This window comes from Dryas octopetala, chromosome 2 (genome assembly GCF_963921425.1).
Source record: "Dryas octopetala chromosome 2, drDryOcto1.1, whole genome shotgun sequence".
Taxonomy (NCBI): Eukaryota; Viridiplantae; Streptophyta; class Magnoliopsida; order Rosales; family Rosaceae; genus Dryas; species Dryas octopetala.
The window spans coordinates 25,131,967-25,198,152 of NC_141367.1; the positions used below are offsets into that span (position 1 = coordinate 25,131,967).

Below are 66,186 nucleotides of genomic sequence, written 5' to 3' on the forward strand. Positions count from 1 at the left end.
TCAACTCTCAACCAACTGAGCTAACTAGTTTATTTGTCTAATTGGTGAATCATAACATATTTAATAGGTTTTTCGTTTGTTTATTCTAATAAATTATTAATATGTTTATTAAGTTATTATATAATTCTATAATGTTAGTAAATACTAAATAGTAATAGTGTAAACTATACTATGTAAGTATGTAATACCATAAATAATAAACTTTTAAAATTATATACAACATTACAAATTTACAACTATAATAAAACATAAATGTATATGTGCATATACAATTTTTATAATACAACTATAATTGAAGTTATTAAACCATGATGGCATGATTGTTCATTACTTTAACAATTTGAACCGTTCATTTTATATGTTGATAGTCAAATATCATCCTTACAAAAAATCGGTCGAATCGGAATTCATTTACTCGTTCGATTATCATTAAAAAAACCATGATCGTTAATTAATTCGACCATCATTACGTCATTTTTACATCTTTGATTGAGCTAATTTTTTGCAAGCAATCTCTTTGAGTGGGGAACTAAAACTTGAACGGTTCGGATCGTTGAAAACACGATCGATATATGAGCTTCTACATATAAATACACTTGAAGAGTTGAAGAGTATAATTCTAATAACTTTATCGTTGAAACCTTATTGTTTTCATAATTGTGAAGACCACAATGTGATTTCAACAATCTGAACCGTTCATTTTCTATATTCATAGTCAAAGATCATCCTTACAAAAAATCAGCAAAATCGGAATTCATCTACCCATTCGATTATCATTAGAAAAACAACGATCGTTCATTAATTCGACCACCGTTACGTCATTTTTACATCTCTGATTGAGCTAATTTTTTGCAAGGATTCTCTTTGAGTGGGGAACTAAAACTTGAACGGTTCGGATCGTTGAAAACACGATCGATATATGAGCTTCTACATATAAATACACTTGAAGAGTTGAAGAGTATAATTTTAATAACTTTCTCGTTGAAACCTTATTGTTTTCATAATTGTGAAGACCACAACGTGATTTCAACAATCTGAACCGTTCATTTTCTATATTCATAGTCAAAGATCATCCTTACAAAAAATCAGCAAAATCGGAATTCATCTACCCATTCGATTATCATTAGAAAAACAACGATCGTTCATTAATTCGACCACCGTTACGTCATTTTTACATCTCCGATCGAGCTAATTTTTTGCATGAATTATTTTTGAGTGAGAAATTAAAATTTGAACGGTTCAGATCGTTAAAAACACAATTGCATCATTTGTTTATAAAACATATGTAATAAAATATATAATAAAGCATATATTACACATGTAATAAAATTAAAAAATCCAAACCCCATCCAAACCCCATCCAAACCCCATCCAAACCCTGAAACCCCATCCAAACGGACCAAACCCCATCCAAACCCCTAAGCCCAAACCCCAAAATACCCTAAACTAATAAAATATTAAACCCTAAGTCATAAGTATATAAACGTCTCACACTCTCACTGTCTCACACTTTCACTATAACCCTAACTCTCAACAGTCGCCGCCTCCTTCACACTCTCAACATCAGTCATCAGTGATCTGTGATCTCGCCAAACTTCACACTCTCAAAGTCTCAAACTTCTCACTTCTCAAACCCTCTCGGCCTCTCCATCATCACCATCATCACTCTCGCCATCTCGCCACCTCGCCATCTCGCCATCCACCTCGCCACCTCGCCATCTCGCCACCTCCGCCTCGCCATCTCGCCATCCACCTCGCCACCTCGCCATCTCGCCACCTCGCCATCTCGCCATCTCGCCACCTCGCCATCTCGCCATCTCGCCATCCACCTCGCCATCTCGCCATCCACCCTCTCGGCCTAACCCCTAAGGCCCTAACCCCATCTCGCCATCTCGCCATCTCGCCACCCTAACCCCGATTCACCATCTCGCCACCCTAACCCCTTCAACATCAGACTCTCAGACCCTCTCGGCCTCTCCTAGGGTTCACTCAGTCTCAGCCTCTCTCCATCATCACCATCATCACCGATTCACCATCTCGCCACCCCCAACTCCGATCGAACCCAGGCTACCTAGCAACCCAGCCTCTCTCCAGAAAGCAAGCCCAACCCACCAAACTCCGATCGATCGGACTCGATCCGATCAATTAATGATCAGATCGAGATCTGAACTGCGATCGGATAGTTGATAGCACTATCGCTCAGACAGTCCGAGCACCACCGCAACGCCACCTTCGCACCAGCGACTCCGCCGCAAGCTCCCTGCCAGTTTGTCTCCCTTTGCGTGTAACTGTGTAAGTGTAAGTCATTTTCCTGCCAGTTTGCCTCCCTTTGTCATTTTTGTGATTTCAGCAAAAAATTCATCACTGTTTCACTAATTGTGTTTTTTTTTTGTTGTGTGTGTAGCTGTGGTGAAGATTAATAGCTTGTGGTGAAGCTGTCCTGTGTAGGAGTTGGCCTCTTGTGTTGGTGCTGGTGCTGGCTGCTGTGTGAGTGGCAAATGGCAATTTGCTGAATTTCAGTTTATTTGCATTTTGCTGGTATTTTTTTTATGATAAGATCTGGTGTTTATGATAAGATCTGGTGTTTATTTGCAGTTTGCTGGTATTTTTTTTTGCTGGTAGTGTTATTTGCAGTTTGCTGGTATTTTTTTGCTGATAGTGTTATTTGCTGGTATTTATTTGCTGGTAGTGTTATTTGCTGGTTATTTGTTGGTAGTTTTTTTAGGATGTCTACTCACCCAGAGTCTAGTGTAATTGGAATCCATGAATCCATTGGTTCCCCCCCATCCACACCCCAATCTAATTCTATTCCTAAATCCAGTAGAAGTGAAGTGTGGAACTGGTTTGAAAAAGTTGTTGAAATTGAAAATGGTAAATCTGTTACAAAAGCAAAATGTGCAATATGTGGAAAAAAATTAGATGGCAGTTCTTCAAATGGTACTACTCATTTAGCTCGTCATTATAGGAAACATCTTGAAAGCCAAAATGTTAATATTGGTAATCAAATGCTTTTACAATCAAATGCTGCTGGTAATTTGTCAAATTTTGTTTATAAAGAGGAAAATGCTCGAAAAGAAGTAGTTGATTTTATAGTTAGGGCAGAATTACCTTTTACTTTCGTGGAAAAACATGATTTTAAAGGAATGATTCAAAGAGGCTTTACTCCACAATATAAAGGAATTTCTGCCACAACTTGTAAAAGGGATGTTATGAAACTGTTTGTTGAAGGAAAATCTCAATTGCTGTCTTATTTTGAAAAATATGAAGGCAGAATTTGTTTGACTTCTGATGTTTGGTCTTCTAGACAAAAAATTGGTTTTATGTCATTAACTGCTCACTTCATTGATGCTGATTGGAATTTAAATAAAAGGATTATTTGTTTTAAAATGATTGAGTATCCACACAGTGGACAGTCACTTGCAACTCATATACATGAGGAACTCAACTCTTGGCGTATCCACAATAAAATTTTTTCAATTACACTAGATAATGCTTCAAATAATGATGTTGTTGCTGATTTGCTGCCTTTATATCTTATGATTGATGATGTGCCTAGACAAATGTTTCATGTGCGTTGTTGTGCTCATGTTATGAACCTGATTGTGCAAGATGGTTTGGCTATTTTAGGTCCTTCTATTGATAAAATTGTTGCAATTGTGCGTAGTTTGAATTCTTCAAATAAGAGACATGAAATTTGGAAAAAATGTTGTGTTGATGTTCGTTTGGATAAGAGAAACATAGACAATGATGTTCCTCATAGGTGGAATTCCACATATGCATTGTTAGAAGTAGCGATTCAATATAAAGCTGCCTTGCATAGATATGTTCAGACAATAAATCAATCAACTAGAAGTTCTACTTTACCGATTCCATCTGAACATGATTGGCTTGTTGCTCAGTTTGTTTGTGGTTTTTTAAAGACTTTTGATTCTTCAACAAAAATATTATGTGGTGTGTATTATCCTACTTCTAGTCGTGTGCTGACTTGTTTGATTGATATTCATTGTGCATTTCAATCATATTCTCATATTAATGCATTTGAAACTGCTATGGTTGCTATGAAAAGTAAATTTGATAAATATTGGGCAACTTTTCCTAAATTGTTTTGTTTTGCTACTGTTATGGATCCTAGGTTCAAAATTTGGGCAATTAGTGAGTGGTTAAATGTTATTGGTTGTGAGGAAGATGACATAAAGGTAAAGGTAGATGAAATTAAGTCTTCTCTGTTTAAATTGTATGACCATTACAAGACTAATGTGCCTGCTGCATCATCACGAAACTCTACTGAAACCACAACTAATCCTCAAAGTACTGTTTCTGGTAGTACTAGTTCTTCCCCAATTTCTATTCCTAACTTTCAAAACAGTGCTATGAGAGCCTTGAAAATGGCAAAGGTGCAATCCTCTGTTTGTTCTACTTCTGATTTGCAATACTATCTTGATGCACCGGTTTTAGATGATGTTGATGAAACTGCATTTTCTGTTTTGGGATGGTGGAAATCACATGATACACAATATCCTGTGCTTTCCATCATGGCCCGTGATTTGCTAACTGTTCCAGCTTCAACTGTTGCATCCGAAGCTGCTTTTAGTGCAGGTGGTAGAGTGGTATCGGAGAAGAGGGCTAGCTTGAGTCCGAACACTATAGAAGCTCTAATCTGCGTCAAAGATTGGCGCTTAGCTGAGGCAAGAATGCAAGAGGCTGCTCAAGAGGAGGATTGGGCAGAGGATCTAATGAATATCAAGCTATCAAGACCTGAATTTGTTGAAGAAGAGAGCCTTTCCCCTGCTGAATCAGCCACCTGATTAACTGATTTTATTTTTTCAGTTTCACTATTGGTTTGTAATTTGTAAACTCCATAAGGAGTTAAGCACCATAACTCATAACTGCATATTGTTACTTTTAGTATAATTAAATCAATACATTTCAGTTTTGAGGGTTGTGTATGTGCCAACCTAGTTGGGATGTACATGTGAAATGCAAATGATAGATAGGTTGTGTAGGTGCCAACCTAGTTGGGATGTACACATTCTATAGTGATGCATTTCCCCCTCTATTTATAATTAAATTATATGTTGTTAACTTGTTAAATTGTGACTTTGAGAGCTGACATTGCAAAATTTTGGCAAGTTAAAACCAATGAATTAGTCAAAACCAATGAATTAGTATCTGCTAAGTTTTATAACTAGACATAAATTAGGCAATAAATTAAGCAATTTGAGAAGCCAAAAAAGCCTAATTTGGGCTGCCCGTTCGGGCCTATTGGGCTGCCCGTTCGGGCCTAGTCCGGCCCGGCTCTAAAGCCCGTTAGTCTCAAGCCCGATGGGTGGGCTTCGGATTTGTGTATTCAGGCCCAAGCCCAGCCCGGCCCGGCCCGAAAGTTCTGTTGGGCTCTTGTAATTCAAGCCCGAGCCCGGCCCGAGCCCGAAAGATTGGGCCTGGGCCAGCCCGGCCCGGCCCATTGCCGACCCCTCCGCACATCCGCACATGTATGTGCCTCCAAACCCATATTCGTGAGCTCCATATTATGAATTTTATAATATGATTATTATGTTCCTAATCTTGGACTATCCTTTATTAGAGGTAATGATTTAATTAGAGAGAGGATTGTGGGAGGTGAAGATTTAGAGAGAGAAAAAGATGCATGTTTTAGTTGTAGGAAAGGGGGGTTAGTGACTAACTAATGGTACCCTCATCAATTTTTTTGTCCCAACACCACACAACAAAAAAAGTGGCTCTTAATGGAGGGGCCATCCATTATTATCAATAAGCATTAGCGATTAAGTAAAGATTAGGGCAAATGATTCAATGGGATAAGACTTAAGAGAGGTTGAGAACGAAAGGAGAGGTGGAGAAAATTTTTCTTAAGTGGTAGGGTAGGATGCCCTTATCACCTTCTTAGCTTCTATATTCCACACCATGGAATTATCATTAGCCACTTCCTTATAATTCCAACACAAATATAAAATATATTCTAAAGCCTCCAAAATCAAGGAATTTTTATTTTTTAAAATAGAAAAAAATCAGATATAGTAAAAGTTTGACCAAAGTTTTGAGAAACATATGCCCCAAAGAATTCAATACATGGACAAATTAAATACCATATTTTAAAGAGGATAAAGGTGGCCCCAAAAACCGCGTTTAAAACCATATTTTACACAAAAGAAAATGACCCACGCACACAGAGATTAGAGTGGTAATAATATGCGGGTGCCCTTATTAGAGATTCCATGTGTCAAGTCAAGGAATTAAGCTAATTAACCTTTGTATAGTAAGAAATTAAAACCAAAAAAGAAAAAAAATATCCCATTGATTGAGATTTTAAAAGATATGACCCCTCAAAACATTAATTATAGCTAAAACAACCTTAATCAGAGGTTAAGGGTCAATAACTCTGTATATTATAGCAGTAAAAAACAGAAAAAACCCCACCACAACTCGCATAATAAACCCACCAAAAGCCCACAAAAAACCCTCTCCCCTTTTGCTTTTTCTCTCTTTGCTCTCTCTTTATCTCCTCCCTAATTTCTTTAGGTAGAGGGGGATATGAACTAAACCCTTATCTCCCTAAACGGCGTAAGGGACCGTCCCCCCAAAAACGCCGTTTACTTCAACGGTGCTCTATTTAGTCACGTGCGTTTCAAATAATTCTCTCTGTATTACTCGGCGTTTTTATTATTATGGTCATGGCCTTAGAGCAGCAATTAAGGCTGAACGCCGTTGACGGCGAGACTAACGGCGTTGACGCCCGCCCCACGTCAGCCGAGACCGGGGATGACGCCAGCAAGGCGCCGAGGCTGCCACGCTGGACGCGGCAGGAGATTCTCGTGCTCATAAACGGGAAGAGGGCGGCCGAGAGCCGGGGAGGGGGCCGGATTCCCCGCTCGGATTTCGGGTCGGGTCAGGCGGAGCCGAAATGGGCGGCGGTGTCGACGTACTGCAAAAAGCACGGGGTGAACCGCGGGCCGATCCAGTGCCGGAAGCGGTGGAGCAATTTGGCGGGGGACTTCAAGAAGATCAGGGAGTGGGAGGCACAGAGGAAGGACGAAACGGAGTCGTTTTGGGTGATGAGGAACGACCTGAGGAGGGAGAGGAAGTTGCCGGGCTTTTTCGACAAGGAGGTTTATGATATAATGGAGGCGGTTCCGGGTACTGCTCCGAACCCGATTACGCTGGCTCTGGGTCCGCCCCTGGCGGAGTCCGAGGACGTGAAGGAGGGTGTGGGTCTGGGTGAGGAGGCTGAGCACTTTTTTGATAGTCAACAGAAACCAACTGCGGACGGGTTGTTTTCGGACTACGAGCAAGATGAGTCGGGTCGGAGCCCCGTTGAGGAAGCCCCAGTGAAGGAGGGTCCGGGAAGTAGCACGGGGATTCCAGCTCCTTTGCCCATATCAGGTAATTCATAATTGACTCTGTTTTTATGAAAAAAATGTGGTACATTTTTTTTTGGGTGGAAGTTTCAAATTTGGTTCCAAGTTGGCTTGCTTTTCATTTGGGTTTTGTGGGTGTTTGATTGATTTCAATTTTTTCTCTCTTTTTTTTGTTTAAATAAGATTTTTGGGAATGAGTGGTCAGTGATGCTATAGAGAGTTGGTGATAGAATTTTTTATAGAAAATTAGCTGCGTCTTTGCTACGGTTTTTCTTTTGGCAGAATAGATTTTGGTTTTCTTTATACGGATTTGGTGTAGCAGGGCCATGGTGTCTGCTTTTAAGTTTACATATTTTTGTGGTTTGGTGGGTTGGGTTGAAATTCAAAGAGATTGGTTTTGTGCTCTTAAAACTTGGGTTTTAGGGGCACAATGAAAATGTGGGGAACATAATGCTTCATGTTTACTGAAGACTGTTCCTGATACTTCAAATGCCTTTACTGTCTTATGATTCACAGAGAACCAGTACAAACCATTATTTCCACAAGGATGTCGAGGACAAGGTAATGTTGTCTGTCTTAACTCTTAACACTAACTCTTGGATTAAAGTGATTTATGTTACGTGTATCGCGAATTTGCTGTCAAACTTTGCCCATCACAGTCTAGAGCATCGTATACCTAAATATGGACCTAGGTTTTTTGTTATGTTGAACTTGCCCTGTAAGAACCTTAAAATTTAATGGCTAAAATGCACGATAGAGGTCCCCATTTTAACATTTTTTATTTATCATAGGCATTCTTTGTGTTATTTTATTGTCAAAAGGGCTAGATTTTGAACAAATGTAAGGTATATTCATTGCTATCCTGATAAAAAAATTGATTCCTGTTATTGAATATTCTGTCTCCATCTGCTTCCCAGATTCTTTGAATTAATTTTCTTTGCATATGTCCCTTTAAGCTTAACACCAAGAATCTGTTAGTTTATCATACCAAGCATACTGTTTATCATCCTGTTTGGATTTAGCTGAGGGGATTAATAGCATTGAGGACTTAGCTTGAGTAACATTGGTAAATATGTCTCCAGAACTCAAGGTTAATACATTTCTAAAGTGAAATAGTTCAAATTTGAAACAATGTATGATTCAGTGTTGTGTCTAAATCCACCATAATTCAACGTCTTAACAACTCTATGTGGTCAATGCATATGATTGTCTGCAGGTGCAGCAGACCAAAAACAACCAGCTTCAGTTCCTGAGGTTGGCTCTGCTTCTCATGACCGGAAACGGAAACGGTTTGCAATAGATGGAGATGAGGAAACATTCAATCTGCAGAATCAGTTGATTGGTGTCATGGAAAAGAATGGTAAAGTTCTGGCTGACTATCTCGATACTCAGAATTCTCATTCGCAACTGGACAGGGAGCAGAGGAAAGAGCATTCTGATAACTTAATAACTGTCCTTAATAAGCTTGCTGATGCTTTTATGAGAATTGCTGAGAAGTTGTAGCAGAAGAGCAATCAGAAATCATGTACATAGAGAAGTTCTCTTCAAGGCCCATAGATGTTAGCGGGGTTTGAGAATTGGTGGGTTAAATTTGATCATTTATCTCATGGGGGTGGCATTCAATAGGGCATTTACATCCGTTATTCAACCTTTTATTTTTCTTGTTTTAAAATTTTTTCTCCTATTTATGTCTTTTTGGTGTATGCCACTTTTTGTGGCATATTGCCACCATTATATTTTATAGGGTCCATACACAGATAATGTCTAGAAATTTCAAAGGGTTACCAAATTTCTGCTGCTTTTCTCTTACATATGTCTAGCTCTACTGGAATTTTCCCGTCAAATGTCTTAGTGACTGTACAGGCTCTCGATATCAATAAGAAGCATCCGTTGTTAATAACCTAATTGTTACCTCTCTGTTCTGTCACTAAATCATCGCATTCCTATATAATAAAAGGATAATTAGAGTTTAAACATGAGCAAAAATGCAGATTAGAATGAACATAGAAAAATGGAAATCTTCACAAGTAGTGATAATGGGACGATCCAAGGCCTTAATGTTATTTAACACCAAAGGAAGTTAAATGCAATATGTAAAGTCTTAAACAGTCACTACACCTGGATTCCATCAAGAAATATAAAACCTAAACGAGGGTGGGACAAATCCATACAAAAGAAAAACTTATCAGGATGAAGCATTCTTACACTATTGTTGGATAACCCATAATTCCAAAAAGTTGTATTGTAGTCATGAAAAGACATGGTTCAAGAGAAATCAATAGAAACAGCTACTGACGAAAATAACATTTGCACAGCACTGCAGCCTGTCTGACTCTTAGAGAACATCAAGAATCAGAATCATCGTCGGACATTGATTTCCTTCTATACTTCCGACCAGGTTTCTGTAAACAGGCACTTGGATCTACTCCATTTGGTTCCTCCACTTCATTAACTTCACTGTAGACTTCTCCAACTGCAATGCTGACAGGGCAGGCTGCTCGGTTTAAGGACTGCTTATTGTCATCTTCCTTGTCTTGCTTCATTGCGTTGCTATCATTTACTGCTCTCTTTTTCTTTGGAATAAAGGTCACAGACTTTGGAAATTGAGCTGAAGCATCCTCCATCTCTGACCTTGACTCTGTATTTGAACTCTCAACCCGACGAAGGTAGTCCCTTAAGGCCTGGTTGTTGCCAGCTTCATCAACTCCACTTATGGAATCGAAACTATAACGTGTATACTTAGAAGGATTGACCAAATAATCAGGAACCACCCGAGAAGCAGTTCGGGCCTTCTGGCGACTATTCTTTTTCTGGTCTTGAACTTTTTCTGGTGATGATTCTCTAGAATGATCTAAACAATCAGGGTCAAACCTCACACGTTTTTTAGACTTAGTATTGGCTTCGGCTGTCCTCTTTAATATAGACTTTGGCTGACCACCATCTTCTGGTGATTTTACAAGCGGTTCCTTAGTTTGTGCAGCAGAAACCAGGGTGGAATTCAAGTTTTGAGCTTTAGCATTATCTTCTTTGAGCCTATGTATTGCAGCCAGATGATTGGCACGCGAATCTTTATCGCGACAGTGCAATCCATTGGGAAGCAGAAGCACATTGTGAGAATTTATATAAGAGCCACGATGGGTAACATCGTCCATATACAAATGAGCACCAACACCTTCTGTACCCGAAGCCACTTTGTCATATTCATCTTCCTCTTCCTAAACCCAGTTGGAAACAAATTAGAAGAGCAACAAAATAAATTAAATTCAATGACTCAGTGTCCAATACAAATAGCACAAGTAAACTGTACATGAAGGGATAGAAGAAATAAGAATAATTGAATAGTTTTAATTTCAATCATTTAGCAAATTTATATATAAAATTTTCAATAATTTTCATTGGGACCAAGCTCTAGTGATTTTAATCAAATATGGGAAACCCATTACAGCATAAAGCACTATCTAACATTCCAGTGAATTCAATTGGATAAAAAAAATTCATGGACAAAGTGTGCAAGTGTGACAATTTTACTTCTTCTTTAGCTTCATTCTCTAAAGTCTACAGATATTATCAAATACCTAAAAAATATGTACCTCGAAATCCAGAGTGGGGTCCAAGCCTATGGACGATCCGATTCGCCATTCATCCCCAAACGACGAAGAACAGGGCGTTTTGTCTCTGTCAGAGGCGGCGGCGTCAGTACAGCGCTTCCATTCTCTGCGCTCGACCTCGTCATCGGTGACGGACCACGGAGAGGACGGTTGCACTCGCAGAGACGAAGAGCGCGACGAATCGAGCGATCCAAAAACCTTGTCTGCCCGGACTCTGAAGCTGTCGTCCATGGATTTTCAGGGTTTGATTGATTCTTTCTGAATAAATTTCACTAATTTGAGGCTTAATGCACCTTTGTTACTTATATAATCGGAGGCAAAGCACCGCTTTGTCAAATTTTTAATCATTTATACTTTTCCTGGTTTGTTCTGGTTTTCTTACAAAAAAATAAAAAATAAAAACAATTTCCTGCTTTGTTCTGGTTTGGGCCAGATATATGAGTCCATGGACTTAGTAACTTCATGTGGGCTTCTATTGCTACCCATTATCTTTTTTTTTTTTTTCTTTCAAAATCCCTGTTTTGCCCTAAATTAAGAAGTAAAATAAAAGAAGAAACTATTTGGTCTTATATGGTAGACAATGGGAGCCTACTCTACTATTGAATAAAAGAATTTATTTTATAAGTGTTTACATTTTATGAGTTTATATTTCTCATTGCGTAAGACAAATACAAGTATATATTCTCGTTATATCTGTGTTACCCTTATTAATGACATGGTCTACAATACTATCCATATAAAACTACTCAATGATCATTTTTTTAATAAGTAGGGTGTTGTCTTTATTTTATATAAGATTTTCTACACCTATACCAACCAAATTTTAAGGGTCATCTCGCATTGTCATCCAAAAAAATTGAACACATTGCCACCTTAACTAAAAATTGTTGCAATGTAAAACTCATATCTAACACCGTGGGATATCTAAGGAGTATTTACCTCTACTGCTCTATCTATCATTCATACAGTACAAAATAATTCCTAAGTTTAAATATGATATAACATACATACGAACCACATTATTGCTTATGTTCATAGAAAGGGAGACCTAAACCACTAGCAAGAAAATTGTATCTATTAGAGCCTTGCTTTCTCTCTCACAAGGCATCAGTAAACATGAGACAATTTATTATGTTGTCTCACACTCTCACTCTAGTTATTGTTAGCTTTAGTCTGTTAGTCTTATTAGTTGACTAGGCCAGGTGTCATAATTCCATTGGTAGTTAGCTGTGTTAGTTACAAGGTTCAGCTCAATATATAAGAGCTATTACTGTACACTACTCGATCAATCATTCTTTCTATAATAAACAAATACATATTGTTTTGTTTTCTTTAGAATTAATTCTCTCTAGATTTGTGTAATCTTCACAAGCTTTCAGTTATAACTCCAGTACAGTACTCTCTAGGAACACTCTTGACTCTTCCATTACTTGATTATTTTTTTTTGGTCTGAACTTGTTAAAGATTGGATATAATCAACACCTTTATATAATCAATTAGTTTAGGCAAGCAACAAAATAAAGATAAACAATTATCCACAAGATGCATTCTTATACGTACGCTATATATTGTCTGATAACCCCATGTATAATTTCACAAAGTTGTAGTTGTAGTCATGAGGGCACATATAAACATGAACAAAAACAGGGTTCACAAAATCATGTGGAGCAGACGCTGTTCATAAAGATGAATGCATAGAAGGTTTAGACGTTTTTGTGACTCCATAATTCATATATAACCGAGTTTGTGCCTTTCCACTTTGACTGGCTAATCTTGTTTCTTCAGCTTGAGTTCCAAGGCAGCCTTATAACACTCTCTAGCCTTCAGCTGATCTCCTCTGACTTCTCCTATTCCAGCTTTTGTAGGGAATCGAAGGAGGAGATGATATGTTGATGGCACGCCCCGCAGTGCTTGTATCCCTGGTCTTCCAAATATGATGTTGTATGCTGCAGGACAGTCCATCACATAGAAATCCACCATCACTGTACTGGATTTGGGCTCCTCCCCAGCTTTGACAGGGAGTGTTATTATCCCCAGAGGTTCAACACTTTCCCCAAATAAGCCGACCAACACCTTTTTAACTGGGCGATCATGGACAAGTGCTCTCTCGCTGAGCCCCATTTTCTCGAAAGCGGAAAAGAAAAGAACATTGGCAGAACTGCCACTGTCAATCAATATCCTGAACACCTTAGAGTTTGCTACAGTCATAACGACAACAAGTGCATCGTTGTGAGGGGTTTCAATTCCCTCTAAGTCCTTATCAGAAAAGGATATGAGCTCTGAATGTACTTTGCAAGAACCTTGTTCAGAGTTATACCTCACCTGTCTGTTTGAGGAAGGATTTCTCTGAGCTCCTTTTGCAAAATTTCGCCACCCTGAATTGGATGAATATACTTTACAAGAACCATTTTCAGAGTTATAATTCACCTGTCTGTGTGGAGAAGGATCTCTCCGAGCTCTTTTTGCATATCTTTGCCTGCCTGAATTAGTGTGTCCCCCATTATCATCGCAGGGCAAGCCAAATTCAATGACATAGATTTGTTCTATTTCATTTCCCTCAGCATCATCTTCTTTCAGCCCAATTTTTGCAGCCAGGAGATTGGCATGTGGATCTTTATTGCTACCATGCAACAAATTGAGAAGCACACTGTGAGAATTTACATAAGACCCATGATGGGTAAATCCCTCCATATACAAAGGATCAGCAACACTTTGTTTCCTCGAAACCACTTTGTGATATTTATCTTCCTCTTCCTGAACCCACTTGGAAATTAACAAATAAGAGAAACAAAATAAATGTCAGCAGCACAAGTAAACTAGAAAAAGAAAGAAAAATAGTTGTAACAGTTTTTTCAATCAATTAGCAAAAACAAAAGAAAATTAAAATCTCAACATATTCTCATTAGGAAAATCTCTAGCATGTTCAATTCAATCAAATACAGAAAAGCCACTGCAACATAAATCACTAACATTCCTTTAAATTGGGTAAAAATCATTTTTTTAGTACGTAAAAAATTTCACCGACAATGTGTGTGGGTGTGACAATTGCTTCTTTGTTGCTAGCTTCGCTTAATTTTCTCATGCATTATTAAATATCTTATGAATATTGGGTACAAATCGTTTCTTTAATAATAAAACAAAAATCGTTTCTTTGATAAAAAAAACGTTCCTTTAGTAAAAAAAGATCGTTTCTTTAGTAAAAATTTAAACCTCGTAATCGAGAGTGGAGTTCAAGCCTTTCGACGATTTGAATCCCTGAGCATCCTGCCCTCGCCTGCGCGGCCCATCCAGCGGTTCTTGGCTCTTCACGCCGTCATCATCATCGAGACCCACTGGCTTGTCTTTGCGCTCTTTGCGAAACTTCATTCTTTGTGAAACTCCACGATCCTTGGTTGAACGACGCCCTACAGAGCGTTTTGTCACTGTCAGAGAGTTTTGGTTCTGTATAATTTCACTCACTGAGTCACTGGAGTCTGGAGGCTTTTTATTTTATGCATGGGATTGAGAGGTTATATAAACCGCCTTTATACTTCTGAGAGTGATCTAAACCGAGTCCCTAGGCCTAGTTCCTTCACTGCAGTCCACGAACAATAGACTTGTTGGGCCCGTAGACGGTGTTCTGGTAAAATCAAAATAGATTTAAAAGGAAAAAAACAAAACAAAGGCCTTGCTAGAAATGAAAATTAATACGGAAAAGTGGTAGAAATTTTGGGTGTAACCACGTGTTAAATTTTTGTTATTTTTTACTGATAAGCTCTAAATCGGCACATAAAATATAAATAGAGAATCCTTATAATTTATAAGTGTCATACATTGATTATTTTTTCCAAATAGGTACCAAATTTCTGCTGCTTTTCTATACATAGATTAGATTTTTCAAATAGTTGTCAAATGTCTTAATGATTGTACAGGCTCTTGGTTTAATAATATGATTGCATCTCCTGTACAAAGGATTAACATGCAGATATCAATCTAAAACATATATATGCAGTGATCAAACCAGGATTCCAATAAGAAATATAAAAACTAAACCAGAGTGGGAAAAATCCACACACATGCAAAATGAGATTTATATTTGAAAAGAAATTAAAACTTCCACAGGATCAAGCCATAGTACGTTGCACGCAAAAATATGTAGCAGCTAGTCATAACTCATAAGTCATGCCACTATGCAAAAACAGGGTTCCCAAAATCATGTAGCCCATAAGCAGTTTGAGCCAACCAACACAGAAAACTAACAATTGCATTCATTAAAGAAGCAAGAAAATTCTATGGCACACATAGTTAATTTATTCACAAATATGCAAAAACAGAGTTCACAAAATCATATATGTGGCACATAATATGCATGCAGTTTCAGTCAAACAGAAACCATAACATTGATTAACTTAAGATGAAATTAAGCACATAAAAGTAATATGATCACGATGATATATATCATTATTTCCACAAAACTAGCTAGCTAGGGGGAAACCAATTAATTAAGGAGACTAGTGTTTTTGCAACTTCATGACAGCTTATCAAGATTGAATTTCAATTCAGAAGAGCCGCCTTCTCACACTCTCTTGCTTATCTCCTCTGACTTAAGATGAAAACAAACCTAATACGATGAGAGAAGGGATTCCATGTGCGTTAAAGATGGTCGTTTGTTAACATATTCTAAAGGACCATCTTTATTTGATCTCCTTTGCTCATTCCTCTTTCTCTGTCCCATAAATAAAGGAGATGTCATCTAATTTGTAGGCCCAATTGTTGCAGTCCATAAAATAATATACTTATGCGGCCCAACTTACTAGAAAAAAAAAGTACGATTCCTGCACAAAACAAGCCCAAAGATTCATCATGTGCGTTAACCTCAACTTCAGCTGTCAAACCTGTAACCTTTTTTTATTTAACATCAACGGTTGGGGTTGAGGGTCGACCTTTTTGTGCATGATTTTTGTACAACATGTTTTGCGAATATATATATATATATATATATATATTCTGTTTGATATATTATGGGAAACCAAATATGGCAGGAGAGAATGCGACCTCTAAAACCTTTGGTAAGGCCTAAATATAGATGTGGGTTTTGGAGTTATGCAACGAGATTCTTCTTCGAGCCGATTCAATAAGGACAATGAGTTGATCGATACACTTTTGGTCACTAGAATTGGCTCAAAAAATATAACGGGCTTCTGAGATTTGAAATAGACATTAGATGGGCCTAACTCTTGCTCTAAATGGTCCATGAATGACAAGTGGGATTCTTAGGACCCCATATGGCCATACTAAAGGTACTCAAACAGGACCAGTATTAAAAACTTGCACAGACAAATTCATGCCTAGCTACTAGCTAGCAGTTATGTTTATAAAAATGGATGATGTGTGACAACTTCACATTCATACAAAGGCATTTATCAGGTTGTAAGTCGTTGAATGAAACAATTATACTAATACACATCAACAATCAATTAGTAATCGTTCGATGAAATCCAATGAGTCAATAAAACTGGTTATCTTTAAAGTATAGAGTTGAGCAACCAGTCCTAATAACCATTTGATGAAATCTCATGGTTTAATATAACTGGTTATCTTCGTAATACAAAGTTGAGTAGTTCAATGTTATTTTTAAAGTACAAACTTATACTTCAATAGCAAGATGCATTCGATTTGGTAATAGGGTTTCACTTGTTTTAAGGTGGTCAATTTGGGTTAATATAATTAACTAATACAATCTCAATAAAGATATGCAGCCACATTGAAATAGTACAGCCTGATTAAGCGGGGACTAATTGTTTAAGTTTAAAAGCAAGTTGTTGTTGATGATGATATTCATACATATATGTGAAAAAAGCAACACAATGTTTCACTTTAGTTCCTTCTTCATATGGGATGTCCCTATCTGTCGGTCCTTTATCTTTTCTTTTCCTTAGTTTTCTTGATCTCCTTTCTTTTTTACATATGTATCTGTAATTCTTTTACGACAATTTTATTTTATGCATCGATCTTTTGCCTTTTGAGTGTACGTCCTCAGTTCTTGGTTGTCACTTAATGCATCACACGTGTTTAAATTTCAATGCTGGCTAGCAGCTCACAAATGGAAAAAAGAAGGATCATTTATCGATCATTGCAATATATGGTAATGTGTTATTTTTTAGCCGAACAATATTGTTGCTATAAGTTGAGTAACCAGCAATGAAATTGCTTGCAATTTTGCATGCAATAGTAATTGGTTGTACCAAATTGGCAAATCTTATGCTGCACCAAATACACAGGGGACGACAGGACACTACTTTGACAATTTAATTTAAGACAAATTCTTGATATAAATGAAAATTACAATATTAATACGGAATATAATAGAACGTTCAGTATGCAAGAAAAATAGGATATAATGCGAGATGAGAGATTCTCTGAGACCCGCATCAATCCAATTCAAATATTGTCAAAAGTCTTGTGCAACTTTCCAAACTAGGCCTTACACATCTTTATAATTTCATCAATCATCGGTACTGCACTACATGACTATAAGTATAGCCTATGCACCATGCGTGGTACAAAAGATTCGCCTAACAATTGTGTCATATTGCACATGGTTAAAGATTTACATTTTTTGTCCAATTATACAAGAATATGGTAAATAATTGAATTTACAACCAGTCATTATATATATATATGTTGGTAATTAATCAAAATGCATATACATAAGCTAAATGCTATACGAAATGAGGAGCTAGCTAGCTGCATTAATTTAGAGTATGGATATTTTATCGATAAAGTAAAGGCTTCATGCATATACATATTTTGTAGAAAGAATGCAGAAAAGAATTGTAAATGGTCAAAAAGTGTACAACATATATAGGGCATAGTCGTTCGTGATCATCGAACAAAATAATAAAGTAAATAAAAGTACTTCCATCTCCTATCTCCATCAATCTCACTAAATCTACCAACCTCTCCCTCCTACTAAATCGCATTCTTTTACTTTTCTTTATTCTTTTTACGAAGAAAAATGCCACCCCTTGTGAAAAGCATACATAAACTATCTTTACCCGCCCAGTGCTTTTCCACATTCATGTACAGTTAGTTTTTCTATGGCTGCTTATAATTAATTATCTGCTTCAAATGGTAATTGATTGTGATGTGACCTTGATATGTAGAGGAATTGATACCAGATTAATTGTGCTGGAAGTAAATAGGTGATGCCATTCCTTAATGAGATACATTTCTTAATTATCACACTGCATTAATTATAAACCAAAACAAATTAAAGGAAATTAAGCATTGACAAGCTAATTAATCTTGCTGTCTCATCTGCAGTTATATATATATGTGGTAATGTCATACCATCATATTGTCTTTGTTTTTTTTTTTTTGGCCATGATCATATTGTCTTTGTTAAAGGTAAAAGTTTCTACCTCGCCAGCCAGCTACAACCCTACAACCGAATAGGCTAATACTCTGGCTTAAGCTTAACCAATGCTCATGTACTACAATTTTTCCAAATAAGCTAGTCTGGTAGGTGATAATTCCCATCTTTATTAATTGGTTTGTGCAAGGTTTGGACCAAATTTGTTGGATTAAGAAATCAGAGAGCCGTATATTATTTTTAATTTTATTTGTGCCAAGGGACACGCCACGGTTGTAGTGATTACAACAATGACATGACTTTCTAGCATGAAATTAGTAAGCTAGAATTCACTTTTATTATTGAGCATTAATCTGATATTAGATGCGTTAAATTTTTAATAAAGCTATAAATATTTATTGAATGTCTCTACGACTCTACCTAATAGCTTAAACTTTTTACAAAATATGATTGTCTAACATGAACAATAAACAATTCATGTTAACACCAAACTTAATAATTAAATTGTATGTATACAAGGAATGCATTTTTATTCAATGATGTGTGTGTGGTGATAGGTTTGGTTCTTAAATAATGAGATTCAAACATGACACAATTGATACATAGATAATTGCAACCAATCAATTAAATAAATTGAGTTAAGACTAATTAATATTTTGTTGTTTTATGTTTAACTCAATATATATTGAGAATAACTTTTTTTCTTTTGAATATGTGGTTGCATATTGACAATTTAACAACATTTTAATGATCCTATTATCATAAATTATTCATCAACCATGACATAAATAATGAGAAAAGAAATCCTTTTGAAAAACCCTTTTCCAATTTCATAAATTTTTATCGACGAAAGTAAAAGCAGTAAAAGATTTTAGCAACTAGACCCACCCATACCTTCATAAATCTCTACTGTTTGCAGTGTTGCTTGAACTCTAACGTTGTACCTGAAAGGGTGGTCAGCCGGAGAGCATTAGTTGGAATATTTTCCATCCTATACAACAAGGACCACGCTAGTAAGTGGTCCATGGGCCACCTGACCCTAAGGCACTTGAGAAAAAATCATTTTTCTCATTTACCCTCATTTTTAGATCTGAGAAAATGAGTGATTTGGTTGTCAGATATTTTCTTATCGGTAATTGACTAATTGCTTAATAATAATAATTCTTAATTAATTAATCTTTGCTTGCTCTAATATTCGAAAGTACAGTGTTGTCTGTCGGGCATGGATATGGAGGGAAATTTATTTTGGGCCCCGCCCGCATGAAGTGGCTATAGCGTGCGTGACAGAAGCATCTCTCATATTGAGAGTACTATTCCCACGCGCCTCAAGTCGCAGCCATGTCGCGCCAGAGTAACCGCCTTCTATTTGCCGTTGGATTCCAAGAGCAAAATCGTCAATTCCGCAAATAAAGCAAAAAAAAAAAAAAAAATAATAATAATAAAGTGTCAAGCGTGTGTTAATTTTTCGCATTTACCAAAGAGAGTTGTGTCTGTCTTACTGTCTTACTGTCTCTTATACAGAACATGGTTTCGACATTTTCAGGTTAATGAAAATGGCCTAATCGATCTCACAAACACACTCAATTCCCAAGACTCAGTCCCATAATTCATAACATCGCCACCACCACCACCTCAATCCAATAGTCTAATGTTTATTATGTGCTCTAAGCTAAGCTAAGCAAAGGCCCGAAGCCTCATGTAAATGTTTTCTGGCCCTTTCTTTCTTAGGGTTCCTTCACTTTCTCTCTCTCTCTCTCTCACTCTTTTTTTGGGTGGGCCAGTTGGGGGCCGTACTGCTACTTCTAGGGTTTTGAAGCTGAAATAAAATAGTAAGAAAAGGAAAAATAGAAAGAGTTTGGAGCTCAGTAGCTTTGAGTGGGGTTGAAATTTATGCAGCTGGAGCTGATATAGATGCGGTGGTAGTTGGGTTGGTGTTGGGGTTTGTTTGGAGGTGATTTCAACTTGCTTTGCTTGATTGGGTTTGGTACATAGGAGTAGAATCCGAAATGTGCAAGATCTCTCCTTTGGTGTTGATGAGCGAGATTGAAGAGTTTCACTCAGCGAAGATGGAGCATTGGTGTAATGTTAATTAATCGTTGTTGTCAAGTTGAGGATAAATCGCGCTCTCAAAAATGCATTTCGCAAAGCTCGACGATTCTCCTATGTTCCGCAAGCAGGTTCTCTCTCTCTCTCTCTCTCTCTCTCTCTCTCTCTCTCTCTCTCTCTCTCTCTCTCTCTCTCTCTCTGTTTCTTGGATGCTTATCTTAGTTTGCATGGTTTTGTAAGCGCCTTTTGCTTCTATTCAAATGCCTGTTTGGTTGCTGAGAAATTACGGAAGAGAAACGAAAATTTGGATTCTTATAACTGGTTGGGGGCTATGATTTGTCAGCAACGAAATGTAGCATGTGCTGGCAAGAGTTGTACATGTTGGACAAATTTAGTTGCATTGGGTACAATCATCATCTGCCACATTCCTAAATTTGCTGGATTTGCAACTTATGTAATTTGGATTACTAGCAACGGCTATGGGTTTGGGTTTTGAGCAAGTATGAAATGAATTGATTTGGTGTATATGTGTGTGCGAATTAAAGTTGGAAAAGTTATAGTTTGTTCCAGACTTTCTGAGTTACAAGACAATGAAACTTCTTATCAAAAAATTGATTTTCATTCTGATTGGTAATTGCTATTACTTTAATTTCATTAACATGTCTATGTTTATCTATCATTCTTTCAACAATTTCGCATTCTGTAGATGGAGGAGGTAAAATTGCATTTGCATTCAATTGCAGAGTGCAGAACGATCATTCTAACATTTGAAAAGATGTGTGTGCCGATAGGGCTGGATGATGATGGTGTATGATAGTTCCCCGACTTCTTAAATATGCATATGCCGTGCTCAGAGTTAATATTACTTGAATCTTAAGAGATCAACTGTAGCAAAGTTAAATAGCTCCCCCTTCTCATTCTTATCACATTTACTTTGTGATAATTGAGATGAACTTACACTGTAATGGTTTAGTATTGAATGCAAGGAGAATGTTGTTATCTCCATTCCCATAGTTGCTTACTAGTTGTATAATACATGAGCAATGAACATTTGTTAACAGATATTTATGATGCTATCCATACTTGTGACTGTGTTCATGACAGTTACTAGTTATGAACTTTTCTGGGGTTATGTAGTCATTAATGGCTTTTTTTTTTTTTGGTGTGGCAGATACAATGCATGGAGGAAAGTGCTGAGTCATTGAGGGAGAGAGGTTTAAAGTTTTACAAAGGATGTCGAAAATACACGTATGTCTACATCTATGACACATCTTTTATATCTTTCCATCTACTACATGCCTGGTCTTTTTTAGCTGGATGGGATTAACCTTCGCTAAACTTGGACATTGAGTTTGTGAGGGAATTACTTACGTGCCTTTGTTTTTTTTCGCTCGCAGTGAAGGACTTGGGGAAGCATATGATGGGGACATTGCATTTGCTAGTGCCTTAGAAACTTTTGGTGGAGGGCATAATGATCCAATTAGTGTGGCTTTTGGAGGTATGCCAATCTGTCAGCATCTTTTCTTGGAAGTCTTCTTACTGGTTATTTGTACAGATGCTAATTGATATATGTCCCCTTCATGTAATCAAAGAATATCAAACATTGATGATTTTCTTTTCTAGTTGCTTCATTGGTGGGTGCATTTTATTAAAGTTGTTGACTTAATTTCTGGGGTCACCAAGTGCACCTAAATTTTTTTCCATCCTGATCAAATTTGAATATCTAATCTTCTTATTTGACTGGAATCTGTAAGTTCTTAGCCAAAAGAAGATAAAAAGGGATCTTACAAGCAAGAATAAGTATCTTTTTGTTTTTATTAATTGCACTTCTGTCTTCTTCTTTAGGCCCTGTTATGACCAAATTTACTATTGCATTGAGAGAAATTGGAACATACAAGGAAGTTCTTCGGTCCCAGGTAATAACTTTGTTTTATTTGTAATCTACAGGTCAATTCTGTTGGTGCTAGCTAATTGCTTTCCTTATGTTATCCCAAACACAACACTTTGGCTGCAGTACCCAGAATATCAATTGAATGATACTATCTGAGAAATTTTTTTTATTAGTCGAAACACTTCTTACTTTAGGCTTCCAACGAATTCCCTTTTAAAGCATTGACATCATTTCCATCTTTTAAACATTTTGCTTTTGATAGTTTTACTTAAGAAAAAGGGACCCGAGTTCGTAAATGTTATGGTTATTAGTAATACATTGTGGCTTGTGTAGTCACATGAAGTTTTAAACGCATTAGCGTCCTTTCACATATCAAATGTCTTTCATGCTCCTCTTTTTCCAGCTCTCTGTGTTGCCCCGATGGGTTAGTTGTTGATTTCATATCCTGGATAATGTCAAGTAGTTATTTTGTATGACTTATTTTCCTTTTCCCCCTTCCAGGTTGAGCATATGCTAAATGACAGATTGTTACAATTTGTAAATCTTGATTTGCATGAGGTCAAGGTTTGTGAAAATTTTCGGCATTAGACAATCTAAGTGTGTCTCTTGTTTCTGTCAATATCATCTGTGCCTTATTGTTGAATGGAGTATTGTCTTTGTACAGGAAGCGCGTAAACGTTTTGACAAGGCTAGCCTTATTTATGACCAGGTGTGTGCTTCAGATCCTAAATTAATAATTTAACCTGGCATGTGATAGATTTTGCAGCTATATTGAATCATTGAGATTAATGAAACCTTATGAAATTAATTAAGAGTATTGCATACTTGTTTGATACTTATGTTATATTACTGCAGGCTCGTGAGAAATTTCTCTCACTGAGGAAAGGCACAAAGAGTGATGTAGCCACCAGTCTAGAGGAGGTACTATGCAGTGCTATTTCCTTTTCAATCTGTGTTCATAGCTTTAGTATTGGAAATTCACATTTCTTTAAATTCTAATATGGCTAAGAGATATTCCAGGAGCTTCATAATGCAAGGTCTACATTTGAGAAAGCCCGTTTCAATCTGGTAAGCATGTCTTTCCTGTCCTCTTGGAAATCAATGGTTCCATGGGATTGAGACCTTGGCTTTATATACCTTTTTATTTGCAGGTGACTGCTCTTTCCAATGTTGAAGCAAAAAAGAGGTTTGAATTTCTGGAAGCGGTCAGTGGGACAATGGATGCACATCTTCGTTACTTCAAACAGGTGGGTTGAAAGGCAGGTTTTCTGTTCTTTTCACATGCCTTATCACTTGTATTCTGACCTCAAGCCTTTGTCATGTGTAGGGTTATGAGTTGTTGCATCAAATGGAGCCATATATTAATCAGGTTTGTATATATGTGCATGTTAGTATATATTTAAGTCAAATTTAAATCAGGTTGCGGGTTCTTATATTCTTATCTCTTCTATTCTGTTCTTAATGAGAATCATTGAAAATTGTGCCTCTTATTATTCCACAGGTATTGACTTATGCTCAACAGTCAAGAGAAAGATCCAACTATGAACAGGCAGCTCTTAGCGAGAGGATGCAAGAATACAAAAGACAGGTCGATCGAGAGAGTAGGTGGTCTTCCAATGGTTCTAATGGGTCCCCTAATGGAGATGGCATACAAGCCATTGGTAGAAGTTCACATAAAATGATAGAGGCTGTTATGCAATCTGCTGCAAAGGGAAAGGTTTCTGAAAGCTTCAATTTTTTTCCTAATTAGTGCTTGTAATTTATTGACATGATCTATTTTCCCCTCGTTGCATTTTGATGTTATAGTTGTTTTTGTTTTATGTCTATATTTAATACTATAGGCAACATTTAACAGTAAGCAATAATCAGGTTCAAACCATTAGGCAAGGCTATCTTTCAAAACGTTCCTCAAACTTGAGGGGTGACTGGAAAAGAAGGTTTTTTGTTCTTGATAGCCGAGGAATGCTCTATTACTATCGGAAACAATGCAGCAAATCATCTGTGAGTGATTTGTCAAGAAATAAGTTTGGATGCCCAAGGCTTGAAGTTTGTCCTGGGCTTGATGTTAACATCAAATTTTTGTTCTTGTGTTTGTCTTTTACTTTTAGGGATCTGGTAGTCAACTTTCTGGTCAGAGGAATAGTTCTGAGCTTGGTTCTGGACTTCTGAGTCGGTGGCTTTCTTCTCATTATCATGGTGGAGTGCATGATGAGAAATCTGTTGCTCATCACACAGTGAATCTGCTTACATCAACAATCAAAGTTGATGCTGACCAGTCAGATCTGAGGTTTTGTTTCAGGATCATTTCACCAACCAAGAATTATACTTTGCAGGTTCGATTCAGTGTAGCTGGCGCTTTTGAGCTTAGGTTTAATTATATGTATTTATATAGTTTCTGAGCGTGTTTTTTTGTTTTGCTTTTGTGATTCTGCCAATACGGTGAATGATTGATGGTTATCGTTATATAATAGTTCATGCGATGATATTTATTTATGCTTGTCAGTGCAGGCAGAGAGTGCACTTGATCAAATGGATTGGATTGAAAAGATAACAGGGGTTATTGCTTCATTACTTAGCTCTCAGGCTCCTGAGAGGGTAATTATTATGAATTTTTGCATGATTAAGTGACGATTTATTTTCATAGTAGCTTTGATGATTTTGGTCCAATGCATTTCAGTTTCTGCCTGCTAGTCCCATGGGAAGCCATCGGCGATCTGCCAGTGAGAGTAGTTCATTTGGGAGTTCTGATTTTGATCACACTGGAGTAGAAGAACTTGCATCTGAGAGGAGCCTTACTGCTGCAAATCATGAACGGCCATCGAGAAGTTCGCAACAGCAACGGTCTTCTTTAAAAAGTGAGAAGCCAATTGACACGCTACGGCGAGTATGTGGGAATGATAAGTGTGCTGATTGTGGTGCCCCTGAGCCAGATTGGGCATCATTAAATCTTGGTGTTCTTGTTTGCATCGAATGTTCTGGTGTTCATCGTAATCTTGGTGTACATATCTCAAAGGTTAACCATATGATTTCCTTTCTTGGTCTTTTTTACATGTTACAACTGTGAGCCATGGAATCTTTAAACAAATTGTTGTGCTGGCATGCCTATCAAATAGCTAATTATATTTTGTCTGTTCTTGATTGCTCAACTCTGGTACACACACAATCTCAACTATTTGTGGTGTAGGAGTGAAAAAGAACCTTCCTCGTATCATTCCCAGTAATGTGCTTTCATTTTTTAAATAATAATAATAAGAACATTTTAAGATATTTTCATCTATGAAATGACTCTTAAGAATTAAGATAACATGGAATGTGTAAATTGTCCACTGGTATGTTTAAATATTTAGTGGCATTTTATTTCCTTTAACCATGATTTGTAAGTACAATTACAGGAAATTCAATATAATGATGACTTGGTAAAGTAAAAACTGTGATATGCTAGAAATAATTAAATTTTGTTTTGGGGAGATGAACTTGCATACTTGTATATGTAATCACCTGATTAGAATTTTTTTGTTTACAACTGGGTCAAGTGTCCATGGTAATGATTTGTGTACTGGTTCTATCAAAAATTAATGTATGTGCTGGTTGCTCATTCCTGAAATTTTGTTGTTGGTGACTGTTGCTGCAGGTAAGGTCTCTTACACTGGACGTCAAAGCATGGGAGCCTTCTGTTATAAATTTGTTTCAGTCTTTGGGTAATACCTTTGCCAACTCTGTCTGGGAGGAACTTTTGCAATCAAGAAGTGCCTTTCAGGTTGATCTTATATCCACAGGGTAGGGATTCTCTGTTACAATTCTTATGAGTAATATATATAATTCTTCTTTACTTGACTGTTGTGAGCATTGACTTATGTTCTTCTGATGAAGGTCATACAAGTCCGATAAAAAGCAGCTAGTTTTTATCAGCAAACCCAGTCAGTCTGATCCCATATCAGTAAAGGAGAAATTTATTCATGCAAAGGTATGTATAACTAACCGATTTACCATGCTACCTGCTACTAGTTGAAAATTTTCAGTCCGCTTTAGAATTTGAAATGGGTGCTTTGTTTGATCATAGTATGCAGACAAGCTTTTTGTTCGGAAGCCAAAAGATGGACAATATACTCATTTAGTGGCACAACAAATTTGGGAGGGTGTTCGAGCTAATGACAAGAAAGCTGTATATCGTCACATTGTTAACTCTGAACCAGATGTGAATGCAGTATATGAGCAAGCATCATGTGGCTCTTCCTTAACCCTTGCCAAAGTAATGCTGATGCATGAGCAGACTGGCCATGACCAAAGCTCTAGCTGCATAGCTGGGGATTCATTGGACAGGTCCTCTCCTAGCTCTTCAAACTTGAGCGGTACAAGTGAAGGCCAGGCCATGGAGGATCTAGATGGGTGCACCCTTCTTCACCTTGCTTGTGAAACAGCAGACATTGGCATGCTTGAACTCCTCCTACAGTACGGAGCAAGTATAAATGCGACTGATTCAAGAGGTCAAACACCACTGGATCGTTGTATTCTCAGAGGCCGACACTCATTTGCAAAATTGCTTCTTACAAGGTGACTATCATCTCATGGTTAGATTTGCAGATTTTAAAAACAGAGTTATTGCATTTTTCCCAATTTTGTGCATATTTTCCTGGGTCTAAATGTTTGTAATTGAACTAGTGGTCAATTTTCTTGTAAATGCTGTGTTTTTGCCTCTGTTTTATGATTCCCTACTGAAGGATTCCACTTCATCTGCAGGGGAGCTGATCCAAGAGCATTAAATGGGGAAGGGAAAACCCCTCTAGAGCTGGCAGTGGAGTCAAACTGTGATGATAATGAGGTCCTTGCTATATTAACGGACTCCAATGGATAAAACTCTGAAATTAGCAACCACCGGGCAAATCTACATAGATGCTGGATAATCTTAATTAAAAGAAACAAAGGTATTGCATTTGTAAAATTATAGTTCATAAATTTGAGAGCTGGTTATCCTTTGAATGAAATGTCACAAAGTGTTTGTGGGTTTCAAGAGTGGTAGGATGGCATGCCTGCCCCTTGGGGGCATCGCTGCAAAATGTCGTCCAAGGTTGTAATTTAAAATGGTTCCCATGGTCTTGAGCCGATTAGCTTTCACTTTCAGCCAAGCGGCTCTGTAATTTGTTTCTTTTGTTTATTCAGTTTTCTTCTTAGGTGAAGCTAGCTGTGAGGATTTAGTCCTAGGCATTGTGTATTTGTACATTATTTCATTTAGTGAAGCTTTTTGTGGTTGTCACTCTTTGAATGCACAATTTTTTTCACTCTATGTTATTCATAGGTTCAGGGTTTCTGAAGGGGGAAAGAGAGAGAGGGGATCATGGAAGTAAATACATAGAAGTTTCGGCTACATTGCTACTCGTTTGGGGGAATTTTTTTTTTGGGTTTTCTAAAAGGAAAAAGTTTTGAGGGGAAATTATTTAATGATTTGATGTTTTCCAGTTTCCATTGTAAAGATATTTATGAAATGGTGTGAGGACAAAAAAGAACGTTGAAAATGGTGCGAGGACAAAAAAGAACTTTGAAATGGTGAAGCAACATAACTCTCGTGGGTATTTTTAGACATTGCATTACCTTGAAATATAACAAAATTGTATAAGTTAAATGTTTTCTTTTTCTTTTTCAAAATTTATATAAAGAAAGTTGCACAAGGCAATCAATGATACAGATCTTCACTCAACAAATTTGATCCACGTCAGACTAAGCTACAAAATTCTGAAATGAAATGTCTTCACTGACATTTCTGAAGGTCAAGCTGTGCCTGTGAACTGTGATGTTACGTGTTCTTGGCTTATCAGTTAAATGTAGCGAACTATCAACGTAGCAGATAGGCAAGTTGGTATGCCTCCCTGCAAGTCAAACGGTACTCAATTTAGTATAAAAGTTAGGCAAGTGATAGTGCTAACTCAACTTCTATGAATAATGCTTTGTTGATTTATGAACCAAAAGATGATTAAAAAGACTTTTGCAATTTGCATGCTCTTTAATCATAAACAAATGTTTTCCCAGTTCATTTTTCAACAAATGTTTGGTAACTTTTACAATTGGTTTAGACTGTTTAGTGACTGAACGGGAGCTCATAGTTTTAGACTTTAGTGATAGAAAATATTTATTTTAATACCTAAAATTAAAATTCCTCTTTTTTTACTTTTAGTTATCGAGGTGAAAAACCCTTCATTCTCATGTTGGGCCTGAAAAGGCAGGCCCACACGTGCACGCGTGTTGGTCTTTCGCTCGTCCCGAGAGCTTATGATGGTTAGAAACTAGAAAGCGGAAACCAAACCAACGATGAACGACCCCAGCAAACGTGTAAAAGATATTCCATTTCCAGCCCACCAAAAAAAAAATCATTCCAAATAAAAATTTAATTAATTTAATAACACCACGTCACCACCAAAGCGAAAAAAAGAAACACACTTTGCTACTCGGCATTCGGTAATCCTGTAATCCCCATCCATTTCTTTAATCAGAATAAATTCCCGTCGCGGTTGTCGCTCAACGGTCGCAAATTTTCCCCAACTGAACCAACGGCGGAGATCTATTTGGTGTTTGTCTCACACAGTTCGATGTCTCGCTTTCGGCCTCGTGATGGCGATGCAGTGCCAGCATGGCGCATGGGCCCCACTGAGAGTACGGGCTTACTAGTCCAAAAGGCGGGAAGCCCAGTTTTGTCCTCCGCATTTCTCATGAGAGAGAAAAAAGCAAAGAGCCAGAGGGAGTGTGCGTAGCTCTGAGAGAGAGAGAGAGAGAGAGCTAGGGATCTTTCTCTGTATTTCGAAATTTCAAGGGACAATAATAATAGTGGGTAGGACGAGTACTGGGTTTGTGTATTGTTGTGGGTTGCGAAGAAAAGGACTCGGTTTGTGCATATGTGATATTGTGTGTCTGACTTTGAATCTGCAAGTTTTGGAAGTTGCTCATTTTTTTTTTCTTTCTTGTCATTTTTGGCAAGCATTTTGGTTCCTGTTCTCTGCTAGCGGGTAATGGTTTTGGTAAGGAGTGCGATACAAGGAGTGTTAGATGAGGGGTTCGAAGAAGAAAGATGCCAATCGGTGACGAAATGATTCTTTGCGTCTTATTCCTTCACATTTTTCTGTCAAAAAATTCGATTTTTATCTGATATTCTCTCCTCTTTCATGCCCCTTGAAGCTTCTTCTCTCATGGGTTCTCTCCGCACTTTCCCGCAATATTCCAAGCATTTCTGGATTGAGTTGCATTTTCTGCGTCTCCAATCTCCATGGAGGCTAAAGCCTTAAGAAAACAAAAAAAGGTTTAAGCTTTTGACGCCAAAGCAGCTCCTCTGAGTATGTTTGGCTAGATACTCAAGAAAAAATTCGAGCTTTAATATTGGTTTTGTTCATTTTCATCTGGGTTATATAGTTTGAAGCTCTTGCTACATTAGAAGAACCCCAATTCGCTACAAGTGGGTTTTAGTCTAATTTTTCTGGGCCTTTGCTTTGCTCACTGTCTTGCTTTTGAGATTTTTGGCTTTCTGCTCCAATGGGTAGAAGAAAATGTACCTCAAAATTGAACAGTTGGACTACAAGGCTTCTCCTTTTGCTATTCATACTCTGCTCTCGCCAAGATACTGCACAGTGCCAAGAAACTGAGCCTCCATCGCCGTCAAAGCAGCCCCACTTCAAGAATGAGCTTCATAGAATCATTCTCAGCGTTGTGTTGGGTGTACTGACCGGACTCATTTGTGCCCTTCTCTCTGCATGTTTACTCCGCTGCTTTATTCGCTACATTCGAAGAACCCCAATTCTCAAAGGCCCTGTCACATTTTCCCCGAAAATCGCTCCCAAGACGCTCCAATTGGCATTAGCTACTGAGAACCAGTTGCTAGGGTCAAGCCCCAATGGCAAGTACTACAGGACTGTTCTTGATAATGGGCTCATCATTGCAGTCAAGCAGCTCGAACCCTTTTCCGAGTGTGGCTCGCCGGAGGCTCAGAGCAGGTCGGCGAAGAGACGGGTGCAACAGGAGTTGGAAGTGCTTGCTGGGCTGAGACATAGGCATTTGATGAGCTTGCGGGCTTATGTTCGCGAGCACGATAGGTTCTCTTTGGTTTATGATTTTGTGCCCAATGGGAGTCTGGAGGATGCTATGAATAGAGTGAGAGAAAACCAGGTGCAGCTTGGTTGGGAAGTTCGGCTTCGGATTGCAGTTGGGGTGATTAAGGGGCTTCAGTATCTTCATGCATACGTCCCTCAGATTCTGCACTACAACTTAAAGCCTACAAATGTTATGTTGGATGCAGAGTTTGAACCAAGGTTGGGAGATTATGGGTTGACTAAGCTTACTCCTTATTTGGATGGAGCAATATCTGGCTACAGTGCTCCAGAGTGTTTCCAGAATGGCAGGTATACCCATCAAACTTTGATATATCCAAAATTGATAATTTTTCCTCTTCTACAATTGCTATAAAGTTTTATTGAGCAATATCTAGTTCCTTCCACTTTCCTTGAGTTTAGAATAGTTAGCAGGAGTTTGGTATTCCACATCCCAAAATGTTGATATGGGGTTGTAGTTTGGGGCAGGATTGGATAAGGCTTGTTACTTATCGATTTTGATTTATTTATCTTCTTCTCTTCCAAATTCCCCATTCTCCTGATTTATTTATCTTCTTCTCTTCCAAATTCCCCATTCTCCTGCACATATGCGTGGCTTTTGTGCAGGCTCACCTGGATACAGGACGATGTGTGTTCTGAGGGTGGGGTTGGAGTCCCACTCCCTTTGTTGCACTTTCTCTCCTGCAAACTTCGAGGGCATGATGCTCTCTTCCAATATTCTTTTACTCAATGTAGCATTAAGATTCTTATAATCTTTATTTCACTATGTATGGAATTCTGAAAATTACCTTGGCGTTGGACTTTACAATGAAATTCTTATAATTTGTTAAGATTTAAGACTTAATGATGCTTTTCTGTTTTAGTTTTTGTTAATGATGGACTTTACAATAATTTGTTGCTGGCGAGGATATTGATGGTTTTCTGTTTTTGTTTGTCTTAAATTTGGTGATATGGGTTTTATTTGTAGCGGTTGTGTTCTATGAGAATCATAACTGTATTACATCATTAGTAGAAATGCCGACCTACTAGCTTGTAGTGTCGAAATAAAAAAGAAAAACTCCCTCTAGAAAGGAAGGTTTACCCATTAATAGGGGAATGGAAAAGACAAGTAATGTTGGAGATAGTCTCTTTCTCTCCATTGAAGAGAGGTATGTTCATTTACTAAAGGCAGTATACTGAATTTGAACAGGTACACTGATAAGAGCGACATTTTCAGTTTTGGGATGATATTGGGTGTTCTATTAACTGGTAGAGACCCAACTGACCCCTTCTTTGGGGAAGCAGCTAGTGGTGGAAGTTTAGGACGATGGTTGCGGCACTTGCAGCATGCAGGGGAGGCCCGGGAAGCATTAGATAAGAGTATTATAGGGGAAGAAGGGGAGGAAGATGAGATGTTGATGGCAGTGAGAATTGCTGTTGTATGCCTATCAGATTTGCCAGCAGAGAGACCCTCAAGTGATGAACTTGTTCACATGCTAACCCAACTGCACAGTTTTTGAAGCAAATGTAAGTATTTCACTGAAACTTGTATTTCTGTAGATCTTGGGGAACTAGACTTCAGAAATGTTTGCTTTCAGGTTTTGGTCTGCAATCTGCAATCTGCACATTTCTTTTAAAATTGTAATATGCATGTATATTGACTGTGAGTGAAGAAGCTGGAAGTCAAGGAAATTTCTAACTTTGGAGTGAGAATGACCAGATAACTATGTGGGACACATCTCTATTATTGTGTTTTTCACCTCCTAATGATGGTAGGGTTTAGTTGGCAGTCTTTTTCAGGGCAAAACTTTTCTGAAATCACGGGCCCTTTTCTCCTGAAATTTGACAAGTCTCCACTACATTCAGTGTAAATGTGCAAAGGTCTAAAGCGTAGAATGAGCCTTCATATTTTGTAATGCTTCAGTGTTCCTGTATTAGGCATGGACTCAAATTCTAAGATACATCCAACAAACTGAACAAGCAGCATACAGATGAAACAAAATTTAGTTCATAAAGGATCCAATAGCAAAATGATTATCACAGTTATTTGACCCTGCTTATGAGTTATGGCATTGATAATTAAGTTTCAAGTGTCTGTCTACTTTCTTGCTGTGTGATCCCCATGATTCTATTCTGGTTTCTGGAAGAAGTAAAAGCTAGTAATTATGTAGTTTGTCTTGCCTAAAGTGTGTGACAAAATGTATCCACATGCGATGTACATGCATAGGAAGCAGGAAAAGACTGGAAAAAGCATGTGGTGGGGGTAATGACTAATGAGAAACCTTGGCAGCTCATGCATCTGGGGCCAAAATTAGCATGCTTGGCTTGAAAAAAAGAGGGTTAAAAAGCAATGACGGATCCATAAAAAAAGAATCAGTTAACCACCCCTTCCAGCTGCGAATGTCATAATGCCATGTGTTGGTGGTGTGAGTGTGACTGGTGTCCCGGGCCTCGTATCAATCTTGATGGACCTTACCAATCTCATCATCTACACATCTTAGAATGAAAGTATTAAACTAACTCTAGTAGTTAAAGAACAAAATTAAACATTTTTATTTAGGAAAATGAACAATTTAGTCTCAACCTAGTTTTAGTCGTTTGAGTGTTCTAGGTCTTTATACTATTAATTTTCCTTTCTTTATAGTTAAATTATGTTCACAATAAAGGACATTAAAAAATTTGTCAAAAAAGGGGAAATTGGGAAAATGTCCTCTTTTTGATAAAAAAAAAAAAAAAAGACAAATGTCAGATGAGGTGTGCTGAAGATGTTAAGTCAGGGGCATCTAATTGAAAATAATATCTTACTACATTGACTTGATTGGAAGAATTTTCGTCTTAACTAATTAATGGATTTTTTTTCACGGGAATATCTTATAATTATATGCTAGGAATCCATCCAAAAAAACAAATAGGAGTTGCCGCGTTGGCTTCAGTTCACCGCCAGATTCTTAGTCTAGCAGAAGATTAACATCTTATCCTGTCTCAAAAAATCTTGGCACCTTATCCATCCAAGTCATTGTGTGAAGCTCATATATATACTGCCACTGTGAACTTGGAACCCAGACCCTCTTGATCCCTCCAAAAACCAACTTCTCGGAATACAAGCCATCAAAATGCAGGCCACTCTACATCTCGCACAACCATCAGCCCTTGCTCTTGTAACACCCACCACCACCACCACCACCACCACCACCACCAAGTCCCTGGCTTTGCCATGCAGGTCCATTCCAAGGCTACAATCATCCAGGTGTCCCCCAATCAGGGCCACCAGTACCTCATCATCCGACCCTTCAACAGTTGATTACACCTCCATGACTTCGTAAGTAGTCAATTCAGCAATATATCTTCTTTTTGGTCTTTTCTGAAGCATGTATTGAGTGGCTAATTGTGAAAATTTTACAGTGTTTTTCCAGCAGAGGCTTGTGACACAATCGGAGGAGAGGCTTGTGATGCTGAAATGTATCCTGAAGTGAAGCTGAAACCTGAAAGCAGGAACAGCAGCACAGCCAGGACTGGTTCAGAGCAGCTGGATAGAGATTATTTAGAGTATGACAATCCCAAAACGTAAGATCACAGTAACAGTGTTAAAGTGACATCTTTGATTAGTTTGAGATCTAATTCTTGAGCAGAATAAAAGGAAATATGGGGGTATTCTGTGTTTTCTTTCATGGTAGATGAATATGTTTTATTGATTATTGATGCAGGGTCTTTCCTGGAGAGGCTTGTGATGATCTTGGAGGAGAATTTTGCGAGCCTGAGTATCAGACAGGGGTATACTAGACCATCCCAGAGCCTCTGTTGACTTTAATTATCTTGTGAATAATTACTACTTGGAAGTGTACTTGACTACGTTCTTGAATAATTATGCACTTGAGCTTGTAATACTAATAGCCCACTTGGGAAATTCTAGTTTCATACTTTCATTATCTGAATTTAAGTTGCTAGTATTCAATATTGAAATACTAAAGAATCAGGGATACCACCTACGACCCTAGAACCGGATAATTTATGAATCAGAATGTGCTCCAATGATTGGAACTAAGAAAAGATGAAACTGAATTTGCAAGACAAAATACTGATTAGATCATGTTTAAGAGAATGCACATCACAGCGTTTTAAGGATTTCTACAGAACTCATAATGAGAAAGGACAATGAAACAGAATATTACACTGACATTGTGTAGGCATCAAATGTCATGGAGCTTCGAGTAATTTTGGTTCACTAGCTTCAGTGATCTCCTCCAAAAACAGATATTGGAGAGCTATGGAGTACTTAGCAGTCTTTGTTCTCCCTGAGCTGCCACTCCCTGAATAGCTGCTATAGTTTTTTAGAACAAACGATCCAGAGCCATCGCCTTCAACACACATACACACCGAATTATAATATGTTGCAAGGATCAAAGGCAAGAGAGTTAGAGACCATCTTTATAATGTATAACCATCCCATTGCTAAACTAACCTTTAATTGTAAAAAAGGTTGTAACCCATCTTTTGTAGATGAAGAGCAATCGTGGGGAGTCTCCATGGTGTGTATCCGATAACAGAAGCTTGCAAGGCCTTGTTTCACTACCATTGAAATTAAAGCATGTAATACTACTTTGCTTACTTAGTAACGGAGCAAATTAATTCGCTAATTACAAGCAATAAACTCGGGTTACTCACTTTGCATGAATCATGGCATTGTAACATAAAGCTAGTGTCCGAACCATTGCCAAGTCTCTTCCACGTGGGTTACCGTATCTTTCTTGGCAGCTCCTTCAATGGAAATTGAGTGTGAATTAAAATAAAGACAAAAAGAAAATCAGATTATGTCCATGAGATGTGGCACAATACAAGAAATGAAAAAAGGAAATACCTTTCGTCAAAGAAATCTCCAAAATCATCAATAACAACTGCCACAGGAAATGTGTCGTGCAGGTGATATGCAGCAAAGTACTTTTTAATCCCTTCATCATCATCCACATACCTATACATAATAGTACTTGTCAAAAACTCCATGCATGCATCACCATTGTTCATTGTTGAAGTGTTATCAAGAAAGTTTCAAAGGGTCACTCACTTACTTCATTTGTATGCGCTGAAAGGTCTCAGAGGATGAATCAACGCCCTGAAAAATTTGAACACACAACAACTTGGTATCAATATTATGCATTTCAAAAATTAATAAAAGGAAAATGAAAAAGAGAAGAGGTCCGTACCAGGGAAAGATAAGGGGGTTTGGCCTCTAACCTTCGGCGGTTGCAAATGAACATCACATGACCATGGCCATGGTGGGTTTCCTCCATGGCGGAGTTGAATGCGAATTGGAACAGTAAGGAGGTTTTTCCGCTGGCAAAAAGATATATAGACAAAAGCAATTAGAGAAGAGAGAGAAAAGAGAGAGAATGAGAGTTGAATAATGAATACCAGGAAGAAGGGCCAGAGAGAAGCATGATGTGGTGGGATTGGGATTGGTTGCTTTGTTGGAGGTCCATTTGCCTCACTGAGAAGAACCTCTGCACCATGGTTAAGCACTTGAGCTCAAGGCTGAAGCTACAATTTTCTCAACCAACAGATGGGGAATTTATAGTCGGTCCAGAACTCGGGCCCTACAGAAGCCCATATTTGTTTTCCTGGGCCTGGAAAATATTGAGCCCAAATAAGTGGGAATGGGCAATAGACAAATAAACAAAATTCAAAGCAAAACCACATGTAAGTGATCAAATGTTCAAAACTAGCAAAGAACAACAGGCAACATACATAATAGGGAAAGAGAAATTAATGGCGGTTGATGCTATATATTGGGCTTGAGATCCAGTTTGGCTATGCCTGCTATCAATGGCAAATTTGGCTTACAACAACATGAAGATATGAACTGTACCAACTTTCATTTTTCTGACCAGCTAATTCATCTAAAATAATGCAAGGAGCAAATTACAGTGTCAATCAAACAGCCACAACTTATATTTTTGGTTTTGTCCAATCCTTACCCACCCTCCAAACGAGGCCTTGTTGATAGACCGATAGCCAGGACATTGTTAATATTGCCTGCTTTTGTTGCCACTGTCATGTACACCGACATTGAATCCGAATCTCAATTGAAAACCACCAAAATTTCGGTTCAGAAGAAGATCAAAAACTTGAATCACACTTCACCTGCAAGGCCATAGGAGAGCCCTTTATTTTGTGCTATATAAATGGATGTGGATAAGGTTAGAGGTTCACCTTACTCTATTAGGAGGCGCTATAGTTCGCAAAAATTTCAGAAAGGGATTAATACCATTTTGCTCCCCCGACTATTACACTTGTATCAGTTTGCTTTCTAGACTTCTAATTTGGAAAATTAAGGACTCTGACTTTTTCAATTTTGCCCATTGAGGTTCTTTTGTCAATTTACACATTTTTTATCCAAATCTTTGAGGGCAAAATGGTCCCTTCCAATTAGATCTTATCATTTTTTTCTCATGCATCATTTTTCCTCTTTTATTTCTTGCTAAATTTTGCTTGATCATCTCGACATTTTAGATGAAAAATGTATAAATTGACGGAATAACCTTAATTGGCAAAATTGAAAAAGTCAGGGTCCTTAATTTTCCAAATTAGAAGTCTGGGGAGCAAACTGATACATGTGTAATAGTCTGGGGAGCAAAATGACATTAATCCCTTTCAGAAATTGTCACACTCATCTACACTACTGTTTGCTGCCAAATTGGCAATATAGCTGGTCCAGTATACAATTTAGGCTGTACAGTCTTTAGGTTTGTAAATCTCAAGGAGGGGTGTGAATGGGATGCAGACTTTTACTTTTAAAATCATAATTTCAAACCTATCTTTCACAGTAAAGGCCGTCTCCTCATGTTCTCACTTCGCTACTTGATCAAAACAAGAATACAGATTATTTTGCATAAAGTATATATATTCTACATAGCTTAGAACCTTCAGTTTTCGATTCATTTAAGCAAATAGGACAAGGAAAACGAACCACAAGTTTTCAAGGAATTCAAATGGAGATCACTCATAAGTTGGAAACTGCTGTTATTAAGAATAAGGACCTAAATCAGCCAACAAGAAAATTATGTTCATAAGATTACACTGGATCATAATCATCAAATTTCTACTGGCAATAGCGAAGCTGACCCATTCTCAAATCCACATTCCAGTACTAGCTTAGACAGGTCACCGCTCTCAAAAAAGGCATGGTGAAGGGCCTTGACGCATTTTTCAGCCTCACTATCATTTACTATCAATGAGATATTTACCTGGTTTATAACAAATCAATTATTAGACAGCAAGAAAAAGAATGAATGAGTGCAATAGTATGAGTTATGACAAAGAGACCTTAGATGCCCCTTGTGAGATCATTTGGACATTGACTTGATTGGTTCGAAGAACATGAAATGCCTGTGAGAAAGGAAGCCAACTATATGAGATAAGAAAGAAGAAGAAATGAATACGACAATGAAAGAAAACATCTCTTCAGGATAGATTCTAGAAACATTGTAGAGGGTAATACTACACCTTCTCTAGTATCAATGAAGAATACTGAACATTCCCTATCAGTGAGATGATTGATCTATGTTGCAGAAGATTGACAAATGCAATTTTTTCAAGTTCTTCCTCCATGTTGTCAAGTTCCTGTTACATATGGCACCAATTCATATGCATTTACAAAGAGCACCTATGGCTATTTTCCTTCTCTCTCTTTTTTTTCTTTCCATTTTTCAGGGAAGGGGGGGAGTGAGGGTGGGGTTACAAGCCGAACACAAAAACTGCTATTCTTCCACATTCAAAACACAATCATTGTAGTTCATCCAAGAACACCCAAGCAAGTGAGAAAGGAAAAGAAGAGGAAGAAGTAAGAGAAAGGGAAAGAAAGAGGGGCTGAGGAATTGAAAAAGAGTGTATTTCTTTATTGAAAAAACATACAAGATTACTTGCATAATATGCAAATGGGGCAGGGCACAGGTTCGGGGATTCGTTTTTAATCCCTGTCCCCATTTTTTGTGAGGAATCCCCCTCCGGGGCAGGCCAGATCCCCATCAATCAGGGACTCAGGTCTAAATTCTCATCCCCTACCTAGAAATTGTGGTCCAGACAACTCTTTCAACTAGAGATGGATCAGAGTTCGCTCATAACAAACATGAACTACAAGTAAGCACAATGAGTAAAACATAAACAAGGAACATAAGATCGTATGCTTGCCTGCTGAATTAATTCTCTACTCCAAAATTTTGATGGATCCAAGGTCAAAGATAAACTAACTTCACTTGTCGCAACAACATCCACAGATATGCCCAAATCTTCAAAGGTTGAGAACACCTAATCGATGATCCCACCAAAGGGGTTACAAAGGCAGAAAAAGCAGTATAGGCAGCAAGTGGAAAAGCAAAACCACGACAACAAAGAGTCTCTCACCTTTGCAAGGAAACCAACTTGACCAAGCATGCGTGTACTCACAATATCCAACAAGGTGATGTTTTGCTTCAGAACTATGCTGGTTAGAACAGCCTAAAATTGATATTGAAAGGATAGGTTGGGACTGGTCAAATTCTTACACACACTTCAATTCTCAAGAAAAAAGATTAAGCTGCTACAGACCTTGCTCATATCTCTTGTTTTAGTGATGAGGGTACCAGGAGCTTTAGGGTTATAAGAGTTCTTGACTCGAACAGGAATTTCGCCATCTCTAGCTGGTCTCATGGATTGTGGATGTAAAACCTGCCCAGTTGTCAGTTTAATTATATTTCACTTTCTATACACGAGCTCTGTTTTCACTACCAATGCTAAATGTCTAGTTCTCATCAAAACTCCATCTATATTTGATCAAACAAATTACTAGATGGATGCTTTGTCTCCAATAAAAAAAAAGCATAGAAAAAATGAATTGGTCCTGACTGATGCAATGTTCATCATCCGAATGAAAATAAGCTTTTGTAGCAGTCTTAGTGAACAAACTTAGTCCACAGCACTTCATGGATGGGAGTCCAAAGCCTAGTCAAAATGTGGTCTAGTTTATATCCATCTTTAAATATTTAAAGAAAAAAAAAAAACTCTGCAGTATTTTACCCTTCATTAGGTTTCCTCTCTGTCTAGCCATAGTTTCTCTCATGAACACATACTGCAGATAATATGTTAAGACTGCAATATATCAACCAACTGATTGAGTCCTTCAAATATAATGTAATATCTAAACTGCAAGAAGAAACAGAAATCTAACCTGAGCACCAAAATATGCAAGCTCAGCTGCCTCATCGAAAGTCAAATATGGAACAGGTTCTGCACCAGGACATATGCTAGGATCACAGGTCAAAACACCATCAACATCCTTCCACACCTGCTAAAACTTTCAAATTAGCTTCTATAATGTTTGTCCAATAAATTCACAAAGAAGATTAGCATACAGTTCCTACTAATAAGAAAAAGACATGCACGAATCTCCAAAAATTGCTCGTCAGGTTAGCTACATCCATAAAATAACAGACAACAATTCAGCATAAACATGAGTGGTGAATGCATGCACATAAGTCCCTAGTGGTACATGCATCCAGGGTGCAATCTCACCTGAACTTCTCGCAAGCCTAGGGCTTTACCAATGGTTGTGGCTGTCAAATCACTACCCCCCCTACCCAGGGTAGTAATTGCACAAGATTTCCAGCCCTACAATCAATAAAACACATGTAATACTTGAAAGCCCGGCTAATAAATGATAAATCAGTAGAACAACTGGAATTGCAGGTAGCCAACAGCTAGCAACGAGAAAGACCTTTCCAAGAAAGCCAGTAGCAACAGGAATTGCAGGATCACTAATCCAGTCATCATTCAGTCTCTTAGCAATAGCTGGGTAAGTTGCTTCCAAGATGTCAGCATTGGTGAAGTCATCTGTCGTTATGAAACCAATGTCAAATGCATCATACTGCAATACATTATACAGCAGCCATCATCAACAAAGATCTTAAGCGGCTACTAACAGCGAGAGTAGAGAGTTATACTGGATATCTACCAAAAGAACATGAAACATAATAAAAATGCAATTGAGGGAAAAAAATGTCAAAAACATATTTGCTTAACATGGGTATACATACTTGGTGCGACTTAACACCCATTTTATTCAGATAAGCTGCAAAGATTCTAGTGGACATGCACTCTCCAAATGAAACTAGATAGTCTCTTGTGCGGAGAGTTAACTCTTTCATCATAGCTATTCCCTTCAGCAGCTGCTCAAGTTCTTCCAAGTGTGCTGCAAAATGTATCAGAAAAAAGCAAGCGCCCAAAATTTCTAATTAACAACTGATCCTTCACCTAATTATTAAGAAAAAATATATATATTCCATCCCTTCTTAAAAACTGCTTACCCGAAACAACAGAGACATCAACTCCAAGTTCAGAAACAGTCCTGGTAAAATGTAATCACGCAGCTTCTTTAGCACAGCTCTAAGACACAATTGAAAAGGAAAAACATGAGCTAACCTGAGATGTAGTTGCTTTATAAAGCTCAATTCTTCGATTTCTGACGCATTCGAAACCCCGCAACTGACAGCCTTCTCGCCAGCCTATGTATGCATAAATCACAGCCATCCAATGTCATTATAATTAGATAATTAAATTTATTGATTAATTAAGATAATAATAATAAGAAGTGTATTACAAGTAAGAGGTTGCTAGTGGTCTTCCCCATGGCGGAGAGCACAATTACAGGCATCTCTTCAGGAAAACTGACAATAAGCTGACCAATCTCTCTTATCCTCTCCGCCGACGCCAACGATGATCCTCCGAACTTCATCACGCACGTGAATGGTGATGATGCATCAGAGCCATGGCTCTCTGTTGCTTTCTCTTCCTCTTCCTCTCCAAGCACAGCTTCAATTCTTTTCTTCTCGCTCTTAGCTCTCAAGCTACTGCATTTACATGCATTTTCGATTGCCACGTAGAATGATCGCGAAGGTGAAACCACGGAGGAGAGCCCTGGCATTCGCGACAAGTGTGAGAGTCTCGGAGTTCCGCCATAGCAGGGAATTCTAACCACGCGGCAATGCGATGAAGCCTCCATTTGCTTATCTGAGTCTACACCAAAGTTGCTTTGGCGTATTATCAAATTTAGGGTTTTGTATTTTATTGGATTTTCATTTCTCTTCCACGGGTTTTCTCGGTAACCAAACGCGTGAGTAGAGGAGAAAAAATAACTGCTACTTTCTTTTTTAGGCATATACGGTACCGTATAATATCACCTTTCACACTTGACTTAAAAAAGTTTCAACCAAAAAAAAAAAAAAAGCAAGTCAAAAGTCAAAACCTTTCAACTGCCTTGCTTACTTACCACTATCCTTCATAGACCATTGCCATTCTGCTGGTCTGCAACGAAGTTTAAAGAAAGCTGCGAAGTCATATTTGGAGGGTTAAAGTTTAAACATTGTAATATTGTATTGTTGAGGTTCGATTTTTTGAATCGAAACTTAATTTGAATGTCTTCTTCTATCACAGTCCAATGTTCTTTGCTACCTTCATGCCTCTCATATCATCATGACAAGACTCTACCTCTAAAATCTGCAAAATTTGCTCAAATTCCTTCGTGGGTCTCTCTGAAAGCTTCTCCTCCTTCGTTGAGTACCCACCAACTAGAACCTGGTCATGTCGAAAATGTGCATTTGGTTTCTCTATCTAAACAAGGGAAATTCCAAGAAGTACGTGAATTTCTCAAACACATGAAGGAGGGAAGCGTGTACGTTAGTCCTCACTCGTATAAGTGTCTCTTTGAAAAGTGTGGATTACTGGGTTCTTTATCAGATGGAAAATTTGTACACGAATGGTTGCGAAGTACAGTGAAGGACCCACCTGATTTTCTTGAGAATCATGTTCTTCAAATGTATTGTGATTGTGGCAGTTTATCAGATGCTCATAAACTGTTCGATGAAATGCATCATAAGAATTTGATTTCTTGGGTTATAATTATATCCGCATATGCGCAAAACTGTACTTTGAACAAAGCTATTGGGCTGTTTTCGCATATGCTAGAGTCTGGGATTAGACCAAACTCATCTATTTTAACGAGCCTCTTAAGCTCCTTGACTGAGTATTCGCGTTTAGAGCTTGGAAAACAGATACATTCTTATGTGATAAGAACTGGGATGAGTACTAATGTTTCGGTTGACACAGCAGTTGCAAACATGTATGTGAAGTGTGGATGGTTTGAGGGTGGTAAGCTTGTCTTTGATAGGATGACTAACAAGAATGCTGTGGCTTGGACAGGGTTGATGGTGGGCTACACTGAAGATGAGAAACCGGAGGAGGTACTAAAATTGTTTGCTGAGATGGTTAGGAAAAGTGTAGAGGTCGATGAGTTTGTCTTTTCAATAATTCTCAAGGCATGTGCTGGTTTGGAGGACTTGAATATGGGAAGGCAAATCCATGGTTACAGCGTTAAACTTGGGTTGGATTCTGAGGTTTCTGTAGGAACTCCTCTAGTGGACTTCTATGTCAAATGTGCAAAATTTGAATCTGCTTGCCGAGCGTTTAAGAAGATACGTGAACCAAATGATGTTTCATGGAGTGTTATAATCGCTGGCTATTGCCATAACGGCAAATATGAGGAGTGTGTCAAGACTTTTCGATATTTAGTTAGTAAAGGTGTTATTTTAAATTCATTCATATACACAAGCATTTTTCAAGCATGCTCTGCAATTGCAGATATAAATTTGGGTACTCAAGTTCATGCTGGTGCAGTAAAAAGAGGACTCGTTGCATTTTTGTATGGAGCAAGTGCAATGATCACGATGTACTCAAAATGTGGCAGATTGGACTGTGCCTATCGAGCATTTGAATCTATAGATGAACCTGATACTGTGGCCTGGACTGCTATAATATGTGGTTATGCTCATGGGAATGCCTCTGAAGCTCTTAGGCTTTTCAATAGGATGCAGGACTCTGGCGTAAAGCCAAATACAGTTACATTTATAGCAGTTTTAACTGCTTGCAGCCATTCAGGTTTGGTCACAGAGGCAAAGCAGTATTTGGAATCAATGAGTTGTGAATATGATGTGGAACCAACTATTGATCATTATGATTGCTTGATTGATGTATACTCTCGTGCTGGGCTACTACAGGAGGCACTTGAATTGATAAAGAGTATGCCGTTTGAACCCGATGCAATGAGTTGGAAAAGTTTATTGGGTGGGTGTTGGATACATCGAAATCTTGAGCTCGGCAAGTTTGCAGCCGAAAACCTCCTCCAGTTGGACCCAGAGGATACTGCCAGTTACATTATCATGTTTAATTTGTATGCATCATCTGGGAAATGGGAAGAAGCTGCACACTTTAGAAGAATGATGGCTGAAAGGAACTTGCGGAAAGAAATTGGTTGCAGCTGGATTACTGTCAAGGGGGAAATGCACCGGTTTATAGTGGGTGATAAACACCATTCTCAAATAGAACAGATATACTCAAAACTGAAGGAGGTCAGCATCTCTTTCAAGGATGCTGAAGATTCCCTTCTAACTGAAGAGGATGTATTGTCTGGTTTTCCTGAAAGGAAAGAACAGCTTCTTGACCATAGCGAAAGACTTGCCATAGCATTTGGGCTCATATCCACACCAAGTAATGCCCCTATTGTGGTTTTTAAGAACATCAGGGCGTGCAAAGATTGCCATGAATTTGCAAAACATGTTTCTATGGTAACAGGGCGGGCAATTGTTGTTAGAGATTCCAGCAGATTCCATCACTTTAAGTTGGGGGAGTGTTCTTGTAGAGATTATTGGTAGCTTTTGCGATTTCAAGTCCGCTATTACATCCCATGACACTCTTTGAAATGGATGCCTGACTATTGTTGACCACTACACAGTAGGCTCTCCTGGGCTCACCATTGCCTGTTATTGCACGCGTGACATGTGTCTCTTTCTGGTTGCTGCATTATGATTTAAGAGGAAACCTGAGTCACCGGCAAGTGCATGAGGGACGAACCGTAGCGTGCCATAATGCCACAATGATATGGAGGATTGGTGCAGTCGCTATTGAAAAAAAGTAGTGATTTTCTTTCTGCCTACTACAATAATTTAGTGGAACTAAAAGTATAAAGTGCACATTTTAAAGTGCCAGTATGTGTTGACACGTGTATGTAAAGAAATGCTAATCACAACCGTGAGCCCTATAGTTACAGTTATATAGGGTAAAAGAGAGAACCTACTGGTTGTGACTTCAAATTCTTCATTGGAAGTGATGGTGTGGTTTCTACTTTGATGCTTTCTAGTGGTGTACAAAATTTAAGCTGCCATGGGATGTGTCCTAACAAGAAGAGGGGAGTTTTTTTTTTTGATAATAAAGCATATCATTGCTTTAAAACAGCTAAAAAGATAAAGAAAATACAAAAATATGAGCTCAAAAGGTTATAAGAAAACAAAAACTCACAAAAATGGAGCATAAAAGCCCACAAAAATTCCAAGATCTCATAATATCGGCATCGAACAGATACTATAGCCACCAAATGGAGCTAGAGAGGCATCGTAAGAATTAGCGAACTAGTTGCTTTAGGTTCACAATCTTACCAGCATCTCTAAGTCAAGGCTGAAACATGACCGAGCAGTAGTAAACGGTGAAAACATGACCGACATGTGAAGAAACTCTCGCAATAAGAGATGGAAACGTTTTCACTTATTGAGAGGAGAATATGCCAAAGGACAAAAATAAAAACACAAAAAAAAAATAAAAATAAAAACAAATGAGAGAGGGGCGAAGGGAGGATAGTCTGTAAGAACACAAGGGCCACCCCTCCCCCGTGGATAGGTTGAGGAGAACAAAGAGTTTTTTCTTTTGGGTGGCCGGCTAGGGTTTTTCTGATTGATAATTAATAATTAAGTAGAAGAGGGGAGTTAAAAGAAGAGACATTAGAAACTTTATATAAGAACCCAAAGCCCCAAATCCCAATTGATTAAATACGAGTTAAAGTAGCTGGAACACTAAGTTTAATATATCAAAAAGATATTCACAAAAACCAGTATAATAATGATGTTGGGATCCAGTTTACTTAGATCTAGAGAATTAAGAAACAGAAACAAACAAAAACCACCTCCTATGATTGCGTCATCATTGATAACTATTAATAATGAAACCATATACAAAATTTACAAAAAAGGAAAAGGAAACAGAGGTGGTGTTGGGCCTCTTGGCAGTTGGGCAAGTTGCATTGATATTTGATGGTAAGTAATGGACTTTAATGGTATTGTTAATTTCAGTTGGCGCCAAATGACATCAGAAATCTTGTGGTTTTGATAAAGTCCTATCCACTCACTCCTACGGCTACTGATGTCTCAGCTTAACCAATCCCCTTACGTGTTGCCTTCTTTGGCCTTCCTTAAATTCATCTATCACTCACTCTCTCTCACGCCCACTCATTGCTGTCACTCTGTTCCCTTCCCTTCTGGGTTTTTGCTTTCCCTCACTCTCTCTCGCCCACTCATTGTTTTCACTCTCTTCCCTTCCGTGTTTCATGTCTTTTTTTATAATTCAAGCCAAAAAGCCTTGCTTCAATCCCTTATTCTCATTCTTTAGGTGCGGGGCTTTCAGCTTTGTTATGTGAAGCTAATTGTCTTGGTTGTTTTCGTTTCTTCAAGGTGAGCTATTCTTACTTGTGTTCCTTTATTAAACTAAGGGCCTGCCTTTGCGTTTTCTGAATTCTGCCTTTGGAGAAACCACTTTTTCAACTGTTAGTGTAAGACATAATAAATAAGAGAAGTTGAAATGCCTGATCTTGCAGTGCCTGACCATACAATTCAAGAATGTATTTGCTAGAGAACAGGGTAGAATCATAACATGACTGAGAAAATCTTTGCACTATCTTGACCAAAAAGGGCCAAGTGATGTTTGCAATTTGCATGGGTTGGCACCATTAGGCCACTTACCCTTTGTATTTCTGTTATGTTACCTTGAATTTTTGTTTCCGTCTACTAAAATATGCACTCTTGTTTAGGAACTCCCTGGATATAAAACACTTTCTTCAAGTAATCTAAGTTCATGGATGGTGGAGAAACAAAAGGTTCCTCGGGCTATGGCAAGCCTCCATGGATATTCAAAGGCAGGTAAGTGTCCAACAATACTTGGGTTTTGCTGCTTTTTGTTCCCAAGTCCCAATTACCACTGGTTGTTAGTGATACCCTTTTTCTCAGTCATGAAAAAAGGACTTTGCTGATTACCCTGGTTTCTCTTATCAGTGCATTGTATCAGCTCCATCTCGTCAAAGCAGCAACTGTTCGAGCTTGCATCCCAAAAGAGTTCAGATTAGTTGAAGCATTTGGGTAATTATCTTTAGTAACATGGTTGTTCAAATGGTTGAGCAGTAAAGAAGAATAGTATAGGGTATCAGGAGCACACATTTAAAGGTGTTTACAACCTAGATAGATTTGGTGGCTCTCATTCACTTTTGTTTTGTTAATGCTCCTGATATTTTCCTCCTATAAGGGGTTCATGTGATTCATGGTGTTTTAAGAATTTGATCACTAAAATGTTTACACTTTGCAGGTATACTCTTGGTGGCTTCTTTCTTGCCAGCTATGATGACAGTCCAACTGGAGTCTTTGATGAGGTTGCATATTCTTCTGTTTGATTGTCTGATCCAGAAAGTTAATGAATAAGAGTGATTCTATGCCTGGAAATGAACTAGCTTTTTGATGTTAGCTTTAGCAAAATGTAGAAAAGAACAATTCTTTTGAGTTTATTCAATCAGTCACTAATAGGATAACTGCCTTTATTTTCTCTCATCCAGCTTGTTGTGATTTCTGGACTTGTATGGAGCCCACCAACATCTTGCGCGTATGTTTGACTCAACCTTATTTTTCTTCTTCATAATAAGATGAAGAGCATACAATCTTGTGAGGAAAGATGTACACCATTAATCTTGGTGTACATGCAAGCTTAGGGTGTGATTAGCCCAAAGCTTTTGGGCATTAGAGATGAAATATAATTGTTGCAGAAATATTGGCTATGAAGTACTTCATCTATAAGTAGTTTTTACTTGTTTTTGTCAAACAGATGGGCAGCTAAGGTGCTTGTGAATAGCGGTGAAGCTTGTGATCATGGACGAAAGGTGGGAGATTGCATAATTCTCAACACAACTTTGAAATCTGATTTTACTTTAAACTTCTTTAAGCTTTTGGACAACATATCCCACAGCCCACATACTGAAAAATATCTTTTAGGAATTTTGGCTAATCATGTTTGAGGGGTGTACGATTATAGATAAAATGCAAGAGGAGAATTTTTTTAACAAAAACAGAAAGGAAGATTACTTCTATTAGGCCGTCAACCCCATAAATTTATCCACCTTTGATCATGTTGCTGCCACAATTCAATTCATAATTTCTTATTTGTCATCCATGATTCTGATGGTGCTTGCAGTCCTCTCTTGCAGGAAGTAGGGCTCCCAAGTCAAGTTGCGAGATTCTCTAAGGTAGTCTGTTATGATTTATATTTGAATTAAAAGCATTTTTCCACAGCTTGCATAACATTTTGAAGTTAATTTTCCACTACATAATACTCATAAGAAATCCACTAATGTTGCCTTTAGTCATCCATAACTAAAAGATATTATTTATTTAATATGTAATTTTGCCTTCTGTATAAAAACAGAGAATTACAGCAGTTTCAAAGCAACCAAATAGCAAAAGCAGTGGATTTCTAAGCGTAATTGGTATGGGTGCTGCTTTCTGTGATTCAAGAGATTGTATGGATGTTCAAGTTACTGAAATCAAGGGTCCAGCTGCCAAAGACATCTGTAATATCAACCTCACCACAATTGGTAAGTTGGTTAATCTGAATATTGATTTCATTAGTATATGTTGTCTCATTGTAGATTGGCCACTTCTTTTGGCATATTTCATCAATTTTGTTTTAAAAAAAAATATGTCCGGACATTGTTGTCGTAGTTTCTCTGCACAACAATAGAGCAGGGCGTTTTCATCATTGATGTGTGGTAGGATGTGAGAACTTCTCAGTGGTCTAGTACGAGTGTGCATGGTTTTACCATCCGGCTTATGTGACATCCTTTTGAACTAGGTAGAGTCTAGAGAGGGAACTATAAGTTCTTAATAACTCTGCGCTTGGGTGTTTCTTTTATCTGACTCTCACCCTTGATTTAATCTTCAATCTTCCTAATCATATGAGTTTGATGATGGCAGTGCCTGCATTGAATATTGACAAGTGGATGGGGCCAGCAATCAAAATGACACTTCCAAGTTTTAGGTAAGTTTCTCCCTTGGTTTTGTGTTTTATGAGTCTATGCTATTATAATTAGTTTTTTTTTTTTCTTATCTCTCATTTCATTGTGTTTTGAAATTGTAGCGGTCGTACAGAGTATAACCCCGACATTCTCAAGTATTCTTGCAAGATTGAATGCAGGTTGTCTTTTAGTTTCAGTTGCTTTTTTTATGCTCCTCAGTCCTCAAGCTTCATAATTGTTAAATGATACATTTAGAACATTCGCATGGTTTGAATGGTTTTCCAAAATTTTCCACCAAACTCAAGTGACAATGTATGATTGCTAGTTTTCTTGATCTAAATTCTGTAGGGTGAGAGCAGTGCATCCAGCAAAAGTATCTACACCATCTCCTATGCTAAAGAATGAGAGAGAACAATCATCAGAAATCCATAATTGCAATACCAATAATCACACAACCGAAGAATGCATGGATAATGACCAAAACCTGAGCATAGCTGTGATGTTATCAAAGCCTATATTGGCGTTGCAGTTCAATTGCATGAAAATGCAGGTTGAAGCTCCAGTTGTAGTTTCCAACCACTTTAAGAACTCTTTAGCAACCTCTTGATCAAGTCATATTATTTTGATGAGTTATATGCTAATCCAGATAAATTCTCTTGGCATGCTGTAGTTTATGCAATAGTATCAATTTAGGTTGGTTTTGGATTAGCAACATATCATTGTTAATTTGTTTCCTGATTAATTTCTGTAGGGTGAGAGCAGTGCATCCAGTAAAAGTATCTAAGCTTCACACAGACTATTTTTAAACTGATTAATTATTTGAATCTGATATACAAAAATGAAAACTTGAAGATTGACAAAAAAACACTTCCTTTTTTTTGCTTTTTCCCTTCTTCACATGTTTACAAATTTCTTCTACATTCCACAGTGTGGACAAACCCGTGTAACAAGAAACAAATAACAAACAAATGCAATTTTCATGCTCAGATCGATGATTGATCTTTGCAACCAAGCTTCTTACAATCTCAATCCGGACCCTATCTAACTGATCAGTAGATCAGAATGCTTGTGGTAGGGGCCGGCCTTCCAAGAATGACTTGAACAGTACAAGCGACCTCTCAGGCTGCGAGAATGGTGCTTCGTGTGATGCTCCTCTAATGGTGGCAAAGGAAAGCATGTTACCATAAACTTGAGTCCACCCACCAACCTAAAAGTCATGAAAAACAATGAAGAGCCCTTTTATCAAATTACAAGTTTCTAATAGAAAGAACCTGAAAGATCTTAAATTTTAGAAGCCTCCAATAAAAGATTCACCTGCTGCCCCTCAAACCATACACTATAAGGCACAGTAGTATTTAGTCCTAATTCCTCTGCAAGTCCATGAACTAATGTTCGACTTCCGGTCAATGGGATAACAGAATCTTGGTCGCCACTGAAAGTTAAAAGTTGAACGTTCAGTCAACTGCAATAATCTTTAGGATAATTCAAAGTATTGTGATGTAACTGGTGTTGTCAAAACATAAAAAGAGATATGAAGGTAAGAACTGAGAAGCATGTACCTATAAACCAAGACCGGTATTCCTGCCTTAATGAGTTTGCCCACAATTGTGATTGTTGGTATCTCCAGATCGAGCAGCTCATAATCCAGTATGCTGTCATTTATACAGAGGACGATTAATAAGCAAATCAACTATTGAAGGAAAATATTACTTTGAGATTCAAATTTATATCTTCTAAAGGGAATTACTTGCTGCAAACTGCCCATCGACGAACTCCAACAAGACGGGCATGAAGTGACTTCTGCACATCTGGCCTGTTCAGATAATTAACTATTTCATCTTCCACACATACATCTATTGACTCAGTAACTTGCTGCCAGAACAAACAAGTTAAACAGTTAGGAGACTGATACAAACTTTGTGAAAATGGATCATAATTTCAGGTTGTGATAGATGGTATTCACCTGGGGATTGAGGGCTTTGGATTGGGAGAACACAGATGATATACAAACATCAAGGGTGACATCATACTTGTCAACAAATTTACTGGTTTCTCTACTCACCTGGCTCATCACCTTTGAACAAATAGGTGAAACCGAGCCTCTGTAGTATTCACTCACATATCTTGAATAGTTACAAATGGAAGTGAACATTTTGAATGTTGAATCTGATATCAACCCATGAGACCAAAAAAACTCAGCCCTTGAATTGAAGTCAGTAGCATATTCCAGTACTGGATTACCCAACTGCAATGAGGACAACAATTTTAGACCAAAATCTAGAGGGAGAAAGCTCAACCAAATGTCATGGTCAAAATGCAAAGTTCAAAATTTTAAGATATAAACTACTCACAGCAATTCCATTTAAATTGAATAGATGCTTGTTGTTGAATTGGAGCATGAGTTCTGCTAGCTGGGGAACATAGTGACCTAGTTATTAATTTGGGGAGAACAAAAGGCATCAGTTCCTCAATCACTTATTATATTTATCTTGATTGAGAAATAAGTAATTTTCACTGTAAGAAGATAATACCAGCATAGCTTTCTCCTGTAATATACAAACTTCTATTTCTGTATTGTGGGAATCTGTCTAACCACTTTTGCAAGAAGAGCAGATTGTCCCTGGCTGTAGATAACAAGGACAAAGTTCACAAATCAAAGGTAGCCTGTAAAGGTGAACTTGTCAACTCAGAAGGAAAAAAAACAAAACATCAACAGTGTGCATCAAACATGGCACATCTGTAAAGTGAATTAAAAAAACATAGTGCAACACCATCATGAAATATTCTTGTGAATCTTTGGTGTAAAAAGAACTGGAAAGATTTCAAATGGAACTTTGAAAATAAATAAATATACTTTCTTTTTCCTTTTTAAAAAGGGGGGAAAAAAAAAAGAAGGAAGAAAGATTACAGGAAAGTAAGTTGACTGGAATGTTCGGTACAGATATTGTGTTTTTTCTGCCGTTTCAAACTATTTGCAAATATGGTTTTTCTTCTTTCTTATCTTGCAAGATTTTCTTCTTACGGGGAAAATGGGAAGAAAATTCAAATACAGAGAATGTAATAAAATTTAGTTAACAATTGAATCCGGTGAAACATACCTGTGATGTGGTCATTTACAGACTCATAAGAAGAGGTATCAGTTGAATAAGAGAACCCCACACCAATTGGTGTCTCCAAGTACAGCATGTTTGCTTCTGCAAATCAATGAGCATGTTGAACAGTCAGCACCATTGGATTGTTTTGAAACTACCCAATAATGAATTCAAGAAAATCAAAACGTGCATTCTCTATGGAATAGTATCTCTTACCTCTATTCCAGCTATACTCATTTCGAACCAGAACCTCTCCGCTAGGCCTAAATGGTCCATTTTCAGAAAATGCTCCAACTCCCAGAGAAGAACAACCAGGCCCTGCAGACCAAAATTACGAAAAACCATCAAGACCCAGAAAGATTTCTTTCTCTTTAAACTCAGTATCAAAGAAAAACAAAAGAATTTTATATTATCGAGTAAGAAGTAGGAACCTCCATTGAGCCAGAGAACAAGAGGCTTGGAAGCTGGATCTATTTCTGCTTCAGCAAAGTAGTAAAACAGAGCTCTCTGTTTCTTCTCATCAACGGTCACATAACCCGAGTACTGCTGGAACCCAACTTGGGGTTGGCCCGGTAACCGAGTAATTCTATCAAGCCGAGAAAGAGGATAAGCTTGTGGTTGAATGGAAGAAGTTATGTGGAGCAAAATCACAGTGATTGCAATGGTTTTCCATGGTAAAGAAAGCATGGGTTCAGTAGAAGTAGAAAGAGAGCAAAGAACCTAGAGATTGAGAAAGCTCAAAGCTTGAATGGGGGTCAGTTGAGCTGAAATGTTGCTCATAGTGGGGGCACTATATAAAGAGGAGAGACGTTGTTTTATGTAATTATTATTGTTTGGAACTTTTGTCCCTTCAGAAACTTTGGACCTGAAACAGATGTGATCATGTGAAACTGTGAGAGACTTGTTGCTCTCTCTCTCTCTCTCTCTCTCTCTCTCTCTCTCTCTCCCTCTCTCTCTCTCAGTGGTGCCTATGTGCGTGCCACTGGGGATGATTTGGCTTAGTCAGCAAATGGGGTGTTACTGTTGCTGAAAATGAAAAGAGAGAATGTGTGCTTTAAAGTCACTGTGTTAATTCACAGAGATGTTACAGGACTAATGTATTTGTTTCTTGTGTTTACGCCAAAATCTACACCTACAGAGCAGAGACTGCATTTGGATTCGCTGTAAATACTCTGTTCCCAGAGAAAGGTCAAGGACCTCTTGTGATGCCTTTTTATTTTTCTCAGAAAATAGTTGAAAGGTGAAGACTAATGCAATTATGTCTCCCTAGAATTTTTATTTTGGTCGGAAAGAAGAAAACTACTTTGTAATTATGTCTCCAAAGAAATTTATCCCAACCTTTTTATCTGTAGACAGTCGGACCCAAAAAATAAATAAAATTTATCCCAATTTTTTTTTCTTGTAAGTTTTTTTATTAATAAGCCACAACATGCACCATTTTTTAGTCATAAACTCAAATTTCTAATCTATTTATTTTTAAGACACAAAAAAATATTTATAAGCCACGATTTAAAAAAAAAAATCAAGTATGAGGTATTCAATACTATTCAAACTCAAGTATACCCAAATAAAGTGATTTAAGCATACCCAAGTTTTAGTTTAATTTTTTTTATAATTATTTTGATAGTTTAGTGTTTATGGTATAGTTTTTAGAATTTAGGGCTAAAACCCTAAAAACCTAAATATGAAGTCATAAAATCTAAACTCTAAATGTTTAACCTTAAAACAATACTATATCATTCAATAAAGTGTAATTCTACGAAATTATAAAGTGTAACTCTAGAAGAGTTACATCCTGCATCGTAACATAATAAAGTATAACTTTTTATAGACTGCATCATAACAAAATAAAGTGTAACTTTATAAAGGTTATATAGACGTCAATAAAATAGTTTAATTTTAAGTCATTCATTATGACTTAAAAATAAATATATCTTTTATGTTTATGAGTGAAATTTACAATTTTTTGTAACTTTTTGTTAATCTACTTTTCGGTGGAATCATGAGTTATGAGTCTTATGACTTATGAGGGCCAATGTCAGTAGCTAGTTACCCCCAATTTTCAGATTAAAAAGAAAAAGGCACGTTCTTTTGGGTTTTGCCAATAGATTTATGGGTTGAGAGATTATGCATTGATATTTTCTTGTTTCGGTTTATATATATATTTTTTGCAAAACACATAAAACACATTATATTATCCTAATTTTAAGAATGAATTACTTTACTTTATGATACATGACAAGTGTACTGTATAATATGTAATATTCTTATTCTATAAATTTATAATAAGGTTAATATTCTTAAGAATTAGGTATTGAGCATGTTTATATTGTCAAGTGTCATTCTTAAGCAATTCGCTCCTTCCAACAAAAATCTCACTTTCAGTCTCTTCTCAATCTCACTTCTATGTGTATGCAAAATCTGTATGCAATTACAATTTTAGTTGTGTTTTTGCAAGTAGACCGATCGCGTGGAATATAGTTGCTATTCCGTGTTATTTTTAACTTGTGTGTATTTAAGTGATTTTTAAAAAGTGACCCGCAACTTAAGATTGAGGCTTTGAATGTTTGTGATTAAATTAGAATGTTGTCAAATACCTTATAATAAAATGAGCCTCATTTTAACCCTACTACAATACAATGCATTTCAGATCTTATCATCTCAACCACAATATTTAATAGCCAAAAATTGATAAAAGAGTTTGCGCTGCTAGTATTACCAAAAGCAAAATGCAACTTGAACAAAATCAACTACTCTTGTCACTTGCCAGTAAAAAAAAAAAAGTAATATCGTAAAAACCGGTCATCCGGGGATAAAAATCCTCTCTTAATAAATTGGTTGTTTGCATCATCCAAATATAATCATCGGTATTTTTTGTTAATAATCCAAATATAATAAACTTTTTATCAAACTATCACGTCACGTGTGTCAGTGTGCCTCTTTTCCATTGTTTGTTTAATTATCAGACTGCGAAATACGACAAAAACGATTTCCGTTATTCCATGTCTTGTTTTCTTGTGAGCTAGGTAAGGTAAGGTCTCAATCTTGCTCAAGGCACCTTGGAGTCTTGGAAAGTGTCGTCAAGTACTGAAAAAACTCATTCATTGTTTCGCGCAATTACTTAGACTACCCATGTCAATGTGTCGTTTTATTCAGATTTTTACTGCCTAATCCGCGTGCAATTTTTTGTTTTTATCGTCACCATTCACCAAACAAAACATACTTGCCTGTTGCATTTCCTGCATTTGGGTCACTTTTGAAGAAATAGGCTGTGCTATTGTGCCAACTTTTGGTTGGGAAATGTGCCTAAAATGGCACTGGAACAATTTGCATAACTGCATAAGCATTGTGTAATCTTTTCAGTGCAAGTCTTGCAATGGAAGCACGGTTCCACTTTTTCAGACTTTTTTTTCTTCTAATTTTTCCCTCGATGGGTTCTTTTGATTATATAATTTATATTTAGTTGTTTAAAGGGGAAAAGCTAGGTGACTTTTTAAATTAATATCTATTTTCTTTCCTATACTTGGCCTAGCAAGACAAGCATGTTTAAACCCATAATTGAGTGCCTTCAATCCTTGAATCACAGTTGTGAGTGCCTCACTAAAATACTATAATATGTTGTTTCGTACATGATTTGGTGTCTGTGTGTGGACAAAGAGAATGGCAGTAGATTCATGTCAATATATTTGAGGTTTGAGCCTCTTATTCCCTAAAGATTATGGAACTCAGTTTTTTTTATCCATTCTAATACTCTGAAGTTGCTTTATAATATGTACAGAAGTCCAGCAAGAAGTTGGTGAAATCTTAAGGAAAATTGGGTAAACTAACAAAATTCAGACAAACTTGGAAGAATTATTGACAATAACAAGTGTGAAAACTAGAAAATGAGACTTTGAATCATCTCTCTCTCTCTCTCTCTCTCTCTCTCTCTAGCTAGTGATGATGGGGTCAAGAGGGAAATGGTTTTCACTTGAGCATGTTGGAGAAAAAATGTCAATTCATGCGTGGCAAGACATGGTCTAATGTGACATTTATTATTTTACCAAGCTTAGACCACCTATTTTGTAGATATAAAAGGCAAAGCCTATCAAAAGGTACTGCCTACCACCCACTTGCTCCATGCTGCTACATTTTCATCTTGGAAACCTCCTCCACCACGTTGCCTTTTCCTTTTGGGGACCCATCTCAACTAACTTCCATACAAACTTTCACAACCAGTAAGAAAAGTATATTTATTGTAATGCAATCCAATCCAATATAATGATTCCATTGTAATAATTATGAGGAAAAACATGATAGAATCCTCTTAAGTGTAGGGTAATCTTCTTTGAATTTCAAGGTGACATTGACAATTTATGTATAATTTACTATAGTGGATGAAGATTCACAATAATGTAAACAAGTGTGTACAGGGGGTGGGGCATAATCGTTTTGAGCCAAGAAGGGTCCATGCCACAAACAGAAAGGGCAAAACTGATGGATAAGGGAATTGGGTCAAAATCACCTTTAGAATTCTAGTGTCTTTCTCTTGCTTCTTTCTTTCTTTCTTTCTTTGTTTGCTATGCGCACCTTTTCACCAAAAGAATACTTTTTCTTTTTTGCTGGGGTGTCCACTGTCCACCAAGAAAACCGAGGACTATTATATTCAAGTGCACATGCCAATCAGCCATGAATTTGAGACAATTTCCTTCCTTGGTCCTTTCTCGGCTGCCCATGCTTTTGTGGTAAGTTTGTGTTTGGCCCTACAATATTTTACTCACCAGCCTTAGAACAGAACCTGCAGCGCGTGCTAAGTGCCATGGACCGCGTGATAGAGACCCCAGAGAGCGAGGGGACCTCACAGTAACAGCCTATAGGAGGAGATTGAGATTAAGGGTTTGGGAAGATTCTAATCTTTCCAACACCCATTTTACAACGTTCCATCTATTAGATGACAAAACCAGTTTCCAAAATTATTCTGTCTCAGGACCCATTATTAAAGACTTAAAAGTGAATGTTTAGGTAACACATCTAGAGCTAGAAAATAGCTAAATAGCGATGATATACGTCATCAATTGTGTTGTCTTTCTCCTCACCTGTCGAGGCATGCGAGGAAAGATACACACATAATATATATACACTTGTGAAATGAAAGTTTTTTTTTTCTATAGCACGCTGGACTAGAGACAAATGGTACTGAAGAATAATACAAGGTTTTTATTATATGTTTAACAAAGATTTTTCTTTTGGGTATTTGCCACCCGAGCTGTAAATATGGTCCATATTACATGTTACAAGCAAACATTGTATAGATTGGTTCGTATAATTCATTATTCCAAAAAGAAGCTCTAATAACATCTCCATATCACTATAATAACGGGCAACCATTTTTTTTAATTGATTTTTGTGGTTTTAATGCCGGGTGGGGACTTCTTAATATGTATCTGACGATTATTAATTGAGGTCCCAACCCAACGTATCAACGTATCTCATGATTCTCAACCATACTAGTGCAGCTTTCAACTTTACTCTAAAGGGCGGTAAAAATGAATCCAGAAAAATACACAGAAGCAATGAACGGAAGATATCAGTTACTGTTCTATCGACCAAATATTGTAAATGAAATTGGTGGTAATATTTTCTCGGACAACTCCTATGCTGCGTGGATGATGCCAATGATCATAGTAGATAGTAGATACAACCTTGAATGTAATGCTCCCATAGTCCGATTTCAGAGTAAGAAGTTATAAAATAAATAAAATAACAAAGGCATATTCGAAATTTCATTTTGTACAATTATAATGCCGACTGGTGAGCCTTTGAAGGTAAACTGGTTCCCCCGTGTATGGCAGAAAATCAGATAAAAAGTGCTCCAACAGAAAGAAAATTTAACACATATATATCAAGTACAAATTAAGATTCGTTAGCACAAACATCTAAGAGATCTTGACTATCAAGCACAGTTCTTCAATGTGGAGTGAATTTACGTGCAATAGACGTGGAAGCATCCGGGTCAATTAATTGTCTTGCGGGATTCTTCCCACAGCCGGTGCTCAATCCCCAATTTCCTGAGTTCGACCAGCCCTTCCTCAACTGATTATCAAAACAACCATATAAGCAAGACCATAATCAAAACTGTTATGTTGAATTTCAAAAATAATGCATTGATTTTGTGTGCGAGGACTGTGTGCAGTGACAAGCAGAAGACACTATGTATCTTTAGAAGACTGGCACCTATTCTTAAGGACATTTCAACGAGCAGACTGAAAATAGGGCATGCACGACCAGTGAAAAGCCCCAAAGAGGGACAGGAAAAACAAATATAAAATAGAAAGTATCATCACTAAAGTGAGGAGTGAAGCATAAAATTCTTGGAACAAAGTAAAAATTACCATCAACAGCATCATGTGAAGTTGGTGAATGCCCACTGCGGTTAATCCAAAACTGAACTCTTTCTTTGGCGGTGTCCTCCTCTATACCATGAACTTTGGCTCTTCTCCAAAAATAAGTTAGCCATGCCTGTGGCAGTTGAATAAGTTGTAAAATAATTACATCAATAGGATATAAAAATATGCCCACGTCAAAAATGGATGATACCAAAGTAATGTGAAGACTAGTATATTCGTCAGACAGAAAAAAAAAAATTAATGACTAATAAGTAGGAAGATTATGATAAGAGACCATCTTATCAAGTTGCTATATTTCAAATGCCTTGGCAGGTCTGCTATATTTCTTTATAGAAACCAAAGCTTCTATATTTCTATTAATAGAAACCATGCTATTAAGTTGAAATTTTCAGCCATATAGTTTTGTGAAAGAGTCCATTTTTGCTCACCACAAAAAGGTGGTGGTGAGCATTACCACCATGGTGGATGAGTGACACGTGTCACAAAAAAGTGGTCAAGTGACACGTGTCACCCATCCACCATGGTGAGCAAAAATGATTCCTTTTGTAAAATAGTTCTGTTAGAAATGGAAGTTCAGCAAAGGTAGATGATAGCAAGGCCCATAAACCCCTAAGTTGCCAGAGATCTAGGATTATGCAACTATTGAGTGACCTGTCGAGCTGATCCGACATCAAGTGGGCCTGCATGCGTACACTTACATATACAGCTAACTCAATCTTATCAAAAAAATAAAAAGGGTAACTCAAAATGAAATTCCAGACCTCCTTGAAAAGAACATCCTCAGACTCGTCTGGACTCAACTCTGCAAGAAAACATTGATATCAGTATATATTCATGATCATCATGAAAACCAATTTTGGAATGGTATCAATCGTCAAAAAGTGACATATATAAAACTGGAGAACTTATCAATTAGAATCAAACAATGCTTAAAAAAGAAAGAATTAATGAGTTTCAGCACATGAGCTTTCCAGTAAATTCATGTTTTGGCAAGCTAAATTGATCGGATCCTGATGCATGGTGATTTTTTCCTATTCCAGAATGTAGTAACAAATTCTGAAGTTTATTTGTTTATTTTTCAAATGCAGTAAACTTTGGATCACCCGGTGATTTGATATCTGAAAGTATGAAGACCTACCAAATGCCTCCATAAACTTTGTATCAGCCGGTGATTTGATATCTGAAAACATCAGTATGTATCAGAACAGAACAGGAATGTTGGATGATGGCAAACATCAGAAGAAAATTGAACCACGATACCAATGGGTTATACAAATACAATGCATACCTGAGATGGATAACCGAGCAGAGTGTGGACGCCGTTGTTGAGCCAATGCAAGCACAATAGCATCCTCAACCTTCATCGTCACAACCATTATATATATTAGCAAATAAAGAAACACATTACCAAAAAAGAAACACTAAATCAAGCTAACACAAGACTATAAATAGAGAAGACAAATGTAATCCGACATGGTGCCCAAGTTGGAAAATAACACAAGAAAAACAATATAAGGGGTAAAAAAATAAGCTGAGCAATGCATTAGAAGTGAACCTTCAAGGAAGCAAGCTCATTCAGTCCTATTTCAACTGCAAGCATACTCTCAATGCTTCCTTCTCCAGTTGGATCAAAGTCCTGAACAAGTTGGCTTCTCTTTTCAAGATCACCATCACCTGTTTAAGGCAAGAAGTATTAAAGCTTAACAACTCCAATGAACTACTCCTGTCAATGAAAAATATAATAACAGAGAACACCAAATGAGATTACTAGCCTTTTTTCCAACATTCCTCCTTAGCCTTTTGTCCTGCAGAAATGACAACCTCAAATGGAAGAGGAGCTAGGGATGACCAGTATTCGTACTTAGATACTGCAATATCTGCACAGATACCTACAAGGCATAACAGAAATTGTGTAAGATTGAGAGACAGAGATGATAAACGAGCATCATCAAAATCCAATTATGCAAGCAAAAGCTCTGATTACTCAAGAGATTGCTTCATTTTAATTGTCTTGTAATGATAGTTAGCTGTTAAACTTATGTTTTCTTGATAGGTGGACTGCTGGTTTACCTCCATTGTACTGGTTTTCATTTTCATTAATAAATTTATTCTGTTTCCTATATAAAAAAAAGCAAGCAAAAGCAAACAAAAACCAGGTATAAATGAGTAATGAATTGTCATAAAAATTCAAAAAGGAAAATTCATTTAAATATACCATGTTTTGCTGCTAAGCCCCAATTGCGTGCAAGCCAACACCTCTTAAGAACTACTTCTTCCTGAAATGTGGATATACTAAATAATTAATCCCCAGAAAGCTACTAATAGTCTCCATGCAACTATGCATATACATACCATCTCTTCCTGAGTCAATATCATTCTTTGTGTCATTAATCGAAGGTCCTTCACATCAGATAAGGCTCCATGAAGCTGTTGCATGACAGCTTCCCTCGCCTCTTTTGCTTTCTGATTCAAGCAAGAAATTAAAGACAAAACTGAACATGTAGCAATGGTAACAATAGAAAACTCCTCCAAGAGGCAATGCAGAATAAAGTCATTCTCTCAAGACTCACCAAAACGCTTTTCCAAGTACCATTTCCTAAAAATATGTTTGTACAGTAAATATATTGAATTTAATAATGTCTGCTCATTTAAGGAACATTCGCAAAAGCACAAATCTAGATGTAGCAGTTTAAACATGGTTCTAGAAGTGCTAAATGTAATGGAAACTTTAGTCTCTAGTGAGGCACCCCTTTTAAAAACGCAGTCTTTAATAGAATGGTATTAATCTATCGAATTACATGTCATTTATATTTTGTTATGCTTCAGAGTTGGATTTAGACAAGGACTGCGTGGTAGCATATTTACCTCAATTTCAGATCGAAGTGATGCAGCCTCTGAATTTACCCCAACCTTTGATTGTTTTGCATCTTTAAGTGCAGCCTATAAAAAGTAAAGAAGCCTCCTTAGAGGGACTTTTTTTTTTTTCCGAAAAATTAATACACATTCTGGTTTAGTAAACCCATTGTAGAAGTTAGATAGAAACAGAGAAGTTCTACTCACGAAGTGGCCTACTAATAATTGAAAGTTGATCTGACTTGTATTTAAGGTAAAATAATGATATGGAAGTTAAATAGTTATTTTTTAACATTTACACATTCAAAACAAAGATCATCTCAAGATTCACTAATTACCTCTCTTTGCCGCAAGGCAGCTTCCTTTCTGCAAAGCAAGGACAGATAATGTCATCAAAGAAAAATGAGAGGAAAGAGTGCATGCATGAAGGTTGTTTGAACTTTAATACACCTGCTCAAGAGTTTAGCTTCCAAAGACACACCTTCTCCAAGCGCAGCAACCTGAAGACTCGCAAACATATAGCAAAGTTTGTATTTAATGAAGAGCACACCCACAAACGTTATGCTGCACAACATAAGAACAAAGATATTACCTGCTTTTCAAGTTCTCTAACTCTGGCCTCTGCTTCATCACATCTCTCTTCTTCATGCCTGAGCTGTAAGACAATTTCCATACACAAACAAATTATGGATAAGTTAAACTAAACTAATTACTTAGTTAAGAAACGAGAAGAAGAAGAAGATCTTTCACCTTATCAAGAAAACTTTCATTCTCTTCTTGTAGCACATCAAGCTGCAGTGTGAACAGTTATTTCAGATACAACTTTAAGGATAGGAAAAATACTAATAATGACCTTCTTATTTCTTTAAAATAGTGCACAAATGCCACATAATCAGATGTTAGATGCAAATTAATCAAATGGATGTAATTGATGTGCATACTTCATCACGAAGTGCAGAAGCCTCACGCTGATCTCCCGAATCTTTTGATTTATAATTTCCTGTTTCTGATAAGAACCTGCAATTCATGCCCATCCATTATCTTCAACTTGTTGTATCACTTACTCATATAGACTTCTCAGTTACAGAAGCTAACACAGAATATTGATTTAATAGAACTACTGCTGATTGCAAGGATTCGGTCTCGCAGAAACAGCAAGGATACAAAAAAAAAAAATACAACTATATGAGTGCGTGTGTGTGCACGCGTAATGGTGCCCCCAATCCCATAAGCCCAAAGACAATTAAGTTTTCCATCTTTGATCGAGGTTATATCAAGCCTGGAAAGGAGTTTATTAGAAAGACATTGGACTCCTTACAAAGTAGGCAAGTTCTCAAAAGCTTGGAAAAGAATCATAACCAAACCTAAGGTAAATTATGAGATGAACAAAACATTATTAGAATGCAAAGAAATCATCCAATCACCCGAATTCCTAAACCTTATAAATGCATATAAATGACCTTCAATTATATAAACGACATGAGAAGTAGATTGTTTACCAATTCTCTTTTTTCCTATTATTAGTTGGAGGGTCCAACGGTGGCATAGAAGTTGCAGTCCTCAGTGTTGTTCTGTTGGGTGGTACCAGTGGAGGTGCTGCACGAAGAGACACTGAAGGCCTTCCAGCTGATGTTGACGGAACCGAAGGAGCTTCCTCTACAAAATTCTGAGCTAACTAAATAATTATCAGAAAATCCAATTAGCGCTCTACATTGAAGCCCAAACCTCCCCAACCATTCAAAACACTGTATCCATAATCATCTGAATCCAGAAGAGATATAAGTATTGAAATATTACACGGAACAAAATTAAAAATTCAATGTATATCAAGCTCAACAGTCAACAATTGAGAGTTTCGCAAATTCAGTGTAAATCAGGATACACAGAGCAATGTACTTCCAAAATTCAAAACAAAGAGCAACTAAAATCCACATTCTTGTTCTTCTGCATAGAAATCAGGCCCGATCACATTGCATTTCGACCAATTCATTCAATCACTCTTTATTAGCAAAGACAATTTAGAAAATCTCAGTAAAAGAGCACAATCGAGAGCTCAGAAATTTACCGCGGGTGAAGGCGATCTGGTAGTGGTCCTCGCAGACGGAACCACAGGTTTAGCAAGCTGTTTAGCACCGGGACTGTTGGCATTCCTCGACAGAGAGAGCGGTGGCGGAGCACTGTATCGGAATCCTAGGTCGTCGTCATCATCGTCGTCGTCGTCGGCGGTCTGCGAGGCCATGACCTGAGCGAGGCGCTGAGCCGCGGCCTTGGCGGCGAAGTTCTGAGTGCGCTTGACGCTCGAGAGTCCACTGCTGGCGGAGGAGGACCGCGCGTGGTGGCCACGCGCCGGAGACATTGCTGGAGATGAGGCGCCGTTGGTGGTGCCCGACTCGCTGGCGGTCCACTGGCGAGTGTAGACCGGGCTATCGGTTCGTTGTCTCCGGTCCATAAATATAGGCAATGGGGAGCGCTTAGGTCGTCGTCGTTTAAGTGTGCATCAGTGTTTGAAACGCAGACACGAATGCTCGATGTGCGGTGTTTTAAGCTGAGACTGAGACTGAGAGACAGAGAGTGAGAGAGATTTGTGGGTGTTTGGAGTTGGAGAGACGTAATAGTCAAGATTCAGCAGCCTGGTCTTCTTTAATCCATGTGAATTCCTTAAATCATCTTATTCATCACTGATCACTGTCAATTTGGATCCATCATCCATCATACTATTTCATGGATATTTGAGATAAAACAGATATTTTGATTGATTGATACTTTGATACTAATATACTATTAGAGATTGATTTTTGCGCCGAAATTTATATTATCCTTTATACAACATTTGTATTCTATTTCTATACTCTTTTTTCTTTTGGTTCCATTATAAATGTAACTAGAAAAGTATTTCAAATTGGTCTACAAATAAAAAAATATTTTAAATTAATACACTAATTAATAAAAAATTACAAAATAACACATTTGTTATGAATTCTGTTAAGAAAGACAATTAAATGTTACTTTGAATAACGATAATGTGAATACTAAATTTACTTTAACTTGATCGCTTAAAATCATGTTATTGTTTAGAACTTAAATAAGCTCTAAATAATAAGTATTTTGTCCAAAGAAAAAACAAATAGTATAGTGTTTATACTGCCACCCCGTTTGACTCAACCCACCCATCTATTTTTCACATTCATTAGTGTACGAAGGAAAACCATGCAGGTAGGCAAGTGATATCGTATTAAGATGCAAAAACACCTTGGGATTACAGAGAAATTTAAGAACCAAAAGATAAGCAAAGGCAAGCCCAACAAACAAGAAAACCCAAGCCACGGAAAACACAGGCCTAGGAACAAAAGTAAACAACAACTAGACAAACTACAAAGCCCAATAGACAACCAACAAGAACATAAAAACGGGCCAAAAATAAAAGCCGACAGCTAAAAAGTCGAACAGACCAGCAGCGAATAACACACAGTACCACAAAGAGCAGCAACAACAAGCAGCAATTAAAACCATACAAAAAAATTTGAAGAAAATAAAGAAAAAATTAGTTGTCAAACAAATGAACAATTACTATAACATAACTAAAGTGTCACATCAATCAATTAAGTGGGCAAAAAAAAAAGTGTCACGTCAATTAATATATGACTGAACCATCTTTTAAACAATCTTGATATGGTAGAAATATAGGATGATAGTGAAAGATAATTATTAAGCATAATTTAAAGTTAAAACGCCATCTAATTAAGTTGAAACTCTAAGAAGAACCAGAGCATCCAGTGAGCCTTCCAAAGAATGTTGTCCCCTTAGACTTGGACCTTGAAAACTTATGATCATGAGATTGCTGGTTTTGCTGTCTGACATCGCAGCTTTGGTTTTCCAGATGACTCTTCAAAATTCTGTTCTCATCCATCAGACTATGAAGTCGAGACTCAAGCCGCTCAATTGTCTCACTTTTATACTTATTCCTCCTTATCAACTCAGCCTGCTGTTTCATGTTTTCACTTATCAGTTCCGAAACTTTTTCCTCCCACATTTTCTCCATTTCTAAATTGCACCGCAAGAAACTACTCTCCCCCATATTGTCATGGTCAATCTTTTTCCTCATTGGTGATCCTTCATGGGATTCTAGGTCTGTCTCAGGTTCTGTGTTCAAGAAACTCAGATCATCATCATCAGAGACTTGAGGATGATCAGTTAGTTCAGTTGTTGCACTTGGTGCCTTTGATACTTTGCTATTGTGCCCCGAAATTTCCTTTTCGCATTTCTCGATGGTTTGGGATTTCAACGAGTCTAATGAAGAGAATGATCTGAGATGAGCAGCTTGAATCAATTCAGTTCTGAGGTGATCGTACTTCTCAGCGAGCAAACGGTAGGACTTGTGCAAGTCTTTCAACATGGTTTCGAGCTCGGGTTTCCTTTTGTAGAACATCTCAGCCCTCTTTGCAAATGTATCTCCATCTTCTTCGATGATGTTAAGCATGAGATTAGTCTTCTCATCCAAATCTGCCACCACATATCTTTGTATGGTTAGAATTTAATTTGGTATATATATGTCGACTGACATAGCAGCTAGCTATCAATTAAAGGTATGTGAATCATGTAATTACTGAAACAAAAATACTACCCTTGTATTGTTTTTCTCTACTTATTGACTTGTGATCCAAGAAACAATCATCCTCATGAACTTATACAAATGGCCCTTTTTTTTCCTAATTTCTCAAACAACAAGGCAAGACAACTAATTAAAACGGATTACTTGGTTGGATTGATTTGTTTAGGAATTCTAAATTATGTGAATTGCAAAATATTGAAAACGACTAAAAATTAAGGTCACTCTTTGGTTCGCGATTCAAAGACTGTTTTTTAAAAAAAAAAAATCTTAGGGGTTTTATTTCATTTATAAATACCATAGAATACAAAAACAAAAAAACTATATATCGGAAAAAGATGTTGAAGGGACCCTCAAAATTGGTAGGTATGAGAACCATGCATATGTATCCACACTCACACCATGATGAACTTAGTTTTAAGCATATATCAGAAATTAATCCAAATTAAAATTTTAGTGCAAATCCAGGACTTAAGAAAACGAGAAGACAAAGGCACTATCATAAGGTCAAGAACAAGCTTTTTACGTGTACCAAAAGGCAATAGGTACAAATATAGAAAACCAAGCATGCAAAACCTAATAATGAAAAGTTGGGTGAGCATGATCTTAACCCTAGATCCAAAAAAGATCGAAGAAGGGAGAAACCTGAGAGAGTAGCTTGAAGCCACTGAGATTGATGGCCAAGGGGACGATTGTGGCCGAGGCTCCGCCATGAAAGAGAGGCAGCGCGGTCTTCATTGGT

General features: G+C 37.5%; 13 protein-coding genes across 17 annotated transcripts in view; 6 read left to right on the forward strand and 7 right to left on the reverse strand.

Annotated features, from left to right (window-relative positions):
• The first annotated feature begins 6,465 nt into the window (after positions 1-6,465).
• On the forward strand, positions 6,466-9,264 carry LOC147294625 (Homeodomain-like superfamily protein). 2 transcript variants are annotated; one of them, XM_086232130.1, is made up of 3 exons: positions 6,466-7,395; positions 7,887-7,931; positions 8,587-9,264. In XM_086232130.1, the coding sequence occupies exons 1-3, from the start codon at positions 6,681-6,683 to the stop codon at positions 8,871-8,873; spliced, it is 1,047 nt and encodes a 348-aa protein (XP_086088256.1). In that variant the 5' UTR covers positions 6,466-6,680; the 3' UTR covers positions 8,874-9,264. The 2 variants fall into 2 exon arrangements, with proteins under 2 accessions (XP_086088256.1, XP_086088257.1); XM_086232131.1 differs by lacking the exon at positions 7,887-7,931.
• Positions 9,265-9,430: 166 nt separating this feature from the next.
• On the reverse strand, positions 9,431-11,288 carry LOC147294626 (uncharacterized). Its single transcript, XM_086232601.1, has 2 exons — positions 10,961-11,288; positions 9,431-10,585 (listed from the first exon to the last, which is right to left on the reverse strand). The coding sequence occupies exons 1-2, from the start codon at positions 11,207-11,209 to the stop codon at positions 9,716-9,718; spliced, it is 1,119 nt and encodes a 372-aa protein (XP_086088727.1). The 5' UTR covers positions 11,210-11,288; the 3' UTR covers positions 9,431-9,715.
• Positions 11,289-12,509: 1,221 nt separating this feature from the next.
• On the reverse strand, positions 12,510-14,403 carry LOC147294627 (uncharacterized). 2 transcript variants are annotated; one of them, XM_086232600.1, is made up of 2 exons: positions 14,189-14,403; positions 12,510-13,732 (listed from the first exon to the last, which is right to left on the reverse strand). In XM_086232600.1, exons 1-2 carry the CDS (start codon positions 14,342-14,344, stop codon positions 12,746-12,748), a joined length of 1,143 nt encoding a protein of 380 aa, XP_086088726.1. In that variant the 5' UTR covers positions 14,345-14,403; the 3' UTR covers positions 12,510-12,745. The 2 variants fall into 2 exon arrangements, with proteins under 2 accessions (XP_086088726.1, XP_086088725.1); XM_086232599.1 differs by having other exon boundaries at positions 12,510-13,741.
• A 5,435-nt stretch (positions 14,404-19,838) lies between these two features.
• Positions 19,839-27,795, forward strand: SFC (ARF GTPase-activating protein). 2 transcript variants are annotated; one of them, XR_015120267.1, is made up of 20 exons: positions 19,839-20,509; positions 21,550-21,626; positions 21,776-21,876; positions 22,224-22,294; positions 22,771-22,833; positions 22,934-22,978; positions 23,125-23,190; positions 23,290-23,337; positions 23,421-23,516; positions 23,597-23,638; positions 23,771-23,986; positions 24,139-24,270; positions 24,378-24,602; positions 24,778-24,864; positions 24,947-25,282; positions 25,901-26,046; positions 26,140-26,233; positions 26,330-26,820; positions 27,007-27,191; positions 27,563-27,795. XR_015120267.1 is itself a non-coding variant. In XM_086231404.1 (19 exons), the coding sequence occupies exons 1-19, from the start codon at positions 20,465-20,467 to the stop codon at positions 27,119-27,121; spliced, it is 2,496 nt and encodes an 831-aa protein (XP_086087530.1). In that variant the 5' UTR covers positions 19,839-20,464; the 3' UTR covers positions 27,122-27,520. The 2 variants fall into 2 exon arrangements, 1 of the variants encoding a protein (XP_086087530.1); XM_086231404.1 differs by lacking the exon at positions 27,563-27,795 and having other exon boundaries at positions 27,007-27,520.
• Positions 27,796-29,308: 1,513 nt separating this feature from the next.
• CRN (Protein kinase superfamily protein) lies at positions 29,309-32,070 on the forward strand. Its single transcript, XM_086231405.1, has 2 exons — positions 29,309-30,644; positions 31,543-32,070. The coding sequence occupies exons 1-2, from the start codon at positions 29,782-29,784 to the stop codon at positions 31,850-31,852; spliced, it is 1,173 nt and encodes a 390-aa protein (XP_086087531.1). The 5' UTR covers positions 29,309-29,781; the 3' UTR covers positions 31,853-32,070.
• A 1,291-nt stretch (positions 32,071-33,361) lies between these two features.
• On the forward strand, positions 33,362-34,264 carry CCL (CCR-like protein). The gene is made up of 3 exons (XM_086230598.1): positions 33,362-33,651; positions 33,735-33,896; positions 34,037-34,264. Exons 1-3 carry the CDS (start codon positions 33,446-33,448, stop codon positions 34,110-34,112), a joined length of 444 nt encoding a protein of 147 aa, XP_086086724.1. The 5' UTR covers positions 33,362-33,445; the 3' UTR covers positions 34,113-34,264.
• Positions 34,265-34,399: 135 nt separating this feature from the next.
• LOC147294631 (tRNA dimethylallyltransferase) lies at positions 34,400-36,549 on the reverse strand. Of its 2 annotated transcripts, XM_086230596.1 has the most exons (8): positions 36,302-36,549; positions 35,739-35,950; positions 35,531-35,660; positions 35,396-35,439; positions 35,188-35,298; positions 34,995-35,087; positions 34,792-34,898; positions 34,400-34,687 (listed from the first exon to the last, which is right to left on the reverse strand). In XM_086230596.1, the coding sequence occupies exons 2-8, from the start codon at positions 35,834-35,836 to the stop codon at positions 34,527-34,529; spliced, it is 744 nt and encodes a 247-aa protein (XP_086086722.1). In that variant the 5' UTR covers positions 35,837-35,950; positions 36,302-36,549; the 3' UTR covers positions 34,400-34,526. The 2 variants fall into 2 exon arrangements, with proteins under 2 accessions (XP_086086722.1, XP_086086723.1); XM_086230597.1 differs by lacking the exon at positions 36,302-36,549 and having other exon boundaries at positions 35,739-35,960.
• A 771-nt stretch (positions 36,550-37,320) lies between these two features.
• On the reverse strand, positions 37,321-41,475 carry LOC147294632 (aspartokinase 1, chloroplastic-like). The gene is made up of 13 exons (XM_086230595.1): positions 40,957-41,475; positions 40,779-40,861; positions 40,664-40,704; positions 40,394-40,548; positions 40,075-40,224; positions 39,873-39,968; positions 39,529-39,645; positions 38,910-39,029; positions 38,727-38,819; positions 38,514-38,630; positions 37,830-37,946; positions 37,650-37,712; positions 37,321-37,570 (listed from the first exon to the last, which is right to left on the reverse strand). The coding sequence occupies exons 1-13, from the start codon at positions 41,356-41,358 to the stop codon at positions 37,418-37,420; spliced, it is 1,707 nt and encodes a 568-aa protein (XP_086086721.1). The 5' UTR covers positions 41,359-41,475; the 3' UTR covers positions 37,321-37,417.
• Positions 41,476-41,659: 184 nt separating this feature from the next.
• Positions 41,660-44,467, forward strand: RARE1 (Pentatricopeptide repeat (PPR) superfamily protein). The gene has a single exon (XM_086230469.1). The coding sequence runs from the start codon at positions 41,771-41,773 to the stop codon at positions 44,060-44,062; it is 2,292 nt and encodes a 763-aa protein (XP_086086595.1). The 5' UTR covers positions 41,660-41,770; the 3' UTR covers positions 44,063-44,467.
• A 1,211-nt stretch (positions 44,468-45,678) lies between these two features.
• LOC147294634 (protein NEOXANTHIN-DEFICIENT 1) lies at positions 45,679-49,221 on the forward strand. Its single transcript, XM_086230471.1, has 11 exons — positions 45,679-45,907; positions 46,264-46,372; positions 46,505-46,588; positions 46,812-46,875; positions 47,056-47,102; positions 47,322-47,376; positions 47,701-47,739; positions 47,919-48,087; positions 48,467-48,530; positions 48,630-48,686; positions 48,856-49,221. The coding sequence occupies exons 2-11, from the start codon at positions 46,308-46,310 to the stop codon at positions 49,112-49,114; spliced, it is 903 nt and encodes a 300-aa protein (XP_086086597.1). The 5' UTR covers positions 45,679-45,907; positions 46,264-46,307; the 3' UTR covers positions 49,115-49,221.
• A 150-nt stretch (positions 49,222-49,371) lies between these two features.
• On the reverse strand, positions 49,372-52,397 carry SCPL45 (serine carboxypeptidase-like 45). Its single transcript, XM_086230470.1, has 10 exons — positions 52,031-52,397; positions 51,816-51,917; positions 51,606-51,701; positions 51,039-51,131; positions 50,859-50,935; positions 50,471-50,752; positions 50,255-50,379; positions 50,067-50,159; positions 49,822-49,939; positions 49,372-49,714 (listed from the first exon to the last, which is right to left on the reverse strand). The coding sequence occupies exons 1-10, from the start codon at positions 52,284-52,286 to the stop codon at positions 49,565-49,567; spliced, it is 1,392 nt and encodes a 463-aa protein (XP_086086596.1). The 5' UTR covers positions 52,287-52,397; the 3' UTR covers positions 49,372-49,564.
• Positions 52,398-57,307: 4,910 nt separating this feature from the next.
• LOC147294636 (myosin) lies at positions 57,308-63,590 on the reverse strand. The gene is given in 18 exon segments (XM_086232405.1): positions 57,308-57,596; positions 57,598-57,671; positions 57,971-58,097; positions 58,747-58,787; positions 59,124-59,165; positions 59,274-59,343; positions 59,541-59,659; positions 59,758-59,874; positions 60,201-60,261; positions 60,338-60,448; positions 60,851-60,925; positions 61,177-61,204; positions 61,289-61,338; positions 61,431-61,493; positions 61,589-61,630; positions 61,780-61,855; positions 62,338-62,513; positions 62,904-63,590. Coding segments are annotated over 18 exon segments (1,707 nt in total). The 5' UTR covers positions 63,288-63,590; the 3' UTR covers positions 57,308-57,545.
• Positions 63,591-64,443: 853 nt separating this feature from the next.
• Positions 64,444-66,186, reverse strand: part of LOC147294637 (uncharacterized) — a 1,800-nt gene continuing 57 nt past the window's right edge. Inside the window, exons 1-2 of the mRNA XM_086234237.1 lie at positions 66,090-66,186; positions 64,444-65,338 (exon numbers count right to left, since the gene is read on the reverse strand). The exon at positions 66,090-66,186 is cut by the window's right edge and continues 57 nt beyond it. Of these exons, the coding sequence (XP_086090363.1) occupies positions 64,590-65,338; positions 66,090-66,186 (846 nt within the window). The 3' untranslated portion in view covers positions 64,444-64,589. The remainder of the gene's footprint in view (positions 65,339-66,089) is intronic.

What these genes read in the sequence shown, in the direction of transcription:
- LOC147294626 (XM_086232601.1), bottom strand. Translation starts at nt 11,209, where the DNA reads ATGGACGACAGCTTCAGAGTCCGGGCAGACAAGGTTTTTGGATCGCTC. An exon ending in ACCCCACTCTGGATTTCGAG is followed by an intron (nt 10,586 to 10,960) that starts GTACATATTTTT and finishes AACTGGGTTTAG; the next exon opens with GAAGAGGAAGATGAATATGA.
- LOC147294627 (XM_086232599.1), bottom strand. Translation starts at nt 14,344, where the DNA reads ATGAAGTTTCGCAAAGAGCGCAAAGACAAGCCAGTGGGTCTCGATGAT. An exon ending in ACTCCACTCTCGATTACGAG is followed by an intron (nt 13,742 to 14,188) that starts GTTTAAATTTTT and finishes TTAATTTCCAAG; the next exon opens with TGGGTTCAGGAAGAGGAAGA.
- LOC147294634 (XM_086230471.1), top strand. Translation starts at nt 46,308, where the DNA reads ATGGATGGTGGAGAAACAAAAGGTTCCTCGGGCTATGGCAAGCCTCCA. An exon ending in CTTGTGATCATGGACGAAAG is followed by an intron (nt 47,377 to 47,700) that starts GTGGGAGATTGC and finishes CCTCTCTTGCAG; the next exon opens with GAAGTAGGGCTCCCAAGTCA. An exon ending in TATCAACCTCACCACAATTG is followed by an intron (nt 48,088 to 48,466) that starts GTAAGTTGGTTA and finishes TGATGATGGCAG; the next exon opens with TGCCTGCATTGAATATTGAC.
- SFC (XM_086231404.1), top strand. Translation starts at nt 20,465, where the DNA reads ATGCATTTCGCAAAGCTCGACGATTCTCCTATGTTCCGCAAGCAG. An exon ending in GCTCTCAGGCTCCTGAGAGG is followed by an intron (nt 24,865 to 24,946) that starts GTAATTATTATG and finishes AATGCATTTCAG; the next exon opens with TTTCTGCCTGCTAGTCCCAT. An exon ending in TTGGTGTACATATCTCAAAG is followed by an intron (nt 25,283 to 25,900) that starts GTTAACCATATG and finishes CTGTTGCTGCAG; the next exon opens with GTAAGGTCTCTTACACTGGA.
- LOC147294632 (XM_086230595.1), bottom strand. Translation starts at nt 41,358, where the DNA reads ATGGAGGCTTCATCGCATTGCCGCGTGGTTAGAATTCCCTGCTATGGC. An exon ending in TTGCATATTTTGGTGCTCAG is followed by an intron (nt 39,030 to 39,528) that starts GTTAGATTTCTG and finishes ACAACTGGGCAG; the next exon opens with GTTTTACATCCACAATCCAT. An exon ending in GTAGAGAATTAATTCAGCAG is followed by an intron (nt 37,947 to 38,513) that starts GCAAGCATACGA and finishes CATATGTAACAG; the next exon opens with GAACTTGACAACATGGAGGA.
- SCPL45 (XM_086230470.1), bottom strand. Translation starts at nt 52,286, where the DNA reads ATGCTTTCTTTACCATGGAAAACCATTGCAATCACTGTGATTTTGCTC. An exon ending in TGAGTATAGCTGGAATAGAG is followed by an intron (nt 51,702 to 51,815) that starts GTAAGAGATACT and finishes ATTGATTTGCAG; the next exon opens with AAGCAAACATGCTGTACTTG. An exon ending in TACAGGAGAAAGCTATGCTG is followed by an intron (nt 50,936 to 51,038) that starts GTATTATCTTCT and finishes ATTAATAACTAG; the next exon opens with GTCACTATGTTCCCCAGCTA.
- LOC147294631 (XM_086230596.1), bottom strand. Translation starts at nt 35,836, where the DNA reads ATGGTGCAGAGGTTCTTCTCAGTGAGGCAAATGGACCTCCAACAAAGC. An exon ending in GGAGATTTCTTTGACGAAAG is followed by an intron (nt 35,088 to 35,187) that starts GTATTTCCTTTT and finishes TTTCCATTGAAG; the next exon opens with GAGCTGCCAAGAAAGATACG. An exon ending in AACCTTTTTTACAATTAAAG is followed by an intron (nt 34,688 to 34,791) that starts GTTAGTTTAGCA and finishes TGTGTGTTGAAG; the next exon opens with GCGATGGCTCTGGATCGTTT.
- RARE1 (XM_086230469.1), top strand. Translation starts at nt 41,771, where the DNA reads ATGTCTTCTTCTATCACAGTCCAATGTTCTTTGCTACCTTCATGCCTC.
- LOC147294625 (XM_086232130.1), top strand. Translation starts at nt 6,681, where the DNA reads ATGGTCATGGCCTTAGAGCAGCAATTAAGGCTGAACGCCGTTGACGGC. An exon ending in AGCTCCTTTGCCCATATCAG is followed by an intron (nt 7,396 to 7,886) that starts GTAATTCATAAT and finishes TATGATTCACAG; the next exon opens with AGAACCAGTACAAACCATTA. An exon ending in ACAAGGATGTCGAGGACAAG is followed by an intron (nt 7,932 to 8,586) that starts GTAATGTTGTCT and finishes GATTGTCTGCAG; the next exon opens with GTGCAGCAGACCAAAAACAA.
- CCL (XM_086230598.1), top strand. Translation starts at nt 33,446, where the DNA reads ATGCAGGCCACTCTACATCTCGCACAACCATCAGCCCTTGCTCTTGTA. An exon ending in GATTACACCTCCATGACTTC is followed by an intron (nt 33,652 to 33,734) that starts GTAAGTAGTCAA and finishes AAAATTTTACAG; the next exon opens with TGTTTTTCCAGCAGAGGCTT. An exon ending in GAGTATGACAATCCCAAAAC is followed by an intron (nt 33,897 to 34,036) that starts GTAAGATCACAG and finishes TTATTGATGCAG; the next exon opens with GGTCTTTCCTGGAGAGGCTT.
- CRN (XM_086231405.1), top strand. Translation starts at nt 29,782, where the DNA reads ATGGGTAGAAGAAAATGTACCTCAAAATTGAACAGTTGGACTACAAGG. An exon ending in GAGTGTTTCCAGAATGGCAG is followed by an intron (nt 30,645 to 31,542) that starts GTATACCCATCA and finishes GAATTTGAACAG; the next exon opens with GTACACTGATAAGAGCGACA.